At 41.9% G+C, this 71,914-nt stretch overlaps 4 protein-coding genes across 5 annotated transcripts in view; 2 read left to right on the top strand and 2 right to left on the bottom strand.

The window, feature by feature from the left end:
* The first annotated feature begins 11,462 nt into the window (after positions 1-11,462).
* On the top strand, positions 11,463-12,865 carry LOC132875930 (vasotocin-neurophysin VT 2-like). Its single transcript, XM_060913086.1, is given in 4 exon segments — positions 11,463-11,519; positions 11,522-11,668; positions 12,023-12,227; positions 12,726-12,865. Coding segments are annotated over 4 exon segments (549 nt in total).
* A 297-nt stretch (positions 12,866-13,162) lies between these two features.
* Positions 13,163-56,910, bottom strand: ythdc2 (YTH domain containing 2). Of its 2 annotated transcripts, none has more exons than XM_060913270.1 (31): positions 56,834-56,910; positions 50,685-50,849; positions 50,175-50,265; positions 49,893-50,092; positions 49,329-49,531; positions 49,053-49,219; positions 45,631-45,733; positions 44,333-44,489; positions 40,920-41,027; positions 40,602-40,750; positions 40,366-40,501; positions 40,141-40,267; positions 37,133-37,198; positions 36,658-36,836; positions 36,227-36,323; positions 36,048-36,135; positions 35,832-35,912; positions 35,647-35,729; positions 34,628-34,733; positions 34,419-34,538; positions 31,598-31,870; positions 28,688-28,814; positions 28,288-28,493; positions 27,994-28,189; positions 25,088-25,197; positions 24,553-24,845; positions 24,242-24,431; positions 23,532-23,735; positions 23,203-23,385; positions 16,534-16,605; positions 13,163-13,986 (listed from the first exon to the last, which is right to left on the bottom strand). In XM_060913270.1, exons 2-31 carry the CDS (start codon positions 50,842-50,844, stop codon positions 13,981-13,983), a joined length of 4,281 nt encoding a protein of 1,426 aa, XP_060769253.1. In that variant the 5' UTR covers positions 50,845-50,849; positions 56,834-56,910; the 3' UTR covers positions 13,163-13,980. The 2 variants fall into 2 exon arrangements, with proteins under 2 accessions (XP_060769253.1, XP_060769254.1); XM_060913271.1 differs by having other exon boundaries at positions 25,088-25,194.
* Positions 56,911-59,164: 2,254 nt separating this feature from the next.
* On the bottom strand, positions 59,165-62,310 carry LOC132875410 (homeobox protein goosecoid-2). The gene is made up of 3 exons (XM_060912184.1): positions 62,052-62,310; positions 59,407-59,639; positions 59,165-59,266 (listed from the first exon to the last, which is right to left on the bottom strand). Exons 1-3 carry the CDS (start codon positions 62,308-62,310, stop codon positions 59,165-59,167), a joined length of 594 nt encoding a protein of 197 aa, XP_060768167.1.
* A 7,380-nt stretch (positions 62,311-69,690) lies between these two features.
* Positions 69,691-71,914, top strand: part of hspa5 (heat shock protein 5) — a 4,841-nt gene continuing 2,617 nt past the window's right edge. Inside the window, exons 1-4 of the mRNA XM_060912151.1 lie at positions 69,691-69,799; positions 70,505-70,650; positions 70,744-70,975; positions 71,060-71,197. Of these exons, the coding sequence (XP_060768134.1) occupies positions 70,535-70,650; positions 70,744-70,975; positions 71,060-71,197 (486 nt within the window). The 5' untranslated portion in view covers positions 69,691-69,799; positions 70,505-70,534. The remainder of the gene's footprint in view (positions 69,800-70,504; positions 70,651-70,743; positions 70,976-71,059; positions 71,198-71,914) is intronic.

Below are 71,914 nucleotides of genomic sequence, written 5' to 3'. Positions count from 1 at the left end.
TCCTTGGTGATGAAGTACTGATGTTCTTTCCTTTTGTCAACTTGGCACACAACATCTGTTTTTTTCCATGTGTGGATTGATTTGTATTATATTTATGTTCTATACTTACATTATGGACTCTACAGTCAGCTCCAGAATGAACAATAGCCTTCACAAAATGTACAAAAATGACAATATAAAATTCCTATTACATAGAAAAATTAGAAATGTTCCATTCAAACAAGGGAGGGAACTACACTGTTCTTCTGAGAAACACACACATTCTCCTCTTTCATTCAAAATTACTGGCTTTTAAAAAAATTGCTAAAATTACGTGAATATTGGTTCATTTTGTCCATATTTCTTATGAATGACAAAAAATTTGAGTTGATATCATCCATTTCCATTTGATGAACCATTTAGATAACAGCACAGGAAACTTTTTCAGACACCCAAAGAATTACAGCAAGATATCTAACAACAGGCTTCATTCAGTTCCTTCAGAAAGCATACTAGTCAAAAAAAAAAGAAAGAAAAAAAAAATTTTTTAGACAGTGCCTAAAAGCAGATCTCCTGATGAGTGTATGAGCAAAATATTTACAAGGGCACAAAGTCAACCTGAATAATAATAATAGGGGTGGCACGGTGGTGTAGTGGTTAGCGCTGTCGCCTCACAGCAAGAAGGTCCGGGTTCGAGCCCCGTGGCCGGCGAGGGCCTTTCTGTGCGGAGTTTGCATGTTCTCCCCGTGTCCGCGTGGGTTTCCTCCGGGTGCTCCGGTTTCCCCCACAGTCCAAAGACATGCAGGTTAGGTTAACTGGTGACTCTAAATTGAGCGTAGGTGTGAATGTGAGTGTGAATGGTTGTCTGTGTCTATGTGTCAGCCCTGTGATGACCTGGCGACTTGTCCAGGGTGTACCCCGCCTTTCGCCCGTAGTCAGCTGGGATAGGCTCCAGCTTGCCTGCGACCCTGTAGAAGGATAAAGTGGCTAGAGATAATGAGATAATAATAATAATAATAATAATAATGCATATGAACCATCAAATTGTGTTGTGTTGTGTATTTCACTTCAATAAATAGCTGCATTTTCTTGTGACCACGACACCAATAATGAAATACGCATCACAAATACATATTTATTCCTTTCTTTGACACTGCATGCCATGCACCAGAAACAACACCACGACATTTATTATGGTGTGACGCTGCTGGGTACCTGGTGGACAGCAGTGAACCAGCGCTTTCACTTTACATCACTACTATATAGATACAATCGAATATCAAACTTGACGTGTCAAACAGTTGTCTTGTTACATCAGTCACATACATGCATGCAGTGCCATTAGGACTTTTACCCTGTACCTGTTCCTGTTTAAAGCGCAATCACAGCGCATACATAAAAGGACTCTCAGTAACACACAGAGTTTGTGAAGTATACATTCCGTGCCCTGCATCTGATGTTACCAAACCTTACATTTTGTATCACTTTTCTGGTTTTGACCCTGTTTGTATTTTTGGATTTTGAGTATTGTATTACCTCTATCCTGTCTGTTTTTTGGCTCTGCCATTGTCTACGTTTTGGATCCGTTTGTTAGCGTGTTTTCAATAAAGCTTCCTGCGATTACATCCGTCTATCACCCTTACATGACATAAATTGTCAATTGTCCAACAAGCTAGTAGACTAATAAAGCTGTTTTAACTAGTTTTATATGAAACTGTTGTGAATATTTTTTGTCAAATGCGTTAGTAAATTATCCCACGTTATTTTTTCAAAAGCAAATTAAAAATAAGCGTTGGATAAAAACCCATCTACAGTGGGGCAAAAAAGTATTTAGTCAGTCACCAATTGTGCAAGTTCTCCCACTTAAAAAGATGAGAGGCCTATAATTTTCATCATAGGTATACCTCAACTATGAGAGACAAAATGAGGAAAAAAAATCCAGAAAATCACATTGTCTGATTTTTAAAGAATTTATTTGCAAATTATGGTGGAAAATAAGTATTTGGTCAATAACAAAAGTTCATCTCAATACTTTGTTATATACCCTTTGTTGGCAATGACAGAGGTCAAACGTTTTCTGTAAGTCTTCACAAGGTTTTCACACACTGTTGCTGGTATTTTGGCCCATTCCTCCATGCAGATCTCCTCTAGAGCAGTGATGTTTTGGGGCTGTCGCTGGGCAACACGGACTTTCAACTCCCTCCAAAGATTTTCTATGGGGTTGAGATCTGGAGACTGGCTAGGCCACTCCAGGACCTTGAAATGCTTCTTACAAAGCCACTCCTTCATTGCCCGGGCGGTGTGTTTGGGATCATTGTCATGCTGAAAGACCCAGCCACGTTTCATCTTCAATGCCCTTGCTGATGGAAGGAGGTTTTCACTCAAAATCTCACGATACATGGCCCCATTCATTCTTTCCTTTACACGGATCAGTCGTCCTGGTCCCTTTGCAGAAAAACAGCCCCAAAGCATGATGTTTCCACCCCCATGCTTCACAGTAGGTATGGTGTTCTTTGGATGCAACTCAGCATTCTTTCTCCTCCAAACACGACAAGTTGAGTTTTTACCAAAAAGTTCTATTTTGGTTTCATCTGACCATATGACATTCTCCCAATCCTCTTCTGGATCATCCAAATGCTTTCTAGCAAACTTCAGACGGGCCTGGACACGTACTGGCTTAAGCAGGGGGACACGTCTGGCACTGCAGGATTTGAGTCCCTGGCGGCGTAGTGTGTTACTGATGGTAGCCTTTGTTACTTTGGTCCCAGCTCTCTGCAGGTCATTCACTAGGTCCCCCCGTGTGGTTCTGGGATTTTTGCTCACCGTTCTTGTGATCATTTTGACCCCACGGGGTGAGATCTTGCGGGGAGCCCCAGATCGAGGGAGATTATCAGTGGTCTTGTATGTCTTCCATTTTCTAATAATTGCTCCCACAGTTGATTTCTTCACACCAAGCTGCTTAGCTATTGCAGATTCAGTCTTCCCAGCCTGGTGCAGGTCTACAATTTTGTTTCTGGTGTCCTTTGACAGCTCTTTGGTCTTGGCCATAGTGGAGTTTGGAGTGTGACTGTTTGAGGTTGTGGACAGGTGTCTTTTATACTGATAACGAGTTCAAACAGGTGCCATTAATACAGGTAACGAGTGGAGGACAGAGGAGCCTCTTAAAGAAGAAGTTACAGGTCTGTGAGAGCCAGAAATCTTGCTTGTTTGTAGGTGACCAAATACTTATTTTGCCGAGGAATTTACCAATTAATTCATTAAAAATCCTACAATGTGATTTCCTGGATTCTTTCCCCCCATTCTGTCTCTCATAGTTGAGGTATACCTATGATGAAAATTACAGGCCTCTCTCATCTTTTTAAGTGGGAGAACTTGCACAATCGGTGGCTGACTAAATACTTTTTTGCCCCACTGTATTTTATGTAAATAAAAGATACAAATTTCATTGTCCAGTGGTCGTGTTTATGTGATATGTTGCCTTGCACTTACAATCAGGTTCCCTTACACTTACACGGACATCATTTGTACGTACATATGGATGTTGTACAATTGTGAAAGCCAGTAAAAATCAGGTTCAAGTAGAGAATTACGTAGCATGCAGAAGCTCCACTACTAAACGATATTCAAACAATATTAAAAAGTAATTACTAGTGATAAATGACGATATTTAAATGCACAAAAATGTTTCCATGTTAGCCTGAGCGTCTGATATGGCTAACTTTTATTGTAAGGAGATTTTTATTTCTGATGTATGGAAGGAGTCTCCAGTGTCAGAGAGAACAAGAATTAACTTGTTTCATGGGCATTCAACAACAACTGGATAAAAATTATAATGTGCAATTCTGTAATCATTAGTAATTTCCTACGATTTAAAAGAAATAAAACACTTCAGGATGTGCTGTTAGAGGAAAATAAATGCAGTAACAGTAATGACACTTCATTACACCATGCCATTGTTAATTTACATTTTTCCCCCTGATAAGTTGTAAAACAATAGATTAGAGGCCTGCATTTAAAAAAAGATGATGAAAAGTCTCAGCATCTCATCTCTAGCCGCTTTATCCTTCTACAGGGTCGCAGGCAAGCTGGAGCCTATCCCAGCTGACTACGGGTGAAAGGCGGGGTACACCCTGGACAAGTCGCCAGGTCATCACAGGGCCGACACATAGACACAGACAACCATTCACACTCACATTCACACCTACGCTCAATTTAGAGTCACCAGTTAACCTAACCTGCATGTCTTTGGACTGTGGGGGAAACCGGAGCACCCGCAGGAAACCCACGCGGAGAACATGCAAACTCCACACAGAAAGGCCCTCGCCGGCCATGGGGCTCGAACCCAGGACCTTCTTGCTGTGAGGCGACAGCGCTAACCACTACACCACCGTGCTGCCAAGTCTCAGCATGTTAAATGCAATTTAAAAAAAAAATTTTGATCAGGCAACAAATGAAAAAAAAAAAGTTTCTCAAAAGGCACAGCAGCACAAAGATCACCCAGATGGTCGTCTTTGGTGGTCATGCAAAACAGCCCGGTCCTGCTGATGTGTCATTTGATATTTGCATCAAATATAAAACCCATTAACACACTGAAACATGGAGTTCCTTCTAGCTGCCACATCGAAGCCTGACTCTTTGGTCCTTCCTCTGTCTCTCACTGTTTGTGCTTTTTGTCATGCTGATTGTGTTGATCAGCTTCTTAACATGAATGCACTACTCTCTCTACATTCTACTGTACGTGGCACATTGATAAAAATTTGGATTTAAAATAATTAAAGCTCGAGGGAGGAATTGACTGCTTCAATATGTTCCTCATTAAGATGTTTTAAACAATTGCAGAATAATGAAACAACCAAAAATCATAGTATGACCCACAGTTTGTTGCTACCTCGCATAGATATGAGTCGTTAGTTGTGATGTGCAAAGGCTGAGATCAGTTAGAATAATGTATGCAGCTGTTTGTGCGCATAATTGATTAATTTCTGATGCAGCTAATTCTGCACACGCTGACTGATATTTATTTATTTGGCAAACACTTTCAGAAAAAAAGATCTGAGAAGTGAGCAGCCGAATTGGAGATTATGTATCTCAGGATAATGATAGAGTATAGATTTGCTTTTAATTCCTTTTATGTTACACATTATGACTACTGTAACTTTATCTGGAATTAATAGAAAGTAAATGCAGGCAGTTTATGGGATTAAGAAAGTGGCACATTTGTACATTTTGTCCCTGAAATTTGCGTTCCAGTCTGTCCAAGTGGGATGGGCAGGATTTTAATGTTAAACATCTTGAATTTTCAACAGGCTCTCATTCTATGTTTCTTTATTAAAGAGTGTAAATAATTTCATTCATTTAAACTTCATCACACATAATGCCTATGAATAATCTGAGTAATTTAAGCTTTTCTGTATTATACACCGAGATATCAAACTTAAAATTTAAAGAATATTTATTCTATCCACATTCACTGGATATGAGCAATCACGCACTCTGATTGGCTACTCTACTACTAGGATATCAGCTCATATACGGTGAGTAGAGTAAAGCAAAATGGCAGCGCGTGTTGCTGAACCAACTAAGGGTGAAATAAAAACTCTACTTGAAAACCAAACCCCAAAAAATATAAAAACAAAAAAGCCAACCAAAAAAAAAAAAAAACCAGCAACAAAAATATAGAATAAAAGTACTTATTTTTAAAATAATAATAATAATTATTATTATTATAGCATTTTTCACAAATTGCTCCTGTCATTTCGGCGGGTTGTTTACATTCTAAGCAGAAATTATTTTGCTGGACATTTTGTATAAAGTTTTTATTTATCAAATTTGCAAAAAATAAAAATGCTCCATTTCTCAAAATCCAGTGAATGTGGATAGAATAAAACAGTTATTCCACTCAATCTCGTCATACATAGCTTATAGACACCTCGGTGCTACGCGCCTCGTCAGCTATCAGCTCATGTATGACTTGATTTCGTGGAATAACTTACAGTGGTGCTTGAAAGTTTGTGAACCCTTTAGAATTTTCTATATTTCTGCATAAATATGACCGAAAACATCATCAGATTTTCACACAAGTTTTAAAAGTAGATAAAGAGAACCCAGTTAAAGAAATGAGACAAAAATATTATACTTGGTCATTTATTTATTGAGGAAATTGATCCAATATTACATATCTGTGAGTGGCAAAAGTATGTGAACCTTTGCTTTCAGTATCTGGTGTGACCCCCTTGTGCAGCAATAACTGCAACTAAATGTTTGCGGTAACTGTTGATCAGTCCTGCACACCGGCCTGGAGGAATTTTAGCCCGTTCCTCCGTACAGAACAGCTTCAACTCTGGGATGTTGGTGGGTTTCCTCACATGAACTGCTCACTTCAGGTCCTTCCACAACAGTTTGATTGGATTAAGGTCAGGACTTTGACTTGGCCATTCCAAAACATTAACTTTATTCTTCTTGAACCATTCTTTGGTAGAACAACTCGTGTGCTTAGGGTCCTTGTCTTGCTGCATGAACCACCTTCTCTTGAGATTCAGTTCATTGACAGATGTCCTGACATTTTCCTTTAGAATTCACTGGTATAATTCAGAATTCATTGTTCCATTAATGATGGCAAGCTGTCCTGGCCAAGATGCAGCAAAACAGGCCAAAGCCATGATACTACCACCACCATGCTTCACAGATGGGATAAGGGTCTTATGCTGGAATGCAGTGTTTTCCTTTCTCCAAATGTAATGCTTCCCATTTAAACCAAAAAGTTCTATTCTGGTCTCATCCGTCTACAAAACATTTTTCCAATAGCCTTCTGGCTTGTCCACGTGATCTTTAGCAAACTGCAGATGAGCAGCAATGTTCTTTTTGGAGAGCCGTGGCTTTCTCCTTGCAACCCTGCCATGCACACCATTGTTGTTCAGTGTTCTCTTGATGGTGGACTCATGAACATTAACATTAGCCAATGCGAGAGAGGCCTTCAGTTGCTTAGAAGTTACCCTGGGGTCCTTTGTGACCTCACTGACTATTACACGTCTTGCTCTTGGAGTGATCTTTGTTGGTTGACCACCCCTGGGGAGGGTAACAATGGTCTTGAATTTCCTCCATTTGTACACAATCTGTCTGACTGTGGATTGGTGGAGTCCGAACTCTTTCAAGATGGTTTTGTAACCTTTTCCAGCCTGATGAGCATCAACAACACTTTTTCTGAGGTCTTCAGAAATCTCCTTTGTTTGTGCCATGATACACTTCCACAAACATGTGTTGTGAAGATCAGACTTTGATAGATCCCTGTTCTTTAAATAAAACAGGGTGCCCACTCACACCTGATTGTCATCCCATTGATTGAAAACACCTGAATCTAATTTCACCTTCAAATTAACTGCTAATCCTAGAGGTTCACATACTTTTGCCACTCACAGATATGTAATATTGGATCGTTTTCCTCAATAAATAAATGACCAAGTATAATATTTTTGTCTCATTTGTTTAACTGGGTTCTCTTGATCTACTTTTAGGACTTGTGTGAAAATCTGATGATGTTTTAGGTCATATTTATGCAGAAATATAGACAATTCTAAGGGGTTCACAAACTTTCAAGCACCACTGTAATTATCCACCAGTCTGTGAAAATATTTCACTTCACTTGGTCATCTTTTAACATTTTCTACTTGTGTACAGAATTCTGTAAAGTCTTAGGCACATGCAAAGAGATGCTGTACAGTAAAGATGGCTTCAAAATAATGAAATTAAATGTTTCTACATTTTAAAAAAATATAAAAGATGAGCAGTAAACTGTAATAAATGAAACGAAGTTGATATTTGGTGTGACGACTTTTTGCTTTAAAAATAGTAGTCTCAGGTCCAGTGAGTGCAGTTTTATAAGGAAATGAGCTGTAGGTTTTACTGAGCGTCTTGCAGAACCAGCCACAGTTCTTCTGGACACTTTGACTGCCATACTCACTTCTTCATTTTGTAGCCTTCATTATGGTTTTTTTTGGTCTGCAAAGTGCTTTCTTATGCAACATGCTGCTCAGATACAAACTTTTTGTTTCTGTAACATTTAATTTTGTGCTGGAAAACTAACGACTGGAATCTAAAATGTTTTTGACTCAATAATGTAGAACTCATAAAATACAAATCTATAACAAAAAACTGTAACATACATCTCAATCACAATTAAAAAAAAAAACAACCACCACAACTTGTGCAAGTGAAAAGGAAGAAAGTTAAAGATTTTCAGTTTCACTAAAAGACATCATCTACCTCTAACATTTATAACCTCCTCGCTGAAAAAACGTCACAGCCAAGTTTTACAGATTTATACATTTACAGTGAGAAAGGAGTAATCACTCTGATCCTCTCCATCTCATCGCAGGAGGTAAAAAAAAAAAGTCAGTCGTCGTGCTTAAACACAACCTCATCGTCATCTCAGGCCAAGTTTACATTAGACCGTATCTGTCTCGTTTTCTTCGCGGATGCACTGTCCGTTTACATTAAAACGCCTGGAAACGCCGGGAAACGGGAATTCGCCAGGGTCCACGTATTCAATCCAGATCGTGTCTGGTCCGGTGCTGTGTAAACATTGAGAATACGCGGATACGCTGTGCTGAGCTCTAGCTGGCGTCGTCATTGGACAATGTCACTGTGACATCCACCTTCCTGATTCGCTGGCGTTGGTCATGTGACGCGACTGCTGAAAAATGGCGCGGACTTCCGCCTTGTATCACCTTTCATTAAAGAGTATAAAAGTATGAAAATACTGCAAATACTGATGAAAATACTGCCCATTGTGTAGTTATGATTGTCTTTAGGCTTGCCATCCTTCCACTTGCAAGTGGTAAGTGACGCGCATGCCCGACATGCACTGAGAGCACACACACAGCGGCTCAGTCCCGAATCACAGCTTGTGCACTTCACTCGCGCGCTCTGTGAGCTGCGCAGGGCCGGAGTGCGCACCCTCCAGAGGGCACTCGCTGTTCAGGGTGGAGTGATTTGGAGCGCAGGATGCCTGCGGAGCCGAGCGTATCCGTGTATTGGCGTTGCTGTGTGCACGCGAATCGTGTATTGGCGTTGCTGTGTGCACACTAATCGTTTTAAAAACGTTAATCTGATGAGCCGCTGATACGGTCTAATGTAAACCCCACCTCACTGTCTTCAGTCCACTGAACTTTTGTTCTGTTAAATTTCTTGCCGTTTTCTTAGGTCATTAAACGTTTTGCATAAATGTGTTTAAGTGCTCGTCTTTGTTTTTGATGACGTGATGATCAAGGCGCACCATCGACATTTTAACAGCTATCTATCTGATGACAAACTGAATTGATTAGGCTTAGGTCGCTTTTTCTATGGCATGCAGCTATTCAAAATCATGATCAAATTGTGCAAGAAGAACATTAATGAGGTTATAGAGGTCTTTAGGGAGTAAAGGGCGGCACGGTGGTGTAGTGGTTAGTACGGTTGCCTCACAGAACCCAGCGGCCGGCGAGGGCCTTTCTGTGTGGAGTTTGCATGTTCTCCCCGTGTCTGCGTGGGTTTCCTCTGGGTGTTCCGGTTTCCCCCACAGTCCAAAGACATGCAGTTAAGTTAACGTGGGGCAGCCTTGGGCTGAGGTGCCCTTGAGCAAGGTACCTAACCCCTGACTGCTCCCCGGGCACTCTGGTATGGCTGCCTACTGCTCTGTGTGTGCGCGCGTGTGTTCACTGCTCAGAGGTGGACAGTAACTAAGTACATTTACTTGAGTTCTGTACTTAAGTACACTTTTTGAGTATCTGTACTTTACTTGAGTATTATTTTTGTTGGAAACTTATGACTTTAACTTCACTACATTTGAAAGGCAAATATCGTACTTTTCACTCCACTACCTTTCTGTCAAGGTCCTCGTTGCTCGTTACTATGAAGCGGCTTTGAAAGTGGGTGTTTTTTTCTTTTCTTTTCTAAAACGTGATTGGTTTTTTCGCAGGTGACACTGAGACAGACGATCAGTAATCACTAGGGTCACGTCACGTCCATAGACTGGATAAAATCAAGTTCAATGATTTCTCAGCAGTGTTATTTGAACACGATCAGTTGATGGAAGGAGGCGGTTCTTCTGAGGAATGCACACACTCATGGCAATACCTAGAACCCATGTTTCAGTTTTCTGAAAGGATTAAAGATTCATTTCATTTTAAATGTTTGCTCCGTTTGCCGAAAATGAACCACATCACGGCCTACAAAAACTCGCTGTCCAACCTGCGGAAACATACTGAGGGATGTAAACATTTTATTCCAAGAGAAAGCTTGTAATGAAGTTGTCTGTGCTTTTAGAGCTAGCGATATCATTGCAATAGCTGTGCAGTCTGGTTAGTCAAATGACTTTCTATGGATTTGCCCGCCAAGTTGCCATCGCCTTGTCCACGGCTAACATTAACACATAGCTAGTTAACTTGGACACTGTTAGCATAACTCCATTTTTACACACTAACATGAATAACGTTAACTTATCTGAAGTCCTTTCAGAAATATGTTTTAGCATAATCTTGCCAAATAAACAGAATGTAGAAATCTTTCTTTTCTAGTAACATTAGCGACCCAATATGATTTCGAGTTTGAAAAGAGTTTGCGAGCATGTCAGGTGGCGCTTCAGCTCTACAGGTTCTACAAGCTAGTCAGTAAACCCAGTACGTTGCTTCAGAGGCAGTTAGGTATTGTAAGTGTTGACAGAAAATGTACTTTTAATACTTAAGTATTTTTAAAAGCAAGTACTTCAGTACTTTGACTTAAGTAAAAATTTGACTGGACAACTTTCACTTGTATCGGAGTAACATTTAACCAGTGGGATCTGTACTCTGACTTAAGTAATGAAGTTGGGTACTTTGTCCACCTCTGTCACTGTTTCAGACGGGTTAAATGCAGAGGATGAATTTCACTGTGCTTGAAGTGTGCATGTGACAAATAAAGGTGTTTGTTAAAGTGGCTTCTTTTACACAAATCGATTTTTACAGGCAGAAGCCAAGACAAGGTTAGTAACATCATTTCCATGCTATTTTAACAAGATGACGCCCATTTGACATTTCCACTTTAAGAAAATGTAAAGTATTTTTGGTTGACTGAGCTACAGAGACATCAGACGGCAATTTCTGAAGTGATTCCATAACTAATGAACATCATTTCACTTTCCTGCATTACAAATCCAAACCCATTGTCTACATATTGCTAATAATGACTTATCCTTACTCATATACAGGAACCAGACTCGAGAAAGAAGCTTGGGCTGGTTAATTTACATTCTGACTAATAATACTGTAATAATTAAAACATCAAGTGTATGAATAGGTTATAATTCCATTATTCAGTATTTTTCTCTCGATTTTTCTTTGAAAAAAAGTGCCCATTTTTTGACCGAGTTGAATCATCCATTGGTGGCACCAAGGGACCAGTTCATGAGGACAAGGTGATGACGTGGGAAGAGGAGTATCCAATGGCAACAGTGATTGGCATTCGGTATAAATATGAAAGGCTCTGCGAATACAGACAACACAGAGAAGCAGGAAAAGTCCAGTGAAACCTTCAGACCTTGGTTCAAGACGTGACGATGGCAACAATGCTGCTGTCTCTCCTTTGTGCCTTCACAGTTCTCTCATTTTCCTCTGCGTGTTACATCCAGAACTGCCCTAGAGGAGGGAAGCGCTCATTTCCAGACACCATCCCCAGGCAGGTAAGTCACAATCCAGGGATGTAGTGATGGATTGTTTGTTAATTAATATTGTGATATTGGTATTATTGGTATAGATATAACCAGTTTGTGTATAGAATCACATTTTTAATATTGGTTTAAAAGGCCAAAAAATGAAAGAGCTTCCAAACTATTACAATACATACCTGTATAATAATTGAAAAATAATTTTTGTGAGATGTTGCTCATTTCTTTACAGCTTTTCATAGTTTTTGGATGAAACATAAAAGTTTTTCTTTTAATGAAACTTCAGTCCTATTGGAAGTTCCAAAAAAGCTAAACATCATGAAATCAAGTGTGTTGTGCAGCAATATTGGTTCTGATCTCGGTTTCTAGTGTATGGCATGCGGTCCCGAAGATAAGGGCCGGTGTTTCGGCCCCAGTATCTGCTGTGCAGAAGGACTGGGCTGTGTGATCGGATCTCCAGCGATGGCTCGCTGTTTGGAGGAAGATTATCTGCTCTCGCCGTGTGAGGCTGGAGGAAAACAGTGTGGACCTGATGAGGGTCGCTGCGCTGCACCTGGGGTTTGCTGCGACTCAGGTGACACTTTTTTTTTCCAATTAAAAAAAATATACATCTTTCACTGTATACATTTTGTATGCATTTTATAATTTATCTGGAGTTTAGTTGCTTTATCTGAATTTGGTTAATAAAGTAAAAATTAAAATAAAAAAATACACATTTTAATATAGATTTTCATTTTAAATACATTTCTATTCATCTCTCAATTTTTTAAAGCACTTTTATTATTAGCCTTATTACACACACACACACAGTTTTATATGAAAAAGTATTGTATACTAGCTTTGCTGAATAAATTTAATCATTAGAATCTATTCTTTTTCAATATACTTTCAGTACATTAATTTTAGAATTACATTAATGTCTATTGCATTTTATACTATTTCTGTGTATTTGCCTTTCTGCTGTTCTCCTATCAATCACTTAACCCGAGATCTCACACGCAGCAGTTTGAGCTCCTGGTGCTCTTGCTTGCTGTGCTGATGAGCTCAGTGTGGTGTGTGTGTATATACACAGATGGCTGTACTCTGGATTCAGACTGTGCAGAGGGGAGTGAACCCGAAGATGTGGCTGAAAGGAAGAGCTTCCTGGGCGGATCACAGGGAGAATTGCTGTTGCACATCCTCCATCCTGGCAGGGCACGCAGTCCATACTAAACCTCCTTTAAACACACACATACACTCTCCCAGCATATTACTGACTCACGCAATCAGTGTACGGACACAAGTAGATCCGATTTACACACAAACGATGAGTTTGAGTTCGCACTCAGTCAACCTTCACTGTACACAGCAATGTGCTGCAGTATGTTGAAATGCTTTTTGGAAATATGCACTGTACATCTATCTACAGAGTGTAAATACAGTATATAGCCAATAAACCTGCTCTCAAAATGTTTGTCTTGTCAATTTATGATTCACACGACATTTAAAAAAAAAAAAGAGAAAAAAAAGTTTGAAAGTTGAAATGAACTTGTTTATTGTTGGCAGAGATTAGATCACATAACTTCAAATCTGACAAAATCATGCGTTGATGAACAATACACCTAGCTGGAATGTTAGTAAAACTGAATAACCTGAGACAACAAATGATCATAATAAAATGATCGAATAACAGCTCTCGTAAGATTAAGGGCAAAAAAATTGCAGCAGCAACGACTTAAAAAAAAAAAAAAATCACGTACGTACTGGCCGAAGTTCTTTGACATTCTTTTCCTCGAGTCACATAGAAATCAAAAAGCTGGTAAAAAGTTCATGGAGAGAGAGAGAGAAGCCATTTGTGGAATCTGGAGGAAATTTCTTCTATTATACTACTCGCTCTCACATGAAGGATCCTCCCTGTAGACCATTTCTTCTGGTTTTGTTACGCATTATAATTCATATTATAATAATAAAAAAAACAACAACTCAGCAACATGAACATAGTGTTACTTCACTCACCCGTGCAAGTAAAACAGCAGTGGAACTTATACACAGCCAGAAAAATAGTGCAATTTAAAACAAACATCCCCATGCTAGAGAAAAACGCCAACACTGATAATTATGGGATGGATGTAAACGGATCTTTAGGATGGGATTGAATGCCAAAATACATTTCAGAGTGTAATACCAACAGCACTGGAGTTTGAATAGGATGCACTCCGACCACTTTAATTATATATTTATGAAAAAGACAGGAAGTGTGGTGACATTTTCGGGTCTCAATGCTGCACTATTTTGCTTACTAATGAGCTACATGAGGTCAGAGGTCACAGTAGCATTGCCAACGTCCTTCACAGCTGGGGAGGAAAAAAAGTTTGATGCCATTATCCGTTATTAAAAAGGTACCCTAAAGGTCACAATTCTAAATAAGTCATAAGAAAGCCTTTCTTCTCCCAGCTGACTCCACCCACTCAGTATCCTGACCATTTCAGAGGTCCAGACTGTTTTTTTTTTTGGTGGGTTTTGTTAAATTGTGGCTCTGGCTCAACGAATCAATCAATAATTATATAAATAAAATTGGTCAAATTAGCGCAAGCCAATACAGAGATATTTAACCCCTTCAATGCCCTTGGACGAGTCACGTACGTCATGAAATCTTTTACCGCTGTGCCTTATGGCGAAAGAATGTTTTAGGCATTGACTGTAATTCATACGTGCCACTGTGAAGTAAAAGTAATGTGCCATGTAAGGTACATAAAAGGAGGTGTTTATGATTAGTAGCGTACGTCATAAGGTACAGCGGTAAAAGGAGTTCATGACGTACGTGACTCGTCCAAGGGCATTGAAGGGGTTAACCATTACATGTTTTAACTCTTGTTCATATTGCGCATCTCTACTTCACATGCCTCCCGAGTTGCTTTTTAGGGAAAAGGGGTGGAGTCAAAGCCTGGAATGAAAAAATAAGCCAGATCTAAGGCATTACAATTATAATATTATAATTGTAATATTATATATTATAAAATATATATTATGTGTATTATAAAATTATAATATTATAATTTAGTGCACATCTGTGTCTTTATTAGGTCGACTAACTAGTGGGAAAGTTCTGATATAGACCTTCATGTGAGGGAAGAAAGATCATATAACCTTGAAGATGATTAGAAAGTTAATTTGCCATGACCTACTACAAGACACAGAAAAACTGGATTACTGAAAACTTGGTTACACCATGACATTCGGTTTTGTTTACAATCTGAGGTTATGTACAGTGCCTTGAAAAAGTATTCATACCCCTTGAACTTTTTCACATTTTTCCACCTTACAACCACGAACTTAAAAGTTTTTTTATTGAGATTTTATGTGATAGACCAACACAGAGTAGCACATAATTGTGAAGCGAAACGAAAATGATAAATGGTCTTCAAAATTTTAAACAAATAAAAATCTGAAAAATGTGGTGTGCATTAGTATTCAGCCCCCCTGCGTCAATACGTTGTAGAGCCACCTTTTGCTGCAATTACAGCTGCAAGTCTTTTGTGGTATGTCTCTACCAGCTTTGCACATCTAGACACTGAAATTTTTGCCCATTCATCTTTGCAAAATCAGCCAGACTGGATGGAGAGCGTCTGTGAACAGCAATTTTCAAGTCTTGCCACAGATGCTCAATGGGATTTAGGTCTGGACTTTGACTGGGCCATTCTAACACGTGAATATTCTTTGATCTGAACCATTCCATTGTAGCTCTGGCTGTATGTTTAGGGTCATTGTCTTGCTGGAAGGTGAATCTCCTTCCCAGTCTCAAGTCTTTTGCAGCCTCCAACAGGTTTTCTTCCAGGATTGCCCTGTATTTAGCTCCATCCATCTTCCCATCAACTCTGACCAGCTTCCCTGTCCCTGCTGAAGAAAAGCATCCCCATAGCATGATGCTGCCACCACCATGTTTCACAGTGGGGATGGTGTGTGCAGGGTGATGAGCAGTGTTAGTTTTCCACCACACATAGCGCTTTGCATTTAGGCCAAAAAGTTCAACTTTGGTCTCATCTGACCAAAGCACCTTCGTCCACATGTTTGCCGTGTCCCCTACATGGCTTCTGGAAAACTGCAAACGGGACTTCTTATGCCTGTCTTTCAACAATGGCTTTCTTCTTGCCACTCTTCCAAAAAGGCCAGATTTGTGGAGTGTACGACTTATAGTTGTCCTGTGCACAGATTCTCCCACCTGAGCTGTGGATTTCTGCAGCTCCTCCAGAGTGATCATGGGCCTCTTGGCTGCTTCTCTGACCAGTGCTCTCCTCACTCGCTCTGTCAGTTTAGATGGACGGCCACGTCTTGGTAGGTTTGCAGTTGTGCCATACTTTTTCCATTTTTGAATGATGGATTGAACAGTGCTTCTTGAGGTGTTCAGCGCTTGGGATATTTTTTTATAACCTAATCCTGCTTTAAACTTCTCCAGAACTTTATCCCTGACCTGTCTGGTGAGTTCTTTGGTCTTCATGATGCTGTTTGTTCTTCAGTGTTCTCTAACAAACCACTGAGGCCTTCACAGAACAAGTGTATTTATGCTGAGAGTAAATTACACACAGTAGGACTCTATTAACTAATTAGATGACTTCTGAAGGCAATTGATTGCACTGGATTGTATTTAGAGGTATCAGAGTACAGGGGGCTGAATACTAATGCACACCACATTTTTCAGATTTTTACTTGTTTAAAATTTTGAAGACCATTTATCATTTTCGTTTCACTTCACAATTATGTGCTACTCTGTGTTGGTCTATCACATAAAATCTCAATTAAAAAAAACTTTTAAGTTCGTGGTTGTAAGGTGGAAAAATGTGAAAAAGTTCAAGGGGTATGAATACTTTTGCAAGGCACTGTATGCCTCAGGCAGTGTGGCGTACCTCTTGCTGCTGTTTGACGGGGAAACGATCCCACAGTTGCAACAGCTGTGCTCCAGCCTGAGGCTCCAGCTCCTACACATCATATAAACACAAATACAGGTTTTAACCTGCTTCACATATACGCACACATTCACTCAATTTTCACTTTTAGCATCAGAGCTCTAATAAAGACCACAGAAACACTTAGTTTTGATCATAGATAGAAAGCAATCTCTAAGCAAATCTTCATGATATAAATTTAACTCAAGGTTTATGATTCAAAGGGTTTTTTTTTCTTCCAAACTATAACTCTTTAAAAGGCAGAGTCCGGTTCCTTGCTGACAGGAGTGGAACCCCATGTAGTCTTCTGCTCTTGCAGCCTGTCCACCTTAAGATTTGATGTGTTGTGCATTCTGAGATGCTTTTATGTCCATCATGGTTGTAAAGAGTGGTGACTTGAGTTAGCCTTCCTGTCGGCATGAACCAGTCTGGACTTTCAACAACAAAATGTTCAACTGCGTCATGATTTGCCAATTACAGGCATACAGGTGTTCCTAAGAAAGCAGCTGGTGAGTGTATAGTACATGGTACATTCTCTAAACTAATTTAACCAGAACTATTTGAAAATGTATTTTTTTTTAAATGTACTTGTCCACTATTAACTAAGGACTATCTACACAGAGCACTCAAAGTTATTAATAATAATAAATTAATTGTCCACTGAGAATTCAGACAGAACTGGTTGACAATCAAATCAAAACAGACCACTTAAGATGATATAAAGTATTACTCGAACATGGTTCTAGTCTTAAGAAGCCAATCATATTTCTTCCTCCACCCCCATAGTTTGAGGATTCACCGGTGTCTGCTTCGCCTACACCACTTCAAATGTTCCCACAAATATAGAGAAGCTTTGAATTCAGGGTCAATGTCAAACTTTCAGAGAGAATATAAAAGAGTTTGACGCTATAGAATGATGTCCTCAATGAAATTCAATAGCATTTCCAGCGCACAACTCCACGGGATTCTTTAAACACGTTTTGTAACTGGACCAGGCTGAAACATGACAGTCTGTGAAATAAAGGTTTTAAAATTCACTCATGAGTCTCAACAGCAGCATATATAAAACCACAAGCTTATCACAGAAGTAAAAGATGACAGACTGTCATGTTTCAGCCTGGTCTGGTTATAAAACGTGTAAAGGAGCATCATCAGTTCATGCAGAGTTGTGTGCTGGAAACACTATTGAATTTCATTGTATATATATCTTTAAAAAAAAAAAAAAGTCTAAAGTCCTTCCCGCACCATATGGCAGTGCTGATCTCCGTTTCTGTAGCCTGAGGCCTCTCGCCTATTACATAGCTAGGGTTGCAGTGGGGGGCGGGTCCTCTGGTAACTGAAAGTTTGACTCCCCACTCACATCTGTATTGCAGCATGCCTTGCCAGATGGCAGTAGGTACCCTTTTTACGATGGTCTTTGGTATGACCCGACCACAAGTAGAACATATATATATATATATATATATATATATATCAGTTGGATAGTACAGTGGTAATGCTCACTGACTATGACGCAGGAGATCGGGGTTCAAATCCCGGTCGGGGCAAAACATCATCCAGTAAGGGTCCTTAGGCAAAAACCCCTTATGATATATCAGCCTACCTCAGGAATGAGTGAAGACATAACTGATAGAGTCATACCGGCTCAGATGTCGCCCGGCAAACCAGGGCAAACTGATGAGAAATGGGCTACTGGAACAAGACATCGATGGACGAGGACAGAAAATACGGAATGCTGGAATGAGGTGGAAAAATACTGGAAAGACATATGGGAAAGAAAGGCATCACACAACACCGATGCCCAATGGTTAGTGGACCTAAGAGCTGACCACAGCAACCCAGAACAAGAACCAGTAACCATCTCAATGGCAGACGTCCAAGAAAGAGTGTCAAAGATGAAGAGCTGGACAGCACCAGGCCCCGATATGATCCATACGTACTGGCAATTACCGGTCTCTGCACAACATGGAAGGCCCTGTCAGGCATCATTGTGGCAAAAATGAGTAAGCATGTGGCTCAATACATGAGCGAGGCACAGAAAGGAATTGGCAGTAACACCAGAGGAGCCAAGCACCAGCTACTGGTCGATAGAACAGTTGCCCGAGACTGTAAGAAGAGACAGACCAACCTGTGCACTGCCTGGATTGACTACAAGAAAGCCTACGACTCAATGCCACACACATGGATACTGGAATGTCTGGAACTGTATAAGATCAACAGGAACCTAAGGACCTTCATCCAGAACTCCAAGGAGATGCGCTATCACCACTGCTGTTCTGCATAGGCCTGAACCCCCTCAGTCAGATAATCACGAAGAGCGGCTACGGGTACCGATTCCGTAGTGGGGCAACAATCAGCCACCTGCTCTACATGGATGACATCAAGCTGCAACATCTGAAGCCTTAGGTCCACTAACCAAGGAACGAGTGAGAAATAGACTCTGCATTACCGGACATAGTGGTGGTGGACAAAGAGCAGAAGAGGGTGGTGGTGATAGATGTGGCGATCCCAGCTGACGCCAACATCAGGAAGAAGGAACATGAGAAACTTGAGAAGTATCAAGCTGATCCACACCACCCAGATCTACAGCGATGACATAGGGATGTCATTCGGATTGGACAAGTGTGGCCGAATGGTCTCAAAGAGAGGCAAGATGATCCGGACTGAGGGGATTGACCTACCAGAGGGCAACATAGGTGATATCCAAGACAGCTACAAGTACCTTGGCATCCCACAGGCTAATGGAAACCATGAAGAGGCCACAAGGAAGTCAACCACAGCCAAATACCTCCAGAGAGTAAGGCAGGTCCTGAAAAGTCAGCTGAATGGTAAGAACAAGGTCCGAGCCATCAACATGTACGCACTACCAGTCATCAGATACCCCGCTGGTATCATAAACTGGCCAAAGGAGGAGATAGAAGCCACAGATATCAAGACTAGAAAGCTTCTCACCATGCATGGAGGGTTCCACCCCAAGTCTAGCACCCTGAGCCTATACACTAAGCGGAAAGAGGGAGGCCGAGGGCTAGTGAGCATCAAGACCACGGTCCAGGATGAAACATCGAAAATCCGAGAATACATCAGAAAGATGGCCCCAAAGGATGAACTGCTAAGTGAATGTCTCAGGCAGCAGAACCCTGATGAGAGTGCAGAGGAGGAGGAACAGACAACCTGGAGAGACAAACCCCTACATGGTATGTACCACCGTCAGATAGAGGAAGTGGCTGATATCAAGAAATCCTACCAGTGGCTGGATAATGCAGGACTGACAGACAGCACAGAGGCACTAATCATGGCAGCACAAGAACAGGCCATAAGCACAAGAGCCATAGAGGCCAGGATCTACCAGAGTAGATCAGACCCAAGATGCAGACTGTGCAAAGAAGCCCCTGAAACAGTCCAGCACATAGTAGCAGGGTGTAAGATACTAGCTGGATCAGCATACATGGAGAGGCACAACCAAGTGGCTGGGATAGTATACAGGAACATCTGCAACCAGTATGGAATAGAAGTACCCAAGTCCCAATGGGCCATACCACAGAAGGTGGCTGAGAACAACAGGGCCAAGGTTCTGTGGGACTTCAGCTTCCAGACTGACAAACAGATCCTGGCTAACCAACCAGACATAGTGGTGGTGGACAAAGAGCAGAAGAGGGTGGTGGTGATAGATGTGGCGATCCCAGCTGACGCCAACATCAGGAAGAAGGAACATGAGAAACTTGAGAAGTATCAAGGGTTGAAAGAGCAGCTGGAACGGATGTGGAAGGTCAAGGGTTGCGTGGTCCCCGTGGTAGTGGGGGCACTTGGGGCAGTAACCCCCAAACTGGGAGAGTGGCTCCAGCAAATCCCAGGAACAACATCTGAAGCCTCAGTCCAGAAGAGCGCAGTCCTAGGAACATCGAAGATACTGCGCAGAACCCTCAAACTCCCAGGCCTCTGGTAGAGGACCCGAGCTTGAGGATGACATGGATACCACCCCCCCACCGGGGGTGAGAAGGCGATTTTTTATATATATATATATATATATATATATATATATATATAGAGGGCGGCACGGTGGTGTAGTGGTTAGCGCTGTCGCCTCACAGCAAGAAGGTCCTGGGTTCGAACCCCGGGTCCGGCGAGGGCCTTTCTGTGTGGAGTTTGCATGTTCTCCCCGTGTCCGCGTGGGTTTCCTCCGGGTGCTCCGGTTTCCCCCACAGTCCAAAGACATGCAGGTTAGGTTAACTGGTGACTCTAAATTGACCGTAGGTGTGAATGTGAATGGTTGTCTGTGTCTATGTGTCAGCCCTGTGATGACCTGGCGACTTGTCCAGGGTGTACCCCGCCTTTCGCCCGTAGTCGGCTGGGATAGGCTCCAGCTTGCCTGCGACCCTGTAGAAGGATAAAGCGGCTAGAGATAATGAGATGAGATGAGATATATATATATATATATAAAATGGGTGGGGTTTTTAGAATTGCAGTGTGTAGCAGTTTTTTTTAAGCATCAGCACGAGCAATGTAAAGCTCATTTGTGAGCAAAGCCATTGCTTCTTTCTTGACCAGAAAAATAACTCTCAATGTGAGCATTTCATGAGGCAAGGAAATAAATAAATAAAAATTATGTAGGTTTTACCCATTATCTGTGGTTTAAAGAACTTGTTTTACCCTCCATAGTCAATTCTATCATCTATAGATACCACAGATATATCTATAGGCTTTTGTAAAATATTTAACTATAATTACAACCCCAATTCCAAAAAAGTTGGGACACTGTGTAAAATGTAAATAAAAACAGAATGCAAATGATTTGCAAATCTCATAAACCCATATTTTTTTCACAATAGAACACAGACAACATATGAAATGTTTAAACTGAGACATTTTACTATTTCATGAAAAATATATGCTCATTTTGAATTTGATGGCAGCAACACATCTCAAAAAAGTTGGGACGGGGGCAACAAAAAGCTGGAAAAGTAAGTGGTACTAAAAAGAAACAGCTGGAGGAACATTTTGCAATTATTTAGGTTAATTGACAGTAACATGACTAGGTATAAAAAGAGCATCTTCGAAAGGCTGAGTCTCTCAGAAGTAAAGATGGGCAGAAGTTCACCAGTCTGTGAAAGACTGTGTCTACAAATTGTGGAACAATTTCAGAATAATGTTCCTCAATGTAAAATTGTGAAGACTTTAAAATCTCATTATCTACAGTATATAATATAATCAAAAGATTCTGAGAATCTGACGAAATCTCTGTGCGCAAGGGACAAGGCCAAAAATCAATACTGGATGCCCGTGATCTTTGGGCCCTCAGGCAGCACTGCATTAAAAGCAGACATGATTCTGTAACGGAAAATCACTGAATGGGCTCAAGAACATTTCCAGAAATCACTGTCTGTGAACACAGTTCACCGTGCCATCCACAAATGCAGGTTCTAGCGCTAGTATGCAAAGAAGCAGCTATATGTGAACATGATCCAGAAACACCACCGTCTTCTCTGGGCCAAAACTCATTTAAAATTGACTGAGGCAACGTGGAAAACCGTTCTGTGGTCAGACGAATCAAAATTTGAAATTCGTTTTGGAAACCATGGACGCCACTTCCACCAGCCTAAAGAGGAGAGGAGACCATCCAGCTTGTTATCAGTGCACAGTTCAAAAGCCAGCATCTGTGATGGTATGAGGGTGCATTAGTGCATATGACATGAGTAGCTTGTACATTTGGAAAAGCATCATTATTGCTGAATGACAGATATACGTTTCAGAGCAACATGCTGCCATCCAGACAAAATCTTTTTTTTAGGAAAGGCCTTCCTTCTTTCAGCAAGACAATGCCAAACCGCTTTCTGCACATATTAAAACCTTATGGCTCCATAGTAAAAGAGTCTGGGTGCTAAACTGGCCTGCCTGCAGTTCAGACCTGTCTCCCATTTAAAACATTTGGTGCATTATGAAGTGAAAATTTGACAAAGGAGACCCCAATCAGTTGAGCAACTGAAATTGTATATCAGGTAAGAATGGGACAACATTTCTCTTTCAAAACTACAGCAATTGATCTCCTTAGTTGCCAGATGTTTATGGACTATTGTTAAAAGAAGAGGAGATGCTACACAGTGGTAAACATGCCCCGTCCCAACTTTTTTGAGACGTGTTGCTGCCATGAAATTTAAAATTACCTTATTTCTTTCTTAAAATGGTACATTTTCTCAGTTTAAAACATGTGATATGCTGTCTATGTTCTATTGTGAAAAATATATGGGTTTAGGAGATTTGCAAATCATTGCATTCTGTTTTTATTTACATTTTACACAGCGTCCCAACTCTTTTGGAATTAGGGTTGTATTACTACTAGTGTGTACCTTTTCAAAAGACATCGTGTTATCATGAGCAGTAGTAATATAGTGCTCATTTAGTTTGATATTAATTGCCAGTATATCTTGTTTCTTTCTCTGACCACAAATTCATGATCTGCACTGTCTAATTTTTCCTATTTAAAAACAAACAAAAACAAACAAAAACCCCAATTGATCTCTTCGTACAATGATGCCATCTACAAGACCATCTTCTTAAGAAGCTATAACGAGGTTGGGGGGTGAGGAGGTGTTTACCCGGCACCTCGTTGGGCTCTCTGTCCTGATCGTGACCTACCTGTCCGTCCCGGCTGATCTGCACTTTCTTGTTTTCGTTCCAGGGGTTGAGGACTTGATGAGTGACCTGGAAAGGCAGACTCTCTTTCCGGATCCACTCCACACTGAAGACTCCTCCCAGACCGGCAGCACCCCAGTCCTTGCAGCGCTCCGAGCCAATCTCCGAACTCATCCGAGCATAACCCTGAGAGACCGCATGTGATTACAGAAATTCTTTGAAACATTGAACACGATTAAAACAAAATTAGCCCATTTCCAAACATGGAAATAAGGGAAACAGTATTTTTATATTATTTTAAGCTACCGAAGGTTTTAAGTCTCATGGTGCACCTGGAAATGTCCGGAGCCTTGCACGGAGAAGATGAGGAAGATGGTGCTGTTCTCCTGGAAGGCTCTGTTCAGTTTGTGCTCGTTGTTCGGTGTAGTGGACCAGATGCCCCTCTGCTGCGAGAGCTCGATGTTCCTCAGGTTGCTGCTCTTCATGACGAAGTAACGCACTGATAGTCTGGACCTCAAAGATGGCGACTTGGAAACCTGGAGTCGATTAAAATATGTAGAAGATTTAAAAAAAAAAAGGGGGGGGGGGGGGGGGGGGCAAAGGAACAGACTACAGCATCCACGCTAAGCTCAAGAAAATCCATGGATGTATTAAGGCATCAGAACAGCACTTGCATATTTGAAACTGGTTAAAAATCCAGATCATGTTTAAATGATTCCTTTTGGAAAATTGCAGTGTATTAGGAAATGGTTCTACGACTCATTAAAAGCACTATATCGTCAACAAAACTGGATTGAACTACAGGAGTTTATTACAAATATGATTCCTCATCTCCATCAACCTTCACCCTCCTGAATAGATATAGTCCATATCAGGAAAATGCTTAACATTTCTTGGTATATTTAATGGTTCAGAGTAAATTCCATATCAGTTTGGCAATTTTATTAAATTGAAAGATGCACATTTCATTATGAGCTGAATTTATTTAAAATATGTACTACTTGTTTAAGCATTTTTTTTGGATAGAAGAAGTTTTACCCACCCCAGCCAAAGGTGACCTAAGAACACCTGGTCCTTTTGTTGAAGTGGATGAGGGACTGGCACTAGGACTGGTGAAGGTGGGGCTCTCTGATTTTACTGGGAGATGGTCATTGCTTGAACGTTTGGAAAAGGCAGCACCTTTATCTCTTTGGCTCTTAGACTGAGAGACAGCGGACTGTACTTTTGGAGACCTAGGAAATAAAGCACAGTCATGATATGACCTTAGAAATCAAATTTACACAATATTCTTCTTGCTCAAAATGTAGTTGATTAGCCATCCTAATGAGCATTTTATCTTTCTGGAAGTCTTACCTGTCTTGTGTGGAAGGAGTCTCATAGCTCTGGTCCATGACACTCCTATGTCCACCGTTAGTCCTCCAGCTGTTCGACTGGTGCTGAGGCTCATCTGGACTTATGGGTTTGGGTCTCTGGCCTATACCCGTGGGCTGCTGCAGGTTGGCCGCTTGCTCTTCGGCACCCAGCACCGACACCACGGCCAGGATCGTCGCCTCGTCCAGCTGGGACCACGGCTTAGAAGGGCAACGGATCCGTCTCAGGAACAGGCTATGCCAACGCTGTCTCAGCTGGAACACCATGGACGATATCTTAAGAAAATGAGAGAAAACTTGATTAAATACAACGAAGTGCAAAACCACGTAGTACTGATCCATTTTAAAGTCCCAGAAGCCACGCCAGACATTTTGGAAAAATGTTCTGCACCCATCAGCAAATTATTTGGTAGAATGAATACCACTAAGCACTCAAAACATTCTACACTGTAGCAAAGAGCAAAGGAATAAGTAGGAGTAAGTAAAACAAAGGAGCTCGAGAGCTTCCTCCTTCATACCTCTCGATCCAATTTGAAGTTAAGCCACTCGTCGATCTTCATCTGAGCCAGCTGATCTGTGGAACGAGCCTCATTGTCGCTGTCACTGCTCTCACACAGAGCATCATCTACTATAGGGAGTGCACACAAAAACACACAGTCATGATGTTTATAACTGTACATCTGAACACTCACAGCTACACTACCGTTCAAAAGTTTGGGGTCACTTTGCAATGTCCTTATTTTTGAAAGAAAAGCACTGTTCTTTTCAATGAAGATCACTTTAAACTAATCAGAAATCCACTCTATACATTGCTAATGTGGTAAATGACTATTCTAGCTGCAAATGTCTGGTTTTTGGTGCAATATCTCCATAGGTGTATAGAGGCCCATTTCCAGCAACTCTCACTCCAGTGTTCTAATGGTACAATGTGTTTGCTCATTGCCTCAGAAGCAGGGCTTTGAACCAGCAACTATCACTCCAGTGTTCTAATGGTACAATGTGTTTGCTCATTGCCTCAGAAGGCTAATGGATGATTAGAAAACCCTTGTACAATCATGTTAGCACAGCTGAAAACAGTTGAGCTCTTTAGAGAAGCTATAAAACTGACCTTCCTTTGAGCAGATTGAGTTTCTGGAGCATCACATTTGTGGGGTCGATTAAATGCTCAAAATGGCCAGAAAAATGTCTTGACTATATAGACCCCTTTGCAGTAAACGTCATTTCATACGTAAGCGGAAATTGCGTGCACAGCCTGGACCCAAAAAAGACTCAGAAATGCCTAGTTGTTGTGTTTTCGGGTGTCAGAATCGTAGCAGTGATGGAGTTAAAATGTACAGAATTCCAGCAGGATCTCACCCATTCAAAAAAAAAAAAAAATCGCCGACGTCTATGACTACAAGCCATCAAACGTGTAGACTGGGATGAAAGCACCATCAAAAATGTGCGGGTTTGCAGCACCCACTTCATCACAGGTAAGATCAGGCTATTTATTAAATCTTTCTTTTTTATTCTTTCTAGTCTTCGTTTATTGATGTAGCAAAATACTTTGGTAACGTTTGTCTGATTAGCTGGGTCATAGTTACACAATGTAATGAATATTGTTAGCATGTTAACTTATGGCCCTTTTCCACCTCACTTCAGCTCGCTTCAGCTCACTTCAGCCCGACACGGCTCGCGTTTCGACTACCAAAAACCAGCACGACTCAGCTTGCTTCAGCCCTGCTTAGCCCCTAAAACTCGCACCGTTTTGGAGTGGGGCTGAAGCGAGCCAAACCGTGTCGAGTGAGGCTGGGGGCGTGAGCAGACACTCCCCTGTGCACTGATTGGTGAGGAGGAGTGTCCTCACATGCCCACACACGCCCCGCGAGCACGCTGGGATCTGTAAACACCGCAAACCCGGAAGGAGAAGAATTACGAGAATTTCTGAAGCCTTATGCGCCTCGCCTCATCTATACGCTCTTGCCAGTATCTGTCCGCGTTGTCGGTGACAACAAGCCACAGCACCAAGACCAGCAACACTAACGACTCCATGTCCTCCATGTTTATTGTTTACTATTCGGGTCGTGAGACTACCGCTTAAAAGCTCACTGATGTCACTGCTTGCGCTGCTTAACGACATCACCTGACGTCCACCCACTTTCGCTAACTCCACCCAATGTGTCCACCCACTTCCAGCCAGCACGGTTCAGCGCGGTTGTAGTCGAAATGCAACTCCAACAGCCCCACTCAGCTCGACTCAGCACGGCACGGCTCAGCCCAACTCAGCCGCGTTTGTAGTGGAAAACCGGCATTAGCTTTGCATGCAATTTTGTTTGTAGGAGAGGTCTCGCTTGACTCAAGCAGTCCAGATTTTGTGTCATCATTATTTGTGTATGCCGAAAATCACAATTTTAAAGCAAGGATGGAAAGGTAAAATTGTGTGCCCTCACTCTAAATGCCAACTTATGTTGACTGCTCTAACCTAGCTCCCGCCCCGTTCAGTTTCATTTCCGGTCTCTGCCTCTCGCTTTTTACGCAGCTCTGATTTCTCTTAGCTGCACTCTTTACACTATCATTCCTTTCATGCCATTACCTCCTGCAGATTGCTGTTTAGTGTTGGTATTTGCTGTTGTAGCTAAAGCCACATTGCCATCACATCACTGGCATAATTTGATTAAAACAAAATGAATATGAATGTCCCATTGTTAATCAAGTTGTACATGCCCGCACATAATCATATGCGTCTAAAGACTTGTAGGCACGAAGTTTTTCGTGGGTGTACACTGAAGTCTTGTCAATAAGGTACGAGTATATATCTGGCCATTGTATACCAGGGAACTTACTAACATCGTCCGTCCACTCTTTAATTAAATGCGGATCCGGTAGGCGATGTCCACTTGTTAGAGTTAACTTATTTATGTAGCATTCTCGATCTTGTAACGACAATTGTTTGGCATAATCTGACAGCTCATAATGTCGGTCTATGGGCAGCGCCATTGTTTCTGGGTCCAGGCTGTGCGCGCATCCTGGCAACGGTCGGTTTGTTTACAAACATGCGAAGGGGTCTATTTTCTATTCATTTTACAACTTATGGTGGTAAATAAAAGTGTGACTTTTCATGGAAAACACAAAATTGTCTGGGTGACTCCAAACTTTTGAACGGTAGTGTACAGTATGTGTTTAATAGAAGCCAAAATATCTACATCGTATAGAGACAAGGCCATTAACAGAAGTGTTCAGGGGGAAAAAAATGTACAAAATATATTTTATTTACTCCAAATATAGCTGTTTAACGAAGGCATGCTTAGACTCATAGTTTGAACTACGAAAACATTGGGATTTAAGCGGAAAATTCTGCGAATTCAGTTTTTGTACAGAACGTGTATACAAGCCAAAACTAATACATGATTAAAAGTGCTTGATCATCTTGGTGATCGTGGGTTACCTCGGGGTGTGGAAGGTTCCTGCAGCGCCGTGCTGGGCAGTTTGGCGCAACCTCCAAACACAGCCACAGTTAGCGGAGTAACCACAGTGCAGCAGCGCACGCTGGCTATCCTGTGTGCTCGTGTCATCTCGTCATAGATCAACCAGTCTGTAGGCAGAGACTGAACTGCTGCTGCTTGGGCATTAGCTGGAGGGATCTGAAGAAAGAAATCGGATATCCTAAGCCACGCTTACACACATCTGACAGCTATATCAACAGCACTTAAAAGAAAGAAAGATGATGGCTGAAACTGACCTTCTTGTATTGGGATTGGCTCAGGACAGACGTCGGGTGGAAGCGAACCTTCTTTTCTCTGGCGCCTCGGAGTGTTTTGTTATCATGGTCTACGTGAATCAGGTTAGGGTACATGCCTGCTACGAGTGCTGCCTTCACCACTGCCCAGTTCTCAGAGTTCAGATTTACATCACGGATATCGCTGCAACCCCGAGCGCGAACAAAACCTGACAGGAGAGTGTATGTTGAGCTATACTGGAATGAATAACAGTGGTGCTGGATAGAAGGTCATATTATTTTAATACTGCGTGAAAAGACAAAGATTAGTTGTTTCAGGCCCAGTCTATAATATTACAATATGCATTTGTTTTCCAGAGCTGGAACCAAGCTCTGGTTGGCTCCTGGAGTGTTGCTGGTGTACCTATAGCACGAAGCTGGCCCAACAGCTGAGCGCGCATCCTGATGACGATTTCCATGGTGGCCTGCGACAGGAAGTTCTTCTCACAGAAAGACCTTTCCCAGCCATCAGTGCGGGCCTTCTGCCATGCCTGAGATACAAAACATACTTCGTACATCAGAAACAAAAATCTCGGATAAAATTACCTCCTTGATTTAGACAGATTTCAAAAGTTTCCTAAAGATGGCTTAGACTTAATCTTGGTCTAGATTGCAAGACTAGTGTTAATCTGAGTATTAGAAGACACTAACAAGTGTATTTAATATACTAACAAGTAATTTTGCCATCAAATGGTTCCAATATTAGATTTTTTTTAAAGTAATTGTCCAAGAGTCAGGAAATGGGCACGTAACATCTCTGCGGACCCATCACACCCTGGTCACAATCTGTTTAATCTTCTCCCCTCAGGGAGGCGATATAGATCACTGTATGCTAAAACAACCAGACACAAGAATAGTTTCTTCCCTCAGGCTGTCTCTGTGATGAACAGCTAAAATCCACATTCATATATCAGTAATATCACTTGCAAAATATCTGCACACTTATACTGTCATTCTGTGCTCACTGTGACTTACAGTGGTGCTTGAAAGTTTGTGAACCCTTCAGAATTTTCTATATTTCTGCATAAATATGACCTAAAACATCATCAGATTTTCACACAAGTCCTAAAAGTGGATAAAGAGAACCCAGTTAAACAAATGAGACAAAAATATTATACTTGGTCATTTATTTATTGAGGAAAATGATCCAATATTACATATCTGTGAGTGGCAAAAGTATGTGAACCTCTAGGATTAGCAGTTAATTTGAAGGTGAAATTAGAGTCAGGTGTTTTCAATCAATGGGATGACAATCAGGTGTGAGTGGGCACCCTGTTTTATTTAAAAGAACAGGGATCTATCAAAGTCTGACCTTCACAACACATGTTTGTGGAAGTGTATCATGGCATGAACAAAGGAGCTTTCTGAGGACCTCAGAAAAAGCGTTGTTGATGTTCATCAGGCTGGAAAAGGTTACAAAACCATCTCTAAAGAGTTTGGACTCCACCAATCCACAGTCAGACAGATTGTGTACAAATGGAGGAAATTCAACAACTGTTACCCTCACCAGGAGTGGTCGACCAACAAAGATCATGCCAAGAGCAAGGCGTGTAACAAGGCAAGGTCACACAGGACCCCAGGGTAACTTCTAAGCAACTGAAGGCCTCTCTCACATTGGCTAATGTTCATGAGTCCACCATCAGGAGAACACTGAACAACAATGGTGTGCATGGCAGGGTTGCAAGGAGAAAGCCACGGCTCTCCAAAAAGAACATTGCTGCTCATCTGCAGTTTGCTAAAGATCACGTGGACAAGCCAGAAGGCTATTGGAAAAATGTTTTGTAGACGGATGAGACCAGAATAGAACTTTTTGGTTTAAATGGGAAGCATTACATTTGGAGAAAGGAAAACACTGCATTCCAGCATAAGACCCTTATCCCATCTGTGAAACATGGTGGTGGTAGTATCATGGTTTGGGCCTGCTTTGCTGCATCTGGGCCAGGATGGCTTGCCGTCGTTGATGGAACAATGAATTCTAAATTATACCAGCGAAATCTAAAGGAAAATGTCAGGACATCTGTCAATGAACTGAATCTCAAGAGAAGGTGGGTCATGCAGCAAGACAACGACCCTAAGCACACAAGTCGTTTTACCAAAGAATGGTTAAAGAAGAATAAAGTGAATGTTTTGGAATGGCCAAGTCAAAGTCCTGACCTTAATCCAATGGAAATGTTGTGGAAGGACCTGAAGCGAGCAGTTCATGTGAGGAAACCCACCAACATCCCAGAGTTGAAGCTGTTCTGTATGGAGGAACGGGCTAAAATTCCTCCAAGCCGGTGTGCAGGACTGATCAACAGTTACCACAAACGTTTAGTTGCAGTTATTGCTGCACAAGGGGGTCACACCAGATACTGAAAGCAAAGGGTCACATACTTTTGCCACTCACAGATATGTAATATTGGATCATTTTCCTCAATAAATAAATGACCAAGTATAATATTTTTGTCTCGTTTGTTTAACTGGCTTCTCTTTATCTACTTTTAGGACTTGTGTGAAAATCTGATGATGATGTTTTAGGTCATATTTATGCAGAAATATAGAAAATTCTAAAGGGTTCACAAACTTTCAAGCACAACTGTATGTGTGTATATATATATATATATATATATATATATATATATATATATATATATATATATATATATATAATATTTTTTTTTAAACTTATTTAAATTTACTATTCATCTTTGCACTATGCACCATATTGCACCAAAAGGGAAATCCTTTCTGTGATGAACAGTTAAAATCCAGATTCATATATCAGTAATATCACTTGTAAAATATCTGAACACTTATACCGTCATTCTGTGCACACTGTATACTTTATATTTATTTAACTATTCCATACTTGACTTACCTGGATTACTTTGCACTAAGCACCTATTTTTGTTGTTTGCTTGTTTGTTTGTTTTGTGTCTACGCTTTTTTATCTGTTTTTGTACTATGAGAGCTAAGTGAACCGGAGTCAAATTCCTCATGTGTGTCCACATACCTGGCAATAAAAGTGTTTCTATTCTAACCTCAATGTTAAAAAACACTACATGTTTAATAAATGTAAACACACTTCATTGTTCTGATTTTTCATAAATTACAGTTAGATTGCTTTTTTTTCCCCTCCACGTGCAATAGTCTTTCTATTTGTCCAAAAATAACAAAACCTAAGTCAGCGGTCACTAAATGAGCCAGACGCCATCAAGATCCCAGTAGTTTGTCTTACGTGGTCAGAACACGTCTACGTTTATCTGGTAAATGGTCAGGCTGTTCGTGTGGCTACCTGAAAAGCCCGGAGCAAGGCCATGTGATCACTGAAGGTATTGGCAGCGAAACATCTCCTGCACTGCATGGCGGCTCGTTTTTGTGAAGCCTGAGCTGGCAGCACAAACGGTTCCCTGTAGGACAGCATGCAGGCGATGGTGAGGATCGGGTCCAGGCATTTAAGCACCACCGCACATAGCACCATCTTCCCAAGATGTGGCTCCACGGGCAGGTCTGCTAGATGGTAACCTAGCTCGGTCAGGTCCTCCCATGGGTCCATGGCATCTATGGTCTTGGTATAAACACATAGAATTTGAGATACATTTGAGGGTAACTTGTCATCCCTTTCATATACGAGTATACAGCAAAACGAAATATGAACTGGTACAACAACGACAAAAAAAAGCCAATGCGATTTTAATAATGCTCAATTTCTGGCAATGCTTATGATCCGTTTTGTAATGACTGAAGTAGGGTTCTGGTGTTAAATCCAAGAATAAGCACTGTAAAATTCCCCAAGATTAATTTCCATCTGAATGAAAGCTGGCGGCACGGTGGTGTAGTGGTTAGCGCTGTCGCCTCACAGCAAGAAGGTCCTGGGTTCGAGCCCCGGGGCCGGCGAGGGCCTTTCTGTGCGGAGTTTGCATGTTCTCCCCGTGTCCGCGTGGGTTTCCTCCGGGTGCTCCGGTTTCCCCCACAGTCCAAAGACATGCAGGTTAGGTTAACTGGTGACTCTAGATTGACCGTAGGTGTGAATGTGAGTGTGAATGGTTGTCTGTGTCTATGTGTCAGCCCTGTGATGACCTGGCGACTTGTCCAGGGTGTACCCCGCCTTTCGCCCGTAGTCAGCTGGGATAGGCTCCAGCTTGCCTGCGACCCTGTAGAAGGATAAAGCGGCTAGAGATGATGAGATGAGATGAATGAAAGCTAATATTTATCTTATTTCAACTCCGGAATGTAGCAAGCTGATTTTTCTTTTGGCTCAGAGGTGTTAGGAGCTTGAGCAGAACAAGACTGGGAGTTCTGGACTGGATCTGTAAATTTGGTTCTCTGACATTTTAATAGCATAAATAAGTACAGCGGGACAGTGTAGAACAGGGGACACCAACTGGCAGACTCCTTTCCAAATCTGGATAAATGACGCTTCTTTGCTCAAAATAATAAAACATTAAAAATCTTATATATTGCTTTTATACAGTGTAGGTTGCTAGGTAGACAGAAGCACGCAAATAGAGGTGTGCGGGTGTAGACGAAATATGGCGTCATCAAAAATTAGGAAAGTTGATCTTGAAAACCAAGTCTTCCGAGCAGAATGGACAGAAAAGTATGCGTTTATTCTTCCTGCAACGAGACTGGTGTGTCTCATTTGCTTGGAGTCTGCTGCAGTTATCAAAAGTGGCAATTTAAAAAGTCATTATGAAACTAAACACAGACACTTTGAAGACTCTTACCCGCAGCAGTCCGAGGTAAGGACGCGGAAAATAATTTAGCTTAAAGCCCAGTAGGCACGATCTACGTGGGTCCTCTCTCTCATTCCATCTCCGCACAACAGCGGATATACGAGTGCTCGCTGAGAAGACAATTCAAGAATGACCAATGAACATTTACATGCCTGTTTGAGAATGGCACTGACCCCATTCCTCCCAAGGTTCAAAATACTAGCAGGGAACACTAAAGCTAATTTCTCCCACGGAATTATGGAAGTAGCCCGACAGACAATAGGCTGCATGTGAACAAAGCTATGAAAATCATTCGCTGTTACTTTTAAATAAGTTTTTGCTTCAATCTTTTAGTGGTTGTTCAGCTCAGTTCAACCTACAAGAGCACTCTATAGGTTTTCCTTTGAGGACGTTACAACTTTCTGGATAAAAGGAATATAGGCCAATGCAAATACCAAGACAAAATGTTGATTGCACCTTGTTTCATGTTTGTCCAGCAGAGGCATTGTATTTTTGCTAGTTTGCGTTAGAATGATTTTGTATTAATAATAATAAAAAATCATAATAAATATTGCGCCTTTCTCATACCCAAGGTCACTTTACAATTTTAAAAAAATCCACCAAGAGAGGGTCAGGATGTCGTTCCAATGGTGTAGCTGCCACAGTCCCACCAAAAGGCACATGAAGACAAGTCCCACACCGCCTGCATAGCCGCCACACAACGTAGCTCAGAACACCGCGCCATGGTTCGACAAAGCGAGCACAGAAGCACCGCCACGCAGAGCGCTGGTAATGTTCCAAACCACCTGCACAGCTACCACGACACCACCGAGCAACATCGCGCCAAGCACAAAAGCACCGCCTCACAGAGCGCTGGACAACCATGATATTAAAAGAGCAACGAGCTCACTGCAGTCCACAGCCAGGAGCACAGGCATCGCCCATGGCAGACCAAGGCCTCGAGGGAACCGACGCCCAAAACTGGGTCTGGAGCTACAGCACAACTGGTGGACAAAACACTCAATCAAAAAAAAAAAACAAAAAAAACCAAATCAAGCTACACAAACACAAAAAAAAGAAAAAAACAAAATAAAATAAACAGCTCCGGTGAGAAGCAGCAGCCAGAATGCGCACCGAGTACCCTCAACCGGAAACCGGGAGGGAGGGAAAGAAAACCCCACAACTGTTTGTATTGTTACAAAAGCAACTCCATGCAATAAAAGTGTTAACTGAACTGATTTAGTCTGGTAAAAAGCGTGAGCCCGGATTTGTACGTATCTAATTATCCGGACCACAGAAGGTGAGGAGGGTTGATTTCTGGACTTCTTGCAATTTCAGCTTGAAGATCTCTGGTGCAGCACGAGTGTACTGTAGAGCGCAGTGAAAGTTTGCGGTTAATACCTTGAGCATCTGCACAGCATTCTTGATAGTGAGTAGGTGTGGTGGCTCTGGGGCTTTGGCAAGGAACTCCGCAATGGGGCAGGAAACAGGGGCTAAAAGTTTAGTGTGAAGACAGAGTTCCTAAAAGACACAGAGAGAGAGAGACTATTACTGTGCCTTTATTGTGTGTAACTGCTAGAGATATGCAGCATGTACATGTGTGAATATACCTGCAGAGGCATACGGAGCAGCTGAGGAACCTGATACTCCAGCATGTTATTGAAGCGCAGCTGGCTGAACAGATGGAAACAAATTCCCGGGCGGCAGCGTCCAGCTCTAAAAATACAGAAAAAAGGGGAAAAAAAAAAAAAACAAAAACCAAAAAACCATTATGTACGATTGTGTAGTCCAGGGGTTTTCAAAGTGTGGGGCGCACCTCCCCTAGGGGGCGCCAGAGTTCTTTAGGGGGGGCGCAACGTGAGGAAAAATAAACCAGAATAAGTTACTATTGCGGACATTTAGCGAACTTCAGCTAGCCTTTGCCAGAGACAAAATGGATCGATTTTTAGTACCTAAAGCTACAGTGAGTGAGGAGACAGAGTCTGGGCCAAGCAAAAAAAAAGAAGGAAGTATGACCACGATTATTTAAAGTTTGGATTTTCATGGACTGGATCTGAAGATGCTCCACTGCCACAGTGTGTTGTCTGCCAAGAGGTGCTAGCTAATGATGCTATGAGATGTTTAAAATGTGTAAAACGAGATGTTTTTAAAAAGCACAGATGTTTAAAATGTGCAAAAAAGATGTTTAAAAAAAAGCTCATATGTTTAAAATGTGTAAAAGAAAAAAAAATGTGTACAACAACCATTTTTTTAAATACGAATGGAACATTAAGTATAGCAACAACAAAAATTGTAAGGGGGGGTGGGGGGCGCTGTTGTTTATTTGCTCTCTGAGGGGGGGCTGACTCTCCCACACTTTGAAAACCCCTGGTGTAGTCCATTCCTCGTGTGTTGCTACGCAGCTATACTGGTATTCCAAGTGTTTGGTGTGGTATCTCAGCCATTTTTTGGTTTGCTAGGTTCAGGTTGGGCCTGGACAATCTCGGAATTGGTTTCTAGGCCTGGTAATCACAAGCCAGTACGCGTCTAGCAGTATTAGCATTACGGACAACAGATTTTGTGTGAGAATGTTAAAATGAAACAGTCTGGCACAGAAATGATGAATACGTAAAGATAAAGATTTACACACCTTCCTTTACGCTGTAATGCACTTGCTTTTGATATCCACACCATCTTTAGCATGGTCACATGATTCAGGGCATCGAAAGCTTTCTGTAACACACACACACAAAAAAAATAAATAATTATACGAGATGCAACACAGCAAGTTGTCATAGATTTAACAGGATTTTATTTAAAAAAAAAAAAAGTTACCTCTTTAACCTTGCCAGAGTCAATTACAAAGACAACATCGTTGATGGTGATGCTCGTTTCAGCAATGTTGGTTGAGAGAATCTTTTTGGGGGGGGGGGGGGGGGGGGGGGGGGAAATGGATAAATAAATAAATAAAACATCTATACATCACCAAGATAAGAAACCTTAAGAAAAATGAGCATGGTGACGTGTCCAAAATTTAAAAAGTGCACTCACAATTTTGCGAACCCCAACTGGAGATGGTTTCAGAACTTTCCTCTGATCCAAGCTCTGCATGTTGGAGTGTAAAGTGAACACCTGGTACCTGAAGGACAATGACAAAACATTACACGCAAATTTTGCATGAATTTGAAATGCGTGCAATTTTATTAAGTCAACCATGAAACTTAACATGCCTATGCTGTTGATCTACAAATCTTTTATCGTCATAAAGAATACGGTCTCGCAGTCCGACTATTTCATCATATCCTGGCAAAAATATCAAGACTGCACCTAGGGACAGAGAAGAGAAAAACACTTCAGATTGATCGAACGTTCTTTATGGCACGGTTCTCAATAACACAACAGGGAACTGCAGGCTAGGAAAGGTCTTTAATGTCCAACTTGAGAACAATAAAAAAAACGTTATAAACTGTAAAAGTGCTTTTCTCAGGTGTTGCTATGCTGTCTATAGTGTTCCAGGTACAGTATCTTAGTTGGTTTGTGCTTTTTTGTCTCTTCAATTCACAATTTGACACCATGACCATTTTAAAATGCAGAATTTTTGGGCTACACATCTTCATACCCCATTGAGAAACAAATCCCAAATCTTCATTCTAACTCTTACCTTCATCAGAGCTCTGACAGATGTTGAAGAGGAGGTGCATGATGAGGTCCAGGTCTACCTTTTCATCATCAAAGCTGTGGTGGTAAGCCTTGAGCAGCTCCTGGTCCTGAGCAGTGAGCTCCCCGCTGGCTGACTGCACCAGGGACGACTCATCCAGCTGACCTGCCTCCAGAGATGAGCTGCACAGATGTGAAAAACGATATCAGAAACAAACCTGCACCAGAACTTGATCGAACACTTGGGATAGTCTGTGCATGTACAGAGTTCTCTTATGGTTTTTCCTCCTCAATATCTGAGAGAGAAGAGTGCTGGAATCTGACTGAAGGAAAACAGCATTATGTGTAGTTTGTGAACAAAACTCTCCCAAATGAATACGCGTGAATAAAACTGTATAAATGTGACAAGGAGGAGGTTTGGGCAATAATTAGATGAATGCTAATCCACACTTATTTGTGAAAGCTCTAGAAGTACTTACATGTGTGACTCCAGCAGATCCACGGCTTCAGTCTGGTTGAAATGTTTGGCCCAGTCAAGAGCAGTCCTTTTAAAAAACAAACAAACAAATAAATAAATCTCATCTCATTATCTCTAGCCGCTTTATCCTGTTCTACAGGGTCGCAGGCAAGCTGGAGCCTATCCCAGCTGACTACGGGCGAAAGGCGGGGTACACCCTGGACAAGTCGCCAGGTCATCACAGGGCTGACACATAGACACAGACAACCATTCACACTCACATTCACACCTACGCTCAATTTAGAGTCACCAGTTAACCTAACCTGCATGTCTTTGGACTGTGGGGGAAACCGGAGCACCCGGAGGAAACCCACGCGGACACGGGGAGAACATGCAAACTCCGCACAGAAAGGCCCTCGCCGGCCACGGGACTCGAACCCAGACCTTCTTGCTGTGAGGCGACAGCGCTAACCACTACACCATCGTGCCGCCCCAAATAAATAAATAAATAATAATGCTTATTAAACTTAAAATTATTAAAGGCAAAGTCTTTTATTTCTTTTCAATACCACAGTGCTGTTAAACACTCGATTCTGATTGGTCAGAAGTCATTAGCTCTGGATGCAATATTGATATTCATGCAGTTTTCATAATACGTTGTAGCTTACTTTAGAGCTTCCATAATCAACAGACTAAAATCACAAAAGTGTGAAGAAGTTTTCCATAAGGAAATGTTTATTTTACATTTATGGAAGGAGTCTCCGGTGTAACTTCTGTTACATTCAGAAGTAAACCTTCAATTTTATGCTTTTTGACATAAAGCATAACAGGAGTTATGCTTTATGGTTTCTCGAAGCTGCTTTCAAGACAGAGAGGGGAAAAAAAAAAAGACCCTGGAGAGAGAATGACTATTTTGTGGACATTTGACATCATAATTATAAGTGGCTAAAAAGTATTATTCTATCCACATTTCACTGGATATGAGCAATTGCGTGCTTGGATTGGCTACTCTACTACTAGGATATCAGCTCATATACTGTGAGTAGAGAAAAACAAAATGGCGGAGCATGTTGCTGAACCAACCGAGGATGAAATAAAAACTACTCAAAACAAAACCACAAAAAATAAATTAAAAAAGGTGCAAAATATGGAATAAAAGTATTTGATGGTAAGAATATATATATTTTTTTCAAGAAACATACATGTTATTTACCAGCTGGTAGGTCCGTATCATAAAATACCGTGACCGAGGTCTTGAAAGTACTGAGCGAGGCCCTCTGGGCCGAGGTCAGTATTCAAGGCCGAGGTCACGGTATTTCACCATACGGACCGACCTTAAGCTGGTAAATAATATATATTTTTTTTCTTTACCAAATTCTAACAGAAAACGAGAGCACCCGAAAGGGAAAACCGAGCCGAGCCGCCATTTTGAATCCTCATTCACGGCTGTAACACAAATGGCTTCCTCCTCAGTATACAAGTGCACTTCCATGGCAGGAAAAAAACTACATTTTGCCGCCTATGTCGTCCCCTATTTATACAAAATTGAGTCATTCAGGATTCAGCCATGTTTTTGCTCGGCGTTAGCAAGTTAGAGGTTTTTAGCTTTCTCCTGAAATGTTTCCTTTTATTTCTTCTTCCTCAGGGTAGTAAAACTCACATTCGCTGTGAACACTGTCGTTATCGCTATCCATGCTGTAAAATTAATGCTATTCTCCTGAGAAATGAGAAAATAAATGTTGACAAATCGCGACTATGTTTGTTGTTGTGAACGAGCGAGTCGCCAGAGGTCTGTAACTGGGGTCCGTACCGTAGGATACAGACCCGTTTGCCAGCCAATCAGAGCGCAGGATTTGATGGAAACCGGACCGTGAAAAAATAAATTATTATTGTCGCACAAATTTCTCTCAAATTGCTCCTGTCATTTTGCCGGTTTGTTTACATTCTAAACAGAAATGATTTTGTCGGACTTTTTGTATCAAGTTTTTATTTATTGTATTTGCAAAAAATAAAAGTAAGATGCTCTGTTTCTCAAAATCAAGTGAATGTCAATAGAATAAAACGGTTATTCCACTCAACCTGGTCGTACATGGATTACAGCTGATGAGGCACGTATCAGCTCATGTATGACTCGATTTCGTGGAACAACTGTTAAGTATGCATCATTTTTTAATTAATAAAAGGTTAGCATGGGCAAATTTACACAACATAAGCAAAATAAAACAATGAGACTGTGGCAACAGGGGCGTGGCCAAGTGGCAGTTTGTGAATGGAGGGTGGGGTCGGGGAAGGTAAGTGGCTAAGTCATTACACCTGGTGTCAATTAATGTGTGCGTGTTTGTTGCAGGGATGGAGCATAAAAAGAGGGGGAAAGCAGTGAACAGCTGACTCCCGACCAGAATACAAGTGTGTGAGAGGGAGGGAATAAATAAATAAATAAATAGCACATGAATAAAGCTGGTGGCACGGTGGTGTAGTGGTTAGCGCTGTTGCCTCACAGCAAGAAGGCCCGGGTTCGAGCCCCGTGGCCGGCGAGGGCCTTTCTATGTGGAGTTTGCATGTTCTCCCCGTGTCCGCGTGGGTTTCCTCCGGGTGCTCCGGTTTCCCCCACAGTCCAAAGACATGCAGGTTAGGTTAACTGGTGACTCTAAATTGAGCGTAGGTGTGAATGTGAGTGTGAATGGTTGTCTGTGTCTATGTGTCAGCCCTGTGATGACCTGGCGACTTGTCCAGGGTGTACCCCGCCTTTCGCCCGTAGTCAGCTGGGATAGGCTCCAGCTTGCCTGCGACCCTGTAGAACAGGATAAAGCGGCTAGAGATAATGAGATGAGATGAGGATGAAACAGTGTGTTATTCCTTATACGCACCATTCATAAAGATAACTACCTGAATTCTAATTCTTAACTGAGCACAGTAAAAAAAAAAAAAAAAACTTCCTCCTTTTAAATGAACTTTTACTGTAGTTTAATATTGTATAATCTATTGCTGTAAATAAACTATACTTATATCCACGTTCAGCTCTGCTCTCACCAGCCATTCGAAGCTTTAACGTGCACACTGGCCCCCATGCTGAGGAGCTGCTCCATCTGACTGATGAAGCCCCTCCCTGCAGCCACCATCAGAGGCGTGGCACTTGTTTCGCTGTGCCTGTAGTCCACTGAAACAATACACGTTAACATAGAAGTCATGTGAGCAGACTTAAATGTAGATTGTAAAGCTGATTATAGTGCACGTGTGAGTTTGTAAGCACTGTACCACTGATGCTCTCGTTGACAATCAGGTTAAAAAGCTGCACGAAGGCATCAGCGTCCTGCTGCAGAAAGATACTCGAGATGCAAGTGTCCATTTCCTTCAGCAGCCACGGCTCCAGCGAGGTCACATCTTTCTCACTCTGAAAGCACAGACGAAAGTGATTTCTTTTTACGGCACGGTGATTTACTGACTCATATCGTGCTCAATCCAAAAGAAACCGAGCTTGTTGAAGAAATTACCATCTGGCTGAAGACACTGTCCCCTCCACTGTCTAGCAGGTCAGTGTCCTGCAGGACGCCGGCAGATGTCCGGTTCTTCTGAGACTCTGGCGGGGATACACCTGCTTTCACCTCACACCACTCTGTAAGAGACGTCTGCTGCTTTGCTTCTGCGCGCACACAAATCAATGATGGTGTAGACAGCACAGCAATCAAGATCGTTCAAGACGTTTCCAAAATGTATTATTTATTATTGGCAGCTAACACGATTTACTGCGCTAGGTTGATCATATACAACATTGTACCTTTTACATTACTTGCACTAAAGCGGTAACTCACCTTTTTGCATCTCTGCCTTATATTTTGCCATCTCCTTGTTTGTGTAGCCAGTGGTCCGCAAAATGTCCTCCAGAAAAAGTGGCTTCACGTCATATGGCCGTCCTTTGACTTAAAGAAAGGCGTAACTTGTTGGCATAGAATCATACTCTGGCATTAGATTTTCATACGCCATATGGCCAAAAATTTGCGTACAGCTGATTGTCGTCACGCCCTTATGTGCTTTTTGAATGTCACATTACAGATTTAGTACCACCTTTGCCATTTACAGACATCCCAACCTGACAAAATTCATTTCAGGGAGGTCCCCCCCCCTTGGTTTTTTTTTTGGGACAAATACATTGCCGGGAAGTATGGGAGTACTCCCCCAGAAAATTTTGGATTTGGTTGATGTGATTTCCTGCATTCTGGTGGATTTCGGGGTGGCCTTTTTGGAGATGAACAATACCTGAATTCACTCAGATTCATAGTTGACACCCTGACTTGGGGACTTAGTTGCCCCCAACCCATAAACTATGATTACTACAATGTGCACATATTAAGCTCCTTACTGATTGAATCTGGACACCCCGCCCCCCCATAAATTAGAGGGAGAAGCACGCAGAAGATGGACGCCGGTTCATCTCCACTGCTTTGGCCAAACAGCACACGGAGAGGCAAGAGAAAACATGCCTCATGCGCCGTTGCTGCCACATTGCAAGCGCGTGCACACACACATGAACCACCAGAGGGCACGTGCGTATGCTTGGGTTTTTTGTTTTTCTTTTTTCTTAAACTGAAAATACGTGTTGTGAAATTGCCCGCATCCCAAACCGCACTCTACCCTACTCATTAACGTACCACGCTGCCACCACACCACAGGCTGCGTGGGCCTGCTATTGTGATGTACCCAAGTTTGCATCTGGTCGATAGGTTTGGGATGAACCTTGCTCTAGATTCTATGAGACCGTATGTAATTTGTGGGCGTCAGGGAGCCGCTATCAATATGCGGGAGACTCCCGGAACTTCTGGGAGACTTGGGATGTCTGCATTTATTAGAACCTCCACTCTTCTGGGAAGACTTTCTACTAGATTTTAGAGCATGGCTGTGAGGAACTGCCTATTCAGCCACACGAGCATTAATGAGGTTGAACTAGGAGGCCAGTTACTGTAAATGTTCCAGCTCATCCAACACAAATGTGTTCAGTGGGGGTTGAGGTCAGGGCTCTGTCCAGGACATTCAAGTTCTTCCAGCGCAACACTGGCAAACCATGGACCTTGCTTGGTGAAAAAGGACATTGTCATGGTGGAACAGGTTTGTGCTTTTTAGTATGAAACATCCTTTACAAATTTTGGCCATATAGTGTATGATTAAAAAGAGATAATCTATAATATTAATCCATAATCGCAATAATATACTGTATATCATCATAAATGAGAAAAGACTTGTTCAAATGTGTCTAAAAAAAAAACAGACATGGTGACAATTTTTTTTGGTGTCCATCGAGGTAGGGTCTGGGATCCTGTGGGCGCCAGAGAAAAAGTTGCAGGAGCTAAATGCTTTTATTCATATCCTGATGGGAGCAGTAGGTCAGATATGATACTCATGGGACAAAAGCAAGGCCATGATGATTAACACGGGAGTGTACTGGATGCAGTGTTGTCCAACAAGTTTACCACGCCTGGTGTAAATTCAGTAACTGCTTTATCCATGTAAGGGTTACATGAGATTAAAAACAATATTATGCCTGATTAGTATCACAATATATTAACTGTAACTGACAGATAGCATACAGTGGCATGCAAAAGTTTGGGCACCCTTACTGAAAATGTCTGTTACTGTGAATAGTTAAGTGAGCAGAAGATGAACTGATCACCAAAAGGCATAAAGGTAAAGACGACGCATTTCTTTTCAGCGTTTTCTGCAAGATTATGTGTATTATTTTTGTTTTGTACAATTGGAGAGTGAAAAAAGAAAAGGAACACCATGCGAAAGTTTGGGCACCCCAATACATTTGAGTTCTCAGGTAACTTTTGCCAAGCTTCCAGACCTTAATTAGCTTATTGAGCTGTGGCTTGTTCAAATTCTTCGTTAGGAAAGGTCAGATGATGCAGATTTCAAAGCTGAATAAATTCTCTGACTCCTCAAACTTGTCCCTAAAATCAACAGCCATGGGCTCCTCTAAGCAACTCGCTCGCATTCTGAATAATAAAATAATTGATGCTCACAAAGCAGGAGAAGGCTACAAGAATGTAGCAAAGTGTTTTCAGGTAGCTGTTTCCTCAGATTGTAATGTTATTAAGAAATGGCAGTTAACAGAAACAGTGGAGATCAAGGTGAGGTCTGGAAGATGAAGAAAACTTTCTGAAAGAACTGCTCGTTGGATTGCTAGAAAGGCAAATAAAAACCCCTGTTTGACTGCAAAAGACCTTCAGAAAGATTTAGCAGACCCTGGAGTGGTGGTGCGCTGTTCTACTATGCGGCGACACCTGAACAAATATGACCTTCATGGAAGAGTCATCAGAAGAAAACCATTCCTGCGTTCTAGCCACAAAATTCAGCGTCTGAAGTTTGCAAATGAACATCTAAATAAGTCTAATGCATTTTGGAAACAAGTCCTGTGGACTGATGAAATCAAAATAGAACTTTTTGGCCACAATGTGGAAAGGTATGTTTGGAGAAAAAAGGGTGCCAAATTCCAGGAAAAGAACACCTCTCCAACTCTGAAGCATGGGTGTGGATCGATCATGCTTTGGGGTTGTGTTGCAGCCAGTGGCACAGGGCACATTTCATTGGTCGAGGGAAGCATGGATTTGAATAAATACCAGCAAATTCTGGAAGCAAACATCACACCATCTGTAAAAAAGTTGAAGTTAAAAAGAGGACGGGTCCTACAATAAGACGATGATCCAAAACACACCTCAAAATCTACAATGGAATCCCTCAAGAGGCCCAAGCTGAAGGTTTTGCCCGGGCCCTCACAGTCCCCTGACCTAAACCTCATTGAAAATCTGTGGATAGATCTCAAAAGAGCAGTGCATGCAAGACAGCCCAGGAAACTTGTAGAACTGGAAGCCTTTTGCAAGGACGAATGTGTGAAAATCCCCCAGGTAAGAACTGAAAGATTATTAGCTGGCTACAAAAAGTGTTTACAAGCTGTGATACTTGCTAAAGGGGGTGGTACTAGGTACTAACCATGCAGGGTGCACAAACTTTTGCTTCAGGCCCTTTTCCTTTGTCGTTTTGAAAATGTAAAAGATGAAAATAAAAAATTGTTTTTGCTTTAAATATAAAGTCATCTTTAACTTTAACCCGGGTGCCCAAACTTTTGCATACCACTGTATATACACTGTGGCCAAATACTGGTCATACAGTTCTGTAATCAAACAACAAAAAGATTAAATTATGCATTTGGACGTTCATTTATCTCACTCACTGTAAATAATCGGGCAATGACCAAAGTATCTGATGAAAAGCTCCACATCTAGAGCAGCACTGGAGAGAATGAGCTTCAGAGAAGGCATCTTCTGCAGCATGTCCCGCATCTTGGTCAAGAGAAAATCTGTCAGGCCGTCCCGCTCATGGACCTCGTCCTAAGAAAAAGGAGGTAGATGGACACAAAAAAAACCCAGCATTTCCTTGAATGCCATGATATTAAAAAAAAAAAGTGTTAAAAAAGACAATTGTGTCAAAATTATATTTTGCACAATTATGACTTAAAGGAACAGTCCACCGTACTTCCATAATGAAATATGCTCTTATCTGAATTGAGACGAGCTGCTCCGTACCTGTCCGAGCTTTGCGCGACCTCCCAGTCAGTCAGACGCAGTCAGACGCGCTGTCACTCCTGTTAGCAATGTAGCTAGGCTCAGTATGACCAATGGTATTTTTTGGGGCTGTAGTTAGATGTGACCAAACTCTTCCGCGTTTTTCCTGTTTACATAGGTTTATATGACCAGTGAAATGAAACAAGTTCAGTTACACAAATTGAAACGTAGCGATTTTCTATGCTATGGAAAGTCCGCACTATAATGACAGGCGTACTAACACCTTCTGCGTGCTTCGGCAGTGCATTGATACGGAGCTCAGATATCAATGCGCTGCCGAAGTGCGCAGAAGGTGTTAGTACGCCTGTCATTATAGTGCGGACTTTCCATAGCATAGAAAATCGCTACGTTTCAATTTTTTTAACTGAACTTGTTTCATATCACTGGTCATATAAACCTATGTAAACAGGAAAAACGTGGAAGAGTTTGGTCACATCTAACTACAGCCCCAAAAAATACCATTGGCCATAATGAGCCTAGCTACATTGCTAACAGGAGTGACAGCGCGTCTGACTGCGTCTGACTGACTGGGAGGTCGCGCAAAGCTCGGAGAGGTACGGAGCAGCTCGTCTCAATTCAGATAAGAGCATATTTCATTATGGAAGTACGGTGGACTGTTCCTTTAAAATGCACTACCTTATGAGAGTAAGAATTATAAGTGCATTAAAATGTTGTTTTCATGATATTATTAACTCCTATTTGTTATTTGAATAAGTCACTCATTATAAAAAACGACACCCATTAAATAGGATCGAGTATACCTGAAAAGATGTTGCTACGATGGTGTAATCATGCAGGCAAACACCTTTTCAAGGTGTGTCTTAATAATACATATAAAAACTGCAGAACTGTCGTAATTACGGTTGTAGAAGCATCCCAGTAAATAAATCTAAAAACGTGTGCTTACCACAATGACATGCGTGACGGTGGAGAGGACTCCATCTCCAGCCATCAGTGTTCTGAGCAGCACGCCACTTGTACAAAACGTCAGTAAAGTCTTGGGAGAAACTCTGGACAAGGGAACAATATTCGACCATCGCTGAAACTGTGCAGTTTATACAGCATGTTAATGTCTTCCAACATGGCTGATGTCTCACATAAAATCAAGACATCATATAATAACCATCTTTTTAATCAGAGTTAGACGTGCATTAATATTATTAGTTAGTGAATGGGACAGTATTTCCTACTTTTTTCTCAATGAAATGGACGGATGTCGTGAATTACACGGACGACCTGATAGACGGATGGGTGGATGTTCTAAATAAAAAGGACAGATGGGCTGTCTTGAATTAGACAGATGAAAAGGGTGGGTAGATTGATAGACTAAATAAGAGGAATTATTTTATCCACATTCACTGGATATAAGTAATTGGGTGCTCGGATTGGCTACTCTACTACTAGGCTATCAGCTCATATACCATGAGTAGAGAAAAACAAAATGGCAGAGCGTGCTGCTGAACCAACCGAGGACGAAATAAAAACTCTACTTGAAAACAAAACCCCCCCAAAAAAAAAAAAAAAAGGAGGAATAAAAGTATTTGATTGTAAGGACATATATGTTATTTACCAGCTGGGAGGTCCGTATCGTGAAATACTGTGACCGAGGTCTTGAAAGTACTGAGCGAGGACCTCTGGGCCGAGGTCAGTATTCAAGGCCGAGGTCACGGTATTTCACCATACGGACCGACCTTAAGCTGGTAAATTATATATTTATTTTTTTCTTTACCAAATTCTAACAGAAAACGAGAGCACCCGAAAGGGAAAACCGAGCCGAGACGCCATTTTGAATCCTCATTCACGGCTGTAATGCAAATGGCTTCCTCCTCAGTATACAAGTGCACTTCCATGGCAGGAAAAAAAAAAAACGAACAACTAAAAAAAAAAAAACCTACATTTTGCCGCCTATGTAGTCCTCTATTTATACAAAATTGAGTCATTCATCTCTGCTTTTTGCGGATGATGTTGTCCTGTTGGCTTCTTCAAACCAGGACCTTCAGCATTCACTGGGGCGGTTTGCAGTCGAGTGTGAAGCGGCTGGGATGAGAATCAGCACCTCCAAGTCCGAGGCCATGGTTCTCGACCGGAAAAGGGTGGCTTGCCCTCTCCAGGTTGGTGGAGAAGTTCTGCCTCAAGTGGAGGAGTTTAAGTATCTCGGGATCTTGTTCACGAGTGAGGGAAGGATAGAGCGTGAGATCGACAGGCGGATCGGTGCAGCCTCCGCAGTGATGCGGTCGCTTTACCGGTCTGTCGTGGTGAAGAAGGAGCTGAGCCAAAAGGCGAAGCTCTCAATTTACCGGTCGATCTACGTTCCGACTCTCACCTATGGTCATGAGCTTTGGGTAATGACCGAAAGGACAAGATCGCGGATACAAGCGGCCGAAATGAGTTTCCTTCGCAGGGTGGCTGGGCGCTCCCTTAGAGATAGGGTGAGAAGCACAGTCACTCGGGAGGAGCTCGGAGTAAAGCCGCTGCTGCTCCACATCGAGAGGAATCAGCTGAGGTGGCTCGGGCATCTTTTTCGGATGCCTCCTGGACGCCTCCCTGGGGAGGTGTTCCAGGCATGTCCCCCCGGGAGGAGGCCCCGGGGAAGACCCAGGACACGCTGGAGGGACTATGTCTCTCGGCTGGCCTGGGAACGCCTCGGTGTTCTTCCCGAGGAGCTGGCCGAGGTGTCTGGGGAAAGGGAAGTTTGGGCTTCCCTGCTTAGACTGCTGCCTCCGCGACCCGGTCCCGGATAAGCGGAAGACGACGAGACGAGACGAGTCATTCAGGATTCAGCCATGTTTTTGCTCGGCGTTAGCAACAGTTACAGGTTTTTAGCTTTCTCCTGAAATGTTTTCTTTTATTTCTTCTTCCTCAGGGGAGTAAAACTCGCTTTCGCTGTGAACACTGTTGTTATCGCTATCCATGCTGTAAAATTAATGCTATTCTCCTGAGAAATGCTGACAAAAATTTATAAGATTTTTGATACTTATAAATAAATCTTTAAAAAAAAAAAAAGATAAATGTTGACAAAAAACTACTACAATGTTTGTTGTTGCTGTGAACAAGCGAGTCGCCAGAGGTCCATAACCGGGATCCGTATCATAGGATATGGACCCGCTCACCAGCCAATCAGAGCGCAGGATTTGATGGAAACCGGACCACGAAAAAAATAACTATTTTTATTTCAAGAATTATTATTATTAGAGCATTTTTTCCCATAAATTGCTCCTGTTATTTCACCAGTTTGTTTACATTCTTCGTCTTTAAGCATTAACATTTGCTGAATTTTTTTAGACTGGTTCAAAAGCTCAAAGAAGTTTGAAAATTACAGAACTGAAATGTCCAAGGAAGAATTAAATACATGTCTAAAGCTATTCTATACCTCGGCATGACAGAAAGATGGCACTTAGTACAAAAAACAAACAAACAAAAAAAACCCACCATACTGAAGTCAACTCATGCAGCCATTGATAGGTTTTTAAGAAGTCTGCCTAAGCGGAAATTATTTTGTCGGACGTTTTGTATAAAAAGTGTTTATTTATTGAATTTGCAAAAAATTTAAAAAAGGCTCCATTTTTCAAAATCCAGTGAATGTGGATTGAATAAAACAGTTATTCCACTCAAGCTCGTCGGACATGGATTATAACCAACTCTGTGCTACGCGACTCGTCAGCTATCAGCTCATATACGACTCGATTTCGTGGAATAACTGTAAATATCTGGGTGGATATACTGAATAAGATGGACAGATGGTCAAAATGAAATTAAATGGATGGATAAATATTTTAAGTAATAGGAAAATCTGAGTGGATGAAAAGACATCTGGATGGACAGACTTTGGGAAATGAATTGATGTACAAATGGATAAATGAATGATTTTAAATAAGCGGAAAGGGTAGGTAGGTGGATTGATTGACGAAAGGAGACATGGATGGATGGACAGATGATTTAAATAATGGAATAAATTAAAGGAAATTGGGAGTGGATGAATGAATGGATGGATTAGACGAGAAATGTCTGGATGGATAAAATGAGGTTTTAAATAAGATGATGGATGGATGGATGGATGGATGGATGGATGGATGGATGGATGGATGGATGGACGTCCTGAATAAGATGAAATGGATGGATGCTCTAAATAAGACAGGAGAAAGATGGATGAATGAATTCTGAATGAGATGGGTGGATGGATAAATGAATCAGTGGAGGAAAGTGAGGATGGATGACTGGATGGATGGACGGTCCTAAATGAGCTATATGGATGAAGATGGATAGATTATTTCTCCCACAGTTACAGTGTAACTGTAAATACATTGAGAAGTGTTATCATCATCATGCTACCTGCTCTCCAGACGGATCTGGTAGCCGATGGTCTGGCCGACGTTCTCTCCTCTCTCCGCCGCCACTCTCTCAGCCACAGCGATGGCTGCCAGCCTCCTGGGCTGCGTACAGAAGATCCGACAGGGAGTTCCCTTCTGACTGCAGTCATCCAGCAGGAATTGAGGAATCTAGATAAAGAAAAGCACTCCTTTAAAACCATCTATACAACAATGACTGAATGTGAATTAATAATTATACCTCATCTAGTATTCGCACAGCTGTACACGTACGCCTCACCTGCGTGGTTTTTCCTGAACCCGTTTCACCCACGATCAGCACCACCTGGTTCTCCTTGATGGTCGTCACAATCTCCTCCTGCCGCTCGTAGACAGGCAACGCTCTCCGAAAACACTCCAACTCAGACGGACCTCTCCTCTGAGGGACCTGAGGGATGCCGTTATTCAGCCGCCCACTCATCCTGTTCTTGTCTCGCCCATTACCTGGGAAATTTTTTAAAATGTATTTATTTTTACATTTTATTTAATTATTTCAGTCTCATTTCTTGCTATTATTTCCTTAATAAGCATATTGCCAAAAAAAAAAAAAAAGTGCTGGATCACTCCTGGAGTCAACAAGACAGGACTTTTCACAAAAACATATTAGAAAAGAAAGTTAGGACACTCTGTAAAGGAGATTGAGGAGTTAGCATGTTCTATTTATCTCTAATTATCTCTTCCCATGTGAAATTAATAAACTCTAGTAATTAAGCTAAAACAAAACAACTCAACAACTGTTATTCTGTAACAGCTATTAATAAGATTAATAAAATAAATAATACAATGATGCTGAATAAATGATCACCAGCAACTTCTGGAGAAACAGCGAGCCCTCTCTCAGTGTGCTGGAGCAGATCAGTGCGCTCTTTACTCGTAATGGGGAATCTCTGCAGCAGGTTTTGGACCACATGTTTGGAGTTGTGGGTAAGACTAAAGGTCATAATGGACTGTGCGGACTCTGGACGGTCCTTCTTCCATATCGTGAGGAAGCGGTGTATTCCTTTACTGTAATGACACAAGTAATAACATCAACGAGTACATTCTGTTTAGTTTTATAAAGACAGGCGCTTCAGGTAGATACACTTACCCTCTGCTTTTTGAAACATAACCCAGAGATTGTGCAAGGCGATGTATGAACGCTCTCTCTGTGCTGGTCAGTGAAGAAGGAAACTCCATATCTGTGTGTATATACAGTATATAAGACAGAAAGTTACCATACAACCGTGTACGGAATGTACTCGGGTGAACCTGTAGTCGATCGTGAATGCTTTTTCAAGGGCTGGAGTTTCTCAAATGAGTAAATATTTTACTGACATTTCACCAAAATATGTGTCAAACATGAAAAATCACTGACTGCACCATTAAACGTGCCAATATTGCTAATGGGAAACACACAAGAAAAAAGCCAAAATAAGGGGTGAATCTTTGCTACAGTAAAAAAAAAATTCCAATAAGCACAAGCTCAATTGTCGATTCATCAGAAATCTAAAACTCCTACAAACTCATACATTCCAGATAAAGTCAAACTACAGAAGGAGTGATATGCAAAACTGCAGGTTCCGGATTGTGTTTTCTGTTCCATTCAGGCCAAACACACCTCTCTGGTCGCTGTACTGGAACCTCTCCAGTGCAATGTTCACTGCAATCTTAACTTCTTCATCAACCCTGATGTCTTTCAGCCCTTTGGCTTTTTGTGAACGTGACAGTTTGGAAGGATTCATGTTCGCTTTCTGAGAGGCGGCGTTCGACCGAGACATGACACCTAAAGAGAAAAGCATTAAAAAGGATTTAAAGTGGTTCTAAAGACACAGTAGACAAACAGACAGACAGATATAGAGTTAGACAGACAAATAGACAGTCAGATAGATACAGACAATCACACAGATAAACGGATTGATAGCTAGACAGAAATGCAGACAGGTAGAAAGGGAATGGATATATAAATAGATAGACAGACAGACAAACAAGTAAATAAATAGACAGGAAGAAAAGGGACAGATAAGATAGATAGATATGCAACAGACAGACAAAAGGACTGGTTGGTTGGTTGGTAGGTAGGTGGGTTGGTAGGTAGGTAGGTGGGTGGGTGGGTGGGTGGGTAGGTATGCACATAGACAATCAAACAGATGAACAATTGATAGATAGCTCAATAGCCAGCCAGACAGAAAGGGGCTAGATATATACAGTAAATAAATAGACAGACAGACAGACTGTTAGAGAGGGGATTAGACCCAATAGATAGATAGATAGACAAACAGCCAGGTAGGTAATAGACAGCCAGGTAGCTAAATAGACAGCCAGCCAGCTACGAAGACAGACAGACAGCTAAGCAGACAGACAGATATAAATAGATAGACAAACAGCCAGGTAGATAAATAGACAGACAGACCGACAGCTAAATGGACAGATGGCTAGACAAACAGCCAGGTAGATAAATAGACAGACAGACAGCTAAGCAGACAGTAAGACATAAATAGATAGAGAGATAAACAGCCAGGAAGCTAAATAGACAGACAGATGGATGGACAGACAGACGGCCATAAATAGATAGATAAGCAGACAGACAGCCATAAATAGATAGACAGACAGCTAAATAGACAGACAGACAGAAGGATAGACATAAATAGATAGATAGACAAACAGCCAGGTAGATAAATAGACAGACAGACAGACAGACAGTTAGCTAAACAGACAGATGTAAATGGATAGACGGACAGACAGTTAGCTAAACAGACAGATGTAAACGGATAGACAGACAGACAAACAGCCAGGTAGATAAAGAGAGACAGACAGGCAGAGAGGGGGTTAGAGGTACAAAGAGACAGACAGGCGGAGAGGGGGCTAGAGGTATAAAGAGACAGACAGGCGGAGAGGGGGTTAGAGGTATAAAGAGACAGACAGGCGGAGAGGGGGTTAGAGGTATAAAGAGACAGACAGGCGGAGAGGGGGTTAGAGGTATAAAGAGACAGACAGGCGGAGAGGGGGTTAGAGGTATAAAGAGACAGACAGGCAGAGAGGGGGTTAGAGGTACAAAGAGACAGACAGGCAGAGAGGGGGTTAGAGGTATAAAGAGACAGACAGGCAGAGAGGGGGTTAGAGGTATAAAGAGACAGACAGGCAGAGAGGGGGTTAGAGGTACAAAGAGACAGACAGGCAGAGAGGGGGTTAGAGGTATAAAGAGACAGACAGGCAGAGAGGGGGTTAGAGGTATAAAGAGACAGACAGGCAGAGAGGGGGTTAGAGGTATGAAGAGACAGACAGGCAGAGAGGGGGTTAGAGGTATAAAGAGACAGACAGGCAGAGAGGGGGTTAGAGGTATAAAGAGACAGACAGGCAGAGAGGGGGTTAGAGGTATAAAGAGACAGACAGGCGGAGAGCAGGGCTCGAAATTAACTTTTTTTCTTTGTGTCCCCCAGTGGTCCCGAATTCTGTGTTGTATTGTCCCGAATGGAAGCAATAGTGTCCCCATTTTTTTCCTCTCTGAAATAACCAGTGGTTAATATTATCATATGAAGTTACTATTATATTTGTAACTATGCGATTTTGAACCCTTTATATCATTTTTACAATAAGTCACAAGACACAAGCGACACATGTCCTATACATCATCTACTTCAAAATTACAGTTATTGCATTTTCAGTTTATTAAACTTTGGCGATCTCACTGTATGAATAGATACCCGTTTATTTAAAGGGGCCAACTAGCTCATTCAGAAAATGTTTCAACTCACTACATCTGCAGTACACTTTAGTTGAAAATAAGACCCCTTTTATGTTAATTTCATCTACTTATACCTTGAATATCTGTTGCCATTTATAAGGCCAACTTATAATTTTCACCATTACCGTTATCCATTTTTATGAACTTTCCGTTATCCATTTTATGAACTTTCGCTGCCGAAACGTGGGTGCAAATGTTAGCAGCATCAGCATAGTGGCAGGTCCGAGCCTAGCTGTGCTGCTGACTGACTAAACTTTCCGAACTAGAAAGACACCAAGAAAACTCACTTATTCTGTTGAACGGTATCTTCCGTCAATATCATCCACATCATTCCTGTTGTATTTTATAACGTGTCTAACAGTGTTCATTAAGTTCATTCAGTTGCTAGCGTTGCCTGCAGACCAGGCGATGACGCTTTGGATCCTGAAGGTCCCGGAGACGTTATGTCTGGGCTTTCAGTTTCTTCCCCGCGGTCGGTCCGCTTCAACCACTTAAGCATTTTTGTTCTGGCAAGAGTCGGCGCAGCGTGTACGGTAGCAATTCCAATGCGGACTCCGGCCGAAGATTCTAGAACAGAATGCGCTGCTCTGTAGCCTACGGATGCAGGTGCATCGAAAGTGTAGCTACTATGTATTTTTCGCTGTTAACGTTTTAAAATTAAAATTGACAAATTAGGTGAATGTCTACGTATGCGTTACGGCTTTGTAAATAATATTAATGTAGAACTTTTTTTCTAGATCTATTTTTTTCCATTGTCCCGGGATTGTCCCAGATATGATAATTTTGTGTCCCGATGACATTTTTTATGGTCCCCGGGACATCGGGACACCGTTAGTTTCGAGCCCTGGCGGAGAGGGGGTTAGAGGTATAAAGAGACAGACAGGCAGAGAGGGGGTTAGAGGTATAAAGAGACAGACAGGCAGAGAGGGGGTTAGAGGTATAAAGAGACAGACAGGCAGAGAGGGGGTTAGAGGTACAAAGAGACAGACAGGCAGAGAGGGGGTTAGAGGTATAAAGAGACAGACAGGCAGAGAGGGGGTTAGAGGTATAAAGAGACAGACAGGCAGAGAGGGGGTTAGAGGTATGAAGAGACAGACAGGCAGAGAGGGGGTTAGAGGTATAAAGAGACAGACAGGCAGAGAGGGGGTTAGAGGTATAAAGAGACAGACAGGCAGAGAGGGGGTTAGAGGTATAAAGAGACAGACAGGCAGAGAGGGGGTTAGAGGTATAAAGAGAGACAGGCAGAGAGGGGTTAGAGGTATAAAGAGACAGACAGGCAGAGAGGGGGTTAGAGGTATAAAGAGACAGACAGGTAGAGAGGGGGTTAGAGGTATAAAGAGACAGACAGGCAGAGAGGGGGTTAGAGGTATAAAGAGACAGACAGGCAGAAAGGGGGTTAGAGGTATAAAGAGACAGACAGGCAGAGAGGGGGTTAGAGGTATAAAGAGACAGACAGGTAGAGAGGGGGTTAGAGGTATAAAGAGACAGACGGGCAGAGAGGGGGTTAGAGGTATAAAGAGACAGACGGGCAGAGAGGGGGTTAGAGGTATAAAGAGACAGACGGGCAGAGAGGGGGTTAGAGGTATAAAGAGACAGACGGGCAGAGAGGGGGTTAGAGGTATAAAGAGACAGACGGGCAGAGAGGGGGTTAGAGGTATAAAGAGACAGACGGGCAGAGAGGGGGTTAGAGGTATAAAGAGACAGACGGGCAGAGAGGGGGTTAGAGGTATAAAGAGACAGACGGGCAGAGAGGGGGTTAGAGGTATAAAGAGACAGACGGGCAGAGAGGGGGTTAGAGGTATAAAGAGACAGACGGGCAGAGAGGGGGTTAGAGGTATAAAGAGACAGACGGGCAGAGAGGGGGTTAGAGGTATAAAGAGACAGACGGGCAGAGAGGGGGTTAGAGGTATAAAGAGACAGACGGGCAGAGAGGGGGTTAGAGGTATAAAGAGACAGACGGGCAGAGAGGGGGTTAGAGGTATAAAGAGACAGACGGGCAGAGAGGGGGTTAGAGGTATAAAGAGACAGACGGGCAGAGAGGGGGTTAGAGGTATAAAGAGACAGACGGGCAGAGAGGGGGTTAGAGGTATAAAGAGACAGACGGGCAGAGAGGGGGTTAGAGGTATAAAGAGACAGACGGGCAGAGAGGGGGTTAGAGGTATAAAGAGACAGACGGGCAGAGAGGGGGTTAGAGGTATAAAGAGACAGACGGGCAGAGAGGGGGTTAGAGGTATAAAGAGACAGACAGGCGGAGAGGGGGTTAGAGGTATGAAGAGACAGACAGGCGGAGAGGGGGTTAGAGGTATGAAGAGACAGACAGGCGGAGAGGGGGTTAGAGGTATAAAGAGACAGACAGGCGGAGAGGGGGTTAGAGGTATAAAGAGACAGACAGGCAGAGAGGGGGTTAGAGGTATAAAGAGACAGACAGGCAGAGAGGGGGTTAGAGGTATAAAGAGACAGACAGGCAGAGAGGGGGTTAGAGGTATAAAGAGACAGACAGGCAGAAAGGGGGTTAGAGGTATAAAGAGACAGACAGGCAGAAAGGGGGTTAGAGGTATAAAGAGACAGACAGGCAGAGAGGGGGTTAGAGGTATAAAGAGACAGACAGGCAGAGAGGGGGTTAGAGGTATAAAGAGACAGACAGGCAGAGAGGGGGTTAGAGGTATAAAGAGACAGACAGGTAGAGAGGGGGTTAGAGGTATAAAGAGACAGACAGGCAGAGAGGGGGTTAGAGGTATAAAGAGACAGACAGGTAGAGAGGGGGTTAGAGGTATAAAGAGACAGACAGGCAGAGAGGGGGTTAGAGGTATAAAGAGACAGACAGGCAGAGAGGGGGTTAGAGGTATAAAGAGACAGACAGGCAGAGAGGGGGTTAGAGGTATAAAGAGACAGACAGGCGGAGAGGGGGTTAGAGGTATAAAGAGACAGACAGGCAGAGAGGGGGTTAGAGGTATAAAGAGACAGACAGGCAGAGAGGGGGTTAGAGTTATAAAGAGACAGACAGGCGGAGAGGGGGTTAGAGGTATAAAGAGACAGACAGGCAGAGAGGGGGTTAGAGGTATAAAGAGACAGACAGGTAGAGAGGGGGTTAGAGGTACAAAGAGACAGACAGGCAGAGAGGGGGTTAGAGGTACAAAGAGACAGACAGGCGGAGAGGGGGTTAGAGGTATAAAGAGACAGACAGGCAGAGAGGGGGTTAGAGGTATAAAGAGACAGACAGGTAGAGAGGGGGTTAGAGGTATAAAGAGACAGACAGGTAGAGAGGGGGTTAGAGGTATAAAGAGACAGACAGGTAGAGAGGGGGTTAGAGGTATAAAGAGACAGACAGGTAGAGAGGGGGTTAGAGGTATAAAGAGACAGACAGGTAGAGAGGGGGTTAGAGGTATAAAGAGACAGACAGGTAGAGAGGGGGTTAGAGGTATAAAGAGACAGACAGGTAGAGATTATATTCTTGTGTAAAAAGACATTCAGTTCATGTGTTCACTTTCGAGGACATTAACCCAGATTAGCTCATCAGTTTCACAGGTCTCTGACTTTCAGTAACCAAGAAACGAAAGTGCAGCTTTGACTTTTCCCCGTTAAACAAGCAAACAAACAAGCAAGCAAACAAACATTAACTCTTTATTCACAGATCCCTCAACTTAATGCTAAACTTAACTTTAACGGTCTGAAAAATACCTCAACATTACAGTATATTCACTTGGAATGCAACTTTAGTTAGCTGATGCTAGCCAGCTACATTATCTAACCATAACATAATTAATTATTTTTGTATTTAATGAAGATAATATTTTGCGCTTACTGTTTTGAAAAAAAAATCCGTCAGCTAATTTTACTGAGTAATTTAGCAAAAATGATTTTGAAAACTCAGAGCTAGCAAGAATTACCTTTGAGGCTTGTACAGATAACACAAAAGAGACATTCATAACATGTTAGTAACACTCCTGGTATTGTGTATTGTTTTAAAAAAAAAAGCAACTTAAACAGTTTGTATAATATTAGAGCTGAATGAATGATTTACTTACTTTCTGTTGTGTGATGCACTTAGACACTAGCATACATCACTGAACCGGCTAGCATGAATGAAACTTAGCGGTTAAATTCCAAACGGCTTCGCGTTAAATACGATGTGCACTAGTTAGGGTGATAAAAGCGGTCTTTCATGCCCTATGTAGTGCGCCTGTAAAGAACGTAAGAAGCTATTTGTGATTCTGTATTGTTGTTGTTTAATGCTCACCGCCTCGCAGCTAAACCAACTGCTGGTGTCAAGTGACATGAGAAGAATCATGAAATTATTATTATTATTATTATTATTATTATTATTATTATTATTATTATCGATTGTCAATTACACATAATTAATCCATTCATTTTTTAATTAGTAAAAACTTTGATATTGCAATTCACACAGGAAATACAAAAGGAAAAAATTCTGGATTAGATTTTATTGGTTAAAATTAATACACACGTACAACAGGATGTCTCATCTCCATACTTCACCAGAGAGTTACAAAAAAACCTTTAATTAGTTAATTAAAATGTAAAAACAATTCAATTAAGATAAGAAAAAAGTCTGAGTCCAAATGTTTGCACTGTCTTGAGACAAAATGAAGACCAATAATTTATATTATTTTATATTAACACGACATTTAATATGTTGGTTTTTCATGCAAGTTTCTTTGTTATCTATGTGACAAGTACAAATTATTCCAAAGATAAAAATAAAAATTATATCAGTACAACAGTGGGGGCGGCACGGTGGTGTAGTGGTTAGCGCTGTCGCCTCACAGCAAGAAGGTCCTGGGTTCGAGCCCCGTGGCCGGCGAGGGCCTTTCTGTGTGGAGTTTGCATGTTCTCCCCGTGTCCGCGTGGGTTTCCTCCGGGTGCTCCGGTTTCCCCCACAGTCCAAAGACATGCAGGTTAGGTTAACTGGTGACTCTAAATTGACCGTAGGTGTGAATGTGAGTGTGAATGGTTGTCTGTGTCTATGTGTCAGCCCTGTGATGACCTGGCGACTTGTCCAGGGTGTACCCCGCCTTTCGCCCGTAGTCAGCTGGGATAGGCTCCAGCTTGCCTGCGACCCTGTAGAAGGATAAAGCGGCTAGAGATAATGAGATGAGATGAGTACAACAGTATGCATTTCTCTTTGTAAGTGTGATTTAAAGATTCAAATTATTCATCTTACACTTCCTGGAATCCTTTCAGTTTCTGTAAACACACTATAAGGCCAAAAGCAAGCAGACACCTGATCATCACACACACATATATGTGCATGTTGAATGTCTGGAAAAGTTTATTTTTAGATTTTAGTGGTTAGCACTGTCGCCTCACAGCAGGAAGGTCTGGGTTCGAGCCAAGTGGCTGGCGAGGGCCTTTCTGTGTGGAGTTTGCATGTTCTCCCCATGTCTGTGTGGGTTTCCTCTGGGTGCTCCAGTTTCCCCTACAGTCCAAAGACATGCAGGTTAGGTTAATTGGTGGCTCTAAATTGACCGTAGGTGTGAATGCGAGTGTGAATGGTTGTCTGTGTCTATGTGTCAGCCCTGCGTTGACCTGGCGACTTGTCCAGGGTGTACCCCGCCTTTCGCCCGTAGTCAGCTGGGATAGGCTCCAGCTTGCCTGCGACCCTGTAGGACAGGATAAGTGGCTACAGATAATGGATGGATGGAGTGTGGCTGTTGTCAGCCCTGTGATGACCTGGCGACTTGTCCAGGGTGTACCCCGCCTTTCGCCCGTAGTCAGCTGGGATACGCTCCAGCTTGCCTGCGACCCTGTAGAACAGGATAAAGCGGCTAGAGATAATGAGAATGAGAATGAGAGAGGAGTGTGGCTGTATGGATTTATATTCATTCAGCTACAAGAGCATTAGTGAGATCAGGCTTTGATGTTGGGATGTTGAGATTGAGGAAGCTCCAGTTCCAGTTCATCCAAAAGGTGTTCAGTGGGGTTGAGTTCAGTCAGGGCTCTGTGCAGGACACTTGAGGTCTTCCACTCCAAACTTAACACACCATGTCTTCACGGAGCTTGCTTTGTGCACAGGACAGGTTTGGGCCTCTTAGTTCCAATGAAGGGAAATTGTAATAATACACCATGTAAAGACATTTTATACAATTGTGTGCTTCCAACTTAGTGGCAACAGTTTGAGGATGAACCGTATATGGTCGGGGGTGCACAAACTTTTGGTCATATAGTGTGTATTGTAATATAATGTTTCATTATCCTTTTTCCTACTAACAACACTATGGAGGAACAAACCTTTGCACTTGACTATACATTGTGTGTGTGTGTGTGTGTGTGTGTGTGTGTGTGTGTGTGTGTGTGTGTGTGTGTGAGAGAGAGAGAGCACATATGAGAGCATTTCAATCACCATGGAGGACATTTTTCCACTCATCTTGCCCATGGAGACTGAACTGTAGTCTCTTCTGTCTTCGCCACTTGGCTCGACGATTCTTGAACCACACCTAAACGTTCATCACACTGATTATTCACAGAATCTTTAAACACACCATCATTTTCATAAACAGTTCCAGACCCCAAATGGCATGTTAAAATGTATTCTGTAGTCTTTTATACGTTTTTTATATGAGATGATAGCCCTCACCTCGACCCTCTCCTCTCTCAGGTGAGTCTTCTCGGCTAACTGCTCACGAGTGTGTATGTCTGGATACTGGTTCTGCACAAACAGCTCCTCCAGAGCGTCTAGCTGCTCCTCGGTGAAGATGGTGCGGTGACGCCGGATCCGCTTCTGGATCTGACCGAAGCTCTCTCTCCTCTGACTTTCTCCTGTCAGGCTTGTCTCAGTCAGTGCTTTCTTGCTCCATGCAAACTGACAAGCTGAAATGCAACACAAGTGCATGCATGTGTAACTTTTAGACAGTTTCACACACGAGCTGTTAAATGAAGGTAATCTAAACTGTACGCTTTTCACAATGACATTATGAGCTTCGATTGTTTCTAGTGATTCTTTCTCAAAGTGCATAAAGTACACAAATGCATTTTAGTTGCCTTTTACTTTACATGGAAATTAAAAACTGAAATACAGACACTATATATAACTCAAACCCTAAAGGGTTCTTCAAATTGTCCCTTTTGGGGAACCATTAAATGTTTACGTATATCTAAATATTTCATTTAATATTTAATTTGAGGAAAGCCATAGCCAAATGGTTAGCAAAGCAGCTTTGGGACCAAAAGGTTGCTGGTTTGATTCCCTGAATCAACAGGATTGGCTCAAGTGCCCTTGAGCAAGGCACCTAACCCCCAACTGCTCCGACAAGTGTGGTGGCATACCTTGTGTCTAATTAGCCAAAGAAAAACTGATGCTGTGATTATCAGTTCGGGCAAGAACCTGGCCATAATAATAATAATCTCATCTCATCTCATTATCTCTAGCCGCTTTATCCTGTTCTACAGGGTCGCAGGCAAGCTGGAGCCTATCCCAGCTGACTACGGGCGAAAGGCGGGGTACACCCTGGACAAGTTGCCAGGTCATCACAGGGCTGACACATAGACACAGACAACCATTCACACTCGCATTCACACCTACGGTCAATTTAGAGTTGCCAGTTAACCTAACCTGCATGTCTTTGGACTGTGGGGGAAACCGGAGCACCCGGAGGAAACCCACGCGTGCACGGGGAGAAGATGCAAACTCCGCACAGAAAGGCCCTCGCCGGCCACGGGGCTCGAACCCGGACCTTCTTGTTGTGAGACGACAGCGCTAACCACTACACCACCATGCTGCCCCCAATAATAATAATAATAATAATAATAATTTCACGATCAAAAAATGTTCAAGGAAGATAATAATCCTTAAAAACACTTTTATCATGTTTTTAAAGTTATCGTTTCTATCATAACAACCTACAAAAAGCATTCCTACAAAAAAAAGGACTACAGAAGTTTTTTGTCATGACATGGTTATTGAACTTTTATGGAAGGAGTCTCCGCTGTCAGTGCTTCGTAACAGTAAATACAATTTCCAACATGGAAAAGTCTTCAGAATGGTGGAATTTGCTTTTTCAGATTTCTCTGTAGTAAGTTGATAAGTTGCATATTTTTATCTGATTAACTTCAAGAGAATGAAAAAAAAGAAAGCATGATGATGGAACAACTTTTTATAATTACTATGTCATAAGTGATAACAAGAACTTTGACATTCCATAACATTAAATGTAACAATAAATGGTTAAAAAGTATGACATGTTGTTTATAATTAAATTAAAAACTTATAATCTGCAAATTGCTGTGGTATACAAGAAATAAAAGACTGATATAAAGTAAATAGTCAGGTACACAGTATTAATCGGTCCACATAAGAGCACACCAATGTGTTTTATTCCTTACATATTTAACTGTGTTAAACTACAGCCGGGGCGGCACGGTGGTGTAGTGGTTAGCGCTGTCGCCTCACAGCAAGAAGGTCCTGGGTTCGAGCCCCGGGGCCGGCGAGGGCCTTTCTGTGTGGAGTTTGCATGTTCTCCCCATGTCCGCGTGGGTTTCCTCCGGGTGCTCCGGTTTCCCCCACAGTCCAAAGACATGCAGGTTAGGTTAACCGGTGACTCTAAATTGACCGTAGGTATGAATGTGAATGGTTGTCTGTGTCTATGTGTCAGCCCTGTGATGACCTGGCGACTTGTCCAGGGTGTACCCCGCCTTTTGCCCATAGTCAGCTGGGATAGGCTCCAGCTTGCCTGCGACCCTGTAAAAGGATAAAGCGGCTAGAGATAATGAGATGAGATGAGATGAAACTACAGCCGGTTCTTTTTAAGCTAACATTAAAGCTTATATCCAGCCATCAAACAGACATCGTTATATATCTTGATCTTAATGCGATCCTACATAAGTGAAGAAGTTTACGAACGTACTGTATATTTTACTGACATAGAGCTAAAATAACATTATTCACTGTTAAAACTACCCGCAGTCCCTTTGTGAACTAAAGAGAATCAAATAGACAGCGATAAATGTAAAAATGGGATAATCAGCCCCCAAAACATTTTATACTTTTATAGAATATAAAATAATGTTGAACAGCATTTAACATAACTAGATTCGTTAACATGACATAGAAGTTGGTGAATAGTGTGGATTTACCATAAACTACTACTTCTTCTTACAAGCATTTCAGACAACAGAAATGTTATTTTACTCTATATGGAAGGTTAAAAATGTGAATATAAAAACTTCCAACTACTATAAGATGAGTTATGATGAGTTTTATTCGAATTAAACAGTGAGTCTTACACATAGGAGGCAGGTAATCAGCCTGGAGCATCTCTCCACAGTGGGAGCAGTAACAACAGCATACACAGACATGATGAAGAGGCTCCATGGGATTTGTAGTCGCTCCTGACTCCAGATCCGGACCATCCTTCGAAGAATGTTGTGAGTCGGAATCTGTGTTCACTTTGCTCTCGTCTCTTTTCTCAAATGTCCTGCTCAGGATGCTGTCGATGCTGAAGGCGAACGTCTTCTTCTCCATGTGAGCTTCTTCCATCTCCATGGTCTGCTGTGCTCCTCTGGTCTGGGACTCCAAAGAAGCAGACTTTCATATAGAACTGAATTTCTCTCTCTCTCTCTCTCTCTGCTCCTTGTGCTTCGTGTCAAACCCCCATTTACTCGATAGATTAAAGAAAGGAAACAAAACATAATCCCCCTATACAGAAAGCACAAAAAAAGTATAAAGTGGCTGAAGAAAAAAAATCCCATCTAATCTGGGCAGTTTTGTGAAGGTGTTAGTGAGAACAGGAGATTCAGCTAATCTGGCTTTGGCGGGAAATGAAATCAGATTTCACTGTATCAAATGAGGGGTGCAGAGGCCCTGAGAAATCCTTCTTGTTGTGGTTTTAGAAGAAAGATAAATTGTCTGGCATTAAAGGCTTTGATTCATCGAGTCTATACCGGGCATCAGAAGTGACCATGGTGCTTCAAGAGGATAAACTCAGGTTAGCATGTTTGTATATGTGGATCACAGACCCTGGTGTAATTTACCTGGTCCATGGCCTCAACTGCAAGGTGTTAAACATCGTCTGTGGATGGGTTACGAGTGGCATAAACGAGTAGAGTGAGCACACCTTATCACTGAAACGCAGCGTCTCTCGTACGGCACACCGGCTATTATACATTCCTATTCTTTTCCACAACAAATCCCTTGTAATCATACAAGTCAGAAGCTCTTATTCATCAAGGTATTAATGGATTTTCAAAATCTGCCTTAAGCCGTGCAGATAAGGGGGGGGATCAAAAACAGATAACAATAAACAGCTTCCATCCTTCGCACAAATATTCATTGCCTTTACATTGTTGGAGTTATAGTCTTCGGTATCTGTGTGATCGCTATCTCAGCTCAGGCTTTTGTGTCTGTCTCAGGAAAAATGTATCATGTCTGCTTATTAATGCTAATAATTTCACCAGCAAACGATTTTCAAGAAAATCCTCTTTCGAAGTAAACAGCAGAGATTCAGAATATGGCAATTCAATGTAAGTGTTTAATAGACAGAGCTTTCTTTTCATATGTCTTCAGTGGAAAGTAATTTATGTGGTTATGGGATGTGGTGGATCCAGTGCCTATCCTGGGAATACTGAGTGTGAGGTGGGAATACACCCTGGATGGGATGCCAATCTATCACAGAGCATCAAGCATACACTCATTCACACTTTGGGGCAATTTACACTCAATTACATTACATTAATGGCATTTGGCAGACACTCTTATCCAAAGCGACATATACCCAGAGCAGCCTGGAGAGCAGTTGGGGGTTAGATACCTTGCTCAAGGGCAAGGTTAGATGCCTTGCTGGTCCAAGGAATCAAACTGGCAACCATTTGGTCCCAAAGCTGCTTCTCTAATGGTTAGGCTATGGCATTCCCCAATTTAGCATTGATAATACACCTACCTGTGTGTTTTTGGGAGGTGGGAGAAAACCAGAGAACCCACAGCACACAGAACTCTACACAGCAGTAACCCAAGCTCAGCCCTCATCTCATCTCATTATCTCTAGCCGCTTTATCCTTCTACAGGGTCGCAGGCAAGCTGGAGCCTATCCCAGCTGACTACGGGCGAAAGGCGGGGTACACCCTGGACAAGTCGCCAGGTCATCACAGGGCTGACACATAGACACAGACAACCATTCACACTCACATTCACACCTACGCTCAATTTAGAGTCACCAGTTAACCTAACCTGCATGTCTTTGGACTGTGGGGGAAACCGGAGCACCCGGAGGAAACCCACGCGGACACGGGGAGAAGATGCAAACTCCGCACAGAAAGGCCCTCGCCGGCCCCGGGGCTCGAACCCAGGACCTTCTTGCTGTGAGGCGACAGCGCTAACCACTACACCACCGTGCCACCCAAGCTCAGCCCTAATGGAAATAATATTATATTATGATTATATCAGTCTATGCCAATCTAACTCAGTGCAGTGATTAGAGCTTAAGCCAACGACCAGAGGTGGACAGTAATGAAGTACATTTACTTGAGTACTGTACTTAAGTACACTTTTTTGAGTATCTGTACTTTACTTGAGTATTATTTCTTTTTGGAAACTTTAACTTCACTACATTTGAAAGACAAATATTGTACTTTTCACTCCACTACTTTTCTGTCAAGGTCCTCGTTACTCGCTACTATGAAGCAGCTTTGAAAGTGGATGTTTTTTCTTTTCTTTTCTAAAACATGATTGGATTTTTTCGCAGGTGACACTGAGACAGTATATCAGTAATCACTAGGATCACATCTCGTCCGTAGACTGTATAAACTCAAGCTCAATGATTTCTCCGCAGCATTATTTGAACACGATCAGTTGATGGCGGAATGGAAGGAGGTGGTTCTTCTGGGGAATGCACACACCCATGGCCATACCTAGAACCCATGTTTCAGTTTTCTGAAAGGATTAAAGATACGTTTCATTTTAAATGTTTGTTTTGTTTGCTGGAAACAAACCACATCACGGCCTACAAAAACTCGCCGTTCAACCTGCAGGAGCATATTGAGGTATATAAATGTTTTATTCCAAGCTTGCATTGCGTTGTCTGTGCTTTTAGAGCTAGCGATAACGTTGCAATAGCTATGCAGTCTATGTTAGTCAAATGTTATGTTAGTCAAATGACTTTCTATGGATTTGCCCACCAAGTTGCCATAGCCTTGTTCACGGCTAAAGCTTACACATAGCTAGTTAATTTGGACACTGTTAGTTAGTATGTAAAAACGGAGTTACGCTAACATGAATAACGTTAACTTATCTGAAGTCCTTTCAGAAATGTTTTAGCATAATCTTGCCAAATAAAAAGAATGTAGAAATCTTTCTTTTCTAGTAGCGTTAGCTACCCAATATGATTATGAGTTTGAAAAGAGTTTGCTAGCATGTCAGGTGGAGTTTCACTGACGAGCTACCTTAACGTTAAACCACCATGATGGCACAGCATGTGTTCATTTTGTGAATTCACATTTCTGTCTTTGGTAATGGCATTAGGTTTTGTAAGCGTTCTGGCAATAATACAACCATGAGTTGACAGAAAATGTACTTTTAATAATTAAGTATTTTTAAAAGCAAGTACTTCAGTACTTTAACTTAAGTAAAAATTTGACTGGACAACTTTCACTTGTATCGGAGTAACATTTGACCAGTGGGATCTGTATTTTGACTTAAGTAATGAAGTTGGGTACTTTGTCCACCTCTGCCAATGACTACTATACCTTTATTTTATTTTGCTAACCAGATCAGTCAACCTCCACCTCCAATTACTCATCTCTATAAATACAGAGAGTAATTTTAACGCGGCTCTAGCTAGAGGATATTCTGGCATTTTGGTTGACTGATTCTTGATTCTGATTGGTCTGTGGGTGTTCGTAAATTTTCTATAACATTATTTTTTTTAGATTATAAATACATTTCTTACAATATAAAATTTAATCCACTTGTTCTATCATTTTAATCACAACAGATTATTCATACAGGGACCTGTACGACAGCCATTCAAATATTTCAGTGGCATAACTGTGATTTTATCTCATTAACAATACCGTATTTATGACTTTCCAATTTCCAAATCATCTCCACTCATGAATATTAGTACATTTTCACAATGAAAAATTCATAAATCTTACTTCTCAATATTCTCCATAAGAATTGTGAACACCCATCTATCATCTATTCCACTTATCTTTCAGGGTCACAGGGAAAGCTGTAGTCAGCCTGAGCTGACTTTTGGCAAGAGGCGGGGTTCACCCTGGGCAGGTTGCCAATCTATCGCAGGACTAACACAGAGACAAACAACCATTTGCATTCATGAGTAATTTAGGGCCCGTTTACACGAGGACGCTGTCGGGTAAAAACGACTAAATATTTTATCGGAAGTGCCTTTCGTCTACACGGAGACGGCGTTTCCGAGGCTGAAAAACGGAAAAAATTGAAAACGCCTTCCAGAGTGGATAAGTCAAAAACAGCCCCCGTTGCATATCCGTCTAAACTACCCAATACGCGAAACTCTGCTCGGATCTGCTCACGTCGGGTACGCGTTTACGTCATACACATGTCATATACTGTACATGCCAGCCCGGGAAGTAAGAAAGTAAGTAAAAAAGTAAGAGCATGTCTGATTACATCGATCCAACGGACCTTCAAGCTGCTCTGGCAGCTTTAATAAACGTCCAGGAGTCCTTCGAACATCTATACCGAATCTGCACATATACCGTTAATGAACAGAGGCGGGTATAGCATGCTCTTACTTTTTTACTTACTTTCTTACTTACCATAGCCAGAGTAGTCAAAGTTTTCGCGGCGCAGATGTGCAGATCAGACAAGACGGAAGACGTTGCGCATGCGTGCAGACATAGCCGAGGTCTTTCACAGCACCACCTAGCCGCCTGGCATGCACATCCAATTGAATTCCATACATTTATGTGTCACCGTATAGACGCAGATTTCCTCCTTGAAAACGGTCGTGTAGACGCGGAAAAAAGTGAGAACGAAAACGGACTTTTGCGTTTTTGTTTCAGACTGTCCCCTTGTAAAGTGGGCCTTAGAGTAGCCAGTCGACCTAATCCACACATCTTTTGATTGTGGGAGGAAACTGGAGCACGAGGAGGACATGCAAACTCCACACAGAAAGGCCCCAGTCAGCCACAAGGTTAGAACCCAGAACCTTCTTGCTGTAAGGTGATCGTGCTAACTAATGCACCACCCAGGATTGTGAATATTTCTTGGTAAAACCTTATTTCATAAAACAATCTAATCTCACCTAATCTAATCTAATCTAATCTAATCTAATCTAATCTAATCTAATCTAATCTAATCTAATCTAATCTAATCTAATCTAAATTTGTTTCTCTATTACCAATAAATCACTTTGTACTCCTACACTTTCAGAAAATAAAGTACATTATTGTACCTTCACGGGTATACTGGCTTATCACTGGGGCAATACCATCTAAGGTACTTATTTGTACCCTTTATATACTGCTTGGGAACATATATGTACCTTTTTGGCCCTAAAAACATACACATAGTTACCTTGAGGTCCAATAATAAACCCTGGTAGTTTATTAGTGTAGATTGCACCTTGGGGGACAGAAACGGACTCCTACTGTACCCCTATTTCTGACAGTGTACTTTCTCTATTGTGTTTTCATTTGCCAGAACATTCTAAAATTAAATCTAATACTATTAAGGTTATTGCCCTGTAATGGACTGATCTCCCATTCAGGGTGTATTCCCATTTTGCAAACAGTGTCCCCCCTCGGATAGGCACTGGATCCATCGTAACCCTCACCAGGATAAAGAGTTGAACGAATGACTATTGAAGATATGACACAAAATAAATAAATAAATAAATAAATAAAATTACACACTAATGACTTTATTTTCATCAGACATGTTTTTTACTCATGACTCACCAACTGACTACTCAGCCATGACTAATATATGAAAAGGTACTTGAGTCCACTGGATACATGGCTCATTCTGAAGATGGATGAGTCATGATCAGGAAACCTCTGGCTGATCTCTGATTTAACCTACAGTCACAGTTTCTTTCTGGTTGCATCAGCACACTAGGATGGATAGTTATTATTGATCACCAGGTCACTTACAGTGTAAATTTAATGTGGTAACTCCAATTTAAGAATTAATTTTTTATTGGACAAAGATTTATTCTTTTACTTAGTTTTAATGTTCATTCCACATGAATCACATGAATATAATTTATCAGAAATTGATTTGTATTGAAAAAAATCTCAGATTAATAATAATAATAATAATAATAATAATAATAATAATAATAATAATAATTGTCGCCTCACAGCAAGAAGGTCCTGAGTTCGAGCCCAGTGGCCGGTGAGGGCCTTTCTGTGTGGAGTTTGCATGTTCTCCCCATGTCTGTGTGGGTTTCCTCCGGGTGCTCCGGTTTCCCTCACAGTCCAAAGACATGCAGGTTAGGTTAACTGGTGACTCTAAATTGAGCGTAGGTGTGAATGTGAGTGTGAATGGTTGTCTGTGTCTATGTGTCAGCCCTGTGATGACCTGGCGACTTGTCCAGGGTGTACCCCGCCTTTCGCCCGTAGTCAGCTGGGATAGGCTCCAGCTTGCCTGTGACCCTGTAGAACAGGATAAGCGGCTACAGATAATGGATGGATGGGTAATAATAATAATAATAATAATAATAATAATAATAATAATTCATACTTTAAATGGTTGTATAAATAATTTAACAGACTAGCAACGTGGTTTGTAACTTAAAATAGTTCTTCTCAGCATCATCACCAGCAAAATTCTCAGCAAAACTGTTCACATATCGATCAGAGGATATTAAATCAAACTGTATCGTGTCATAGCAGATTCAGTGGTATCACATATCACTGTTGCCTTCTCATCTCATTATCTCTAGCTGCTTTATCCTGTTCTACAGGGTCACAGGCAAGCTGGAGCCTATCCCAGCTGACTATGGGCGAAAGGCGGGGTACACCCTGGACAAGTCGCCAGGTCATCACAGGGCTGACACATAGACACAGACAACCATTCACACCTACGGTCAATTTAGAGTCACCAGTTAACCTAACCTGCATGTCTTTGGACTGTGGGGGAAACCAGAGCACCTGGAGGACACCCACGCAGACACAGGGAGAAGATGCAAACTCCGCACAGAAAGGCCCTTGCTGGCCGCGGGGCTCGAACCCGGACCTTCTTGCTGTAAGGCAACAGCGCTAACCACTATAACACCTCATTGTTACCTTAAGAATGAAACTCATATTGTATTTATTCTATACACTCTCAGAAAATAAAGCACATTATTATACCTTAAGGGGTACAACGGCTTGTCAGCGGGGCAGTATCCTCTGACGTACAGTACTTATTTGTACCTTTTATATACTGCTTGGAAACATATACCTTTTTGGCCCTAAAAAGGAACACATAGTTACCTTGAAGTCCAACAATAAACCCTGAAGGGTACATTAGTGTACATTGTACCTTGGGGGACAGAAATGGACTCCCTTTTTCTGACAGTGTATAAGTCAGTGATAATTCCATAAACATCAATGTTCATTTTATTTATCAGTGTTCATTCTACATTTACTGTTTGGCATCTCTATCTATAATGTTTGTGAATTGTTGTCTAACCCATAACTTCTTCAATTTTTATTCACATGTAATAATCTGTAACAGCACTCTCAACTTCCGGGTCTTTAAACAAATGGCACACGCGTTGTCCAATCACAGCTCAGGTAAACGCCTTTTCGTGACGCCACACACGCCGGTACGTGTGCCAATGAGGAAAAGCCAGCGTACTAGTCTCAACCAATTAGCGTCTTCCAACGAGATGCCCGTGGACCAATGGCGAGCCTCCACGACGGGAAAGCACTGACAGCTTATATACAGGCGCCGTCATTCATCTCAGTGCATTTCTCACAGCGACAGGAAGTGAAGAGTTATAAAGATATAGAGTATAAAGAGAGCGGTATTAACAGAGTCTCGTTCATCTTCTACAGAATTTACGGTAATTTTTTTTTTTTGCATGTTTACTTTATCTTACCGTTAGAACTGTGATTCATGCTTATTTAAGTTAAATAAGAGTGCGTTAACATTATAGAAGGTGGTTAAAATTTAAGCAGCAATACAAAATTTGTTACTTAAGACGTAAAGATAATAAAATTTGCAATAACATAACTAGCATTGCATTGATGAGCGGTTCAACTAGCGATTTCCGTTTGGTCTCGCGCACGTTCTAGGTCTTTCTATAGCTGGTGTTAACGGTTTGCTAGTAGCTTAGCTTAGCTTGGTTTAGCTCGGAAAAAAAGCAAGTTAGAAAAGACAGTTCGTTGTTTTAAATCAAGTGATCAATTAACAACTAATGAATACCCTAAAATGGTATTTCTAGCGACTTTAATTTGATTTACATGTTCGCTATGTGAGCATGAAAGCATCATGCTAACTTGTTAGCTTTGCAACGCAAATGGTTTTAGCTTCTTCGGTTCTGCTTTGTATTTTTTTTTTCCCCTTTCGGGCAGCTCGTTACTCGAGTTTATTAGTCAGCAGTTAAGTAGCTTGAATGCATTTATATTTATCTAATTCATTCTAGTGGTCTATGGGTCACTAGTTTTTTTTTTTTCCTCACATTGAATAAGCCCACGTGACTTCTGGGCGGCACTTGCTGTTCCTTTTTAATCTAATCTCATTCTATTTTTTTTTTTAATTCCTTAAGAGTGAAGTCAAATCGGATATTGATCCCAACATGAGATTTCTGGGCTTGTTTCTGCTCGTGGTCGGCTGTGTGTACGCCGACGATGATGACCGGAAGGAAAATGTCGGCACTGTAATTGGCATCGACCTTGGCACCACATACTCCTGGTGAGCATGCAGTGCTTTCCTAATTTATCAGCCTATGCTCATTTTTTTTTCCCCCAGATTATTCATATCTCATCTTGTTAAATTCTTCTTTAGTGTTGGTGTGTTCAAGAATGGCCGTGTTGAGATCATCGCCAATGACCAGGGTAACCGCATCACTCCGTCCTACGTGGCCTTCACTAGCGAGGGTGAGCGTCTGATTGGAGATGCTGCCAAGAACCAGCTCACCTCCAACCCTGAAAACACCATCTTCGATGCCAAGAGGCTGATCGGTCGTACATGGAGTGACTCCTCTGTGCAGCAGGACATTAAATATCTGCCTTTCAAGGTGGGTGTTTGTCGGTTATTAGGTGTAGGAATATTGTAGAGAAGTCTGAAACTTGACTGATTTTATTTATTTGAACAATTCTAGGTTCTTGAGAAAAAATCCAAGCCCCATATTCAAGTGGAGATTGGAGTTGGTCAGTTGAAGACCTTTGCCCCTGAGGAGGTGTCTGCTATGGTGCTTACGAAGATGAAGGAAACTGCAGAAGCTTACCTGGGAAAGACGGTATGTTGTGTGGGATGGGTTTTTTTAATATTTAAATCACACTGCATATAGAGATCTTGCATGTGACGTCACAGCCGATCCAGATTGTAACAGACGCCATCTTGTCGGTCAAACGCCATATTTCCGCCTTCTGGTTCTACTTCTACCTTTTCTTCTGGAAAACCCTACTATGTACAATTCTACTACAAGCGCTCCCTACCTGTGCACGTTTGTTTTTTTGTGTGTATTTTTGCGTGTTCGTCTGTACCGGACTTCAGTATCCACTACAGCCGTATGGACTTACTGGACATTGGTTTCCAGCAGAAAATGATGGTTTGTAGCGATTTCCATTGCATGCACAACATTCCAGACGAGATGGCGAGACCAGCGGGGTCTCCGTGGATTGTTATCGGGTCTGGCAGGCAAAGGAGGCGGCGTCGGGAGAGGAAGCAAAAGCGAGGCTGCAGAGCCGGCCTGTTGACTAAGCTCAGAAAACAGCCACTCAAATCTCGATTTGGAATTACAGCTGGAATTACCTTATTCTATTCTATAATCGGCTGGTCAGTGCTATACTAGATAGTACTGATATATCTAGTATCAGTACTAGTAATACTTAAGTAATACCCGTCCAATGAGGATTATTTTCTTGTTTACAAGATGCCACATCTGAGGGCAGCTGACAAATCCTGAATTTCTGTAAAGATAACTGTCCAGAGATTTATAAGCATGCAGTGCTTT

The sequence above is a fragment of the Neoarius graeffei genome, chromosome 28 (genome assembly GCF_027579695.1).
Source record: "Neoarius graeffei isolate fNeoGra1 chromosome 28, fNeoGra1.pri, whole genome shotgun sequence".
In the NCBI taxonomy this organism is placed as follows: domain Eukaryota; kingdom Metazoa; phylum Chordata; class Actinopteri; order Siluriformes; family Ariidae; genus Neoarius; species Neoarius graeffei.
Note: the sequence above shows the minus strand (reverse complement) of the source record. Positions and strands in the feature narration are given on the sequence as shown.

Bases quoted from the DNA above. Each gene is read 5' to 3' on its own strand.
- ythdc2 (XM_060913270.1), bottom strand. From the start codon at position 50,844: ATGTCTCGGTCGAACGCCGCCTCTCAGAAAGCGAACATGAATCCTTCC. The intron at 36,324-36,657 runs GTAAGAGTTAGA...CTCTGTCCCTAG, and splicing joins CTGTCAGAGCTCTGATGAAG to GTGCAGTCTTGATATTTTTG. The intron at 25,198-27,993 runs GTAACCCACGAT...CACTCCCTATAG, and splicing joins GGAACCTTCCACACCCCGAG to TAGATGATGCTCTGTGTGAG.
- LOC132875410 (XM_060912184.1), bottom strand. From the start codon at position 62,310: ATGGAGATGGAAGAAGCTCACATGGAGAAGAAGACGTTCGCCTTCAGC. The intron at 59,640-62,051 runs GTAAGACTCACT...GTTGCATTTCAG, and splicing joins TGATTACCTGCCTCCTATGT to CTTGTCAGTTTGCATGGAGC. The intron at 59,267-59,406 runs GTGAGGGCTATC...ATGAACGTTTAG, and splicing joins TGAGAGAGGAGAGGGTCGAG to GTGTGGTTCAAGAATCGTCG.